At 35.6% G+C, this 72,089-nt stretch overlaps 1 protein-coding gene and 1 long non-coding RNA gene across 7 annotated transcripts; one reads left to right on the top strand and one right to left on the bottom strand.

Annotated features, from left to right (window-relative positions):
* Window positions 1-22,273: 22,273 nt before the first annotated feature.
* Window positions 22,274-28,610, bottom strand: LOC110785096 (catalase). Its single transcript, XM_021989539.2, has 8 exons — window positions 28,240-28,610; window positions 28,008-28,104; window positions 25,095-25,372; window positions 23,852-24,628; window positions 23,664-23,753; window positions 22,915-22,982; window positions 22,708-22,801; window positions 22,274-22,617 (listed from the first exon to the last, which is right to left on the bottom strand). Exons 1-8 carry the CDS (start codon window positions 28,252-28,254, stop codon window positions 22,558-22,560), a joined length of 1,479 nt encoding a protein of 492 aa, XP_021845231.1. The 5' UTR covers window positions 28,255-28,610; the 3' UTR covers window positions 22,274-22,557.
* Window positions 28,611-44,999: 16,389 nt separating this feature from the next.
* LOC110785094 (uncharacterized) lies at window positions 45,000-50,111 on the top strand. Of its 6 annotated transcripts, none has more exons than XR_002532482.2 (3): window positions 45,000-45,154; window positions 45,851-46,114; window positions 46,197-50,111. It is a non-coding gene; the product is annotated as an uncharacterized lncRNA (long non-coding RNA). The 6 variants fall into 6 exon arrangements; XR_008920582.1 differs by having other exon boundaries at window positions 45,678-46,114; XR_002532481.2 differs by having other exon boundaries at window positions 45,000-46,114; window positions 46,197-46,677; window positions 48,109-50,111.
* Window positions 50,112-72,089: the final 21,978 nt, after the last annotated feature.

The raw sequence follows: 72,089 nt of genomic DNA, 5'->3' as shown, positions 1-72,089 counted from the left end.
TCCGGCTCTCCTGTTTCAGATCCATCCCATTTTCGTAGCTTGGCCGGTGCATTGCAATATCGTACTTTTACCCGTCCGGACATCTCTTACGCTGTTCAGCAAATTTGCCTTCATATGCACGACCCACGAGAGGGCCACATGCTTGCACTGAAACGCATTGTCCGTTACATCCAGGGGACTCTATCATTTGGCTTACATTTGTACCCCTCTTCTATTTCAAGTCTGGTCTCATACACTGATGCTGATTGGGGTGGGTGCCCCGACACAAGACGATCTACATCCGGATATTGTGTCTTTCTAGGTGACAACTTGATTTCTTGGTCCTCCAAACGACAGCCCACGCTGTCGCGGTCCAGTGCCGAAGCCGAGTATCGGGGTGTTGCCAATGTTGTTTCGGAGTCATGTTGGATTCGAAACTTACTATTAGAGCTACATTGTCCAGTTCAGAAAGCTACATTGGTATATTGTGACAACATTAGTGCGATTTATCTTTCGGGTAATCCGGTACAACACCAACGCACTAAACACATTGAGATGGATATTCATTTTGTACGTGAGAAAGTTGCACGCGGTCATGTTCGTGTCTTACATGTCCCTTCCCGTTATCAGATAGCTGACATTTTCACGAAAGGGCTTCCGCGCGTATTATTTGATGATTTTAGGGACATTCTCAGCGTACGACAACCTCCCGCTTCAACTGAGGGGGTGTAATAGAATATGTAATCTTCTAATTATGTAAAGCATATATTGTGTAATCATCTAATTATGTATAGGCTATAATTAGAGAATAAATTAGAATAATCAGTCAATCAATCACGACTAAATTAACGTGATTGATTCTGCAAATATTCAATCAGAATACTTGCCTTGTAATATGTATATATACTCCAAGTCAATGAATAACAAATCACGGAGTTATACTTCTAACATTTTCGACTAACAATGTCGAATGGCAAACTAGTTGGTGCTTAATGAAATCAAAATACATTGTAGTTTTGAAATCATAAAGCATTGAGTTGAACACTCAATTTTACCAATGGTTAACAACCAAATATCTTTGTCCATTTAATTTTCGAATGAGTCTAGCTACTAGACATTCGAATAGATTGACGCTCAGAGAACTTTAGAAGCTTCTAGTGAGATCATCTAGATGAAGAAAATGTTCGACATGAATAAAATGGTAAGAACTTTGTTGAAATGACATAGAACATGTCTAACAAAGTATAAAAATCTATACTTGAGAAGTCAATCTTAAGACTATAAGAAAGGGTACAAGAAACAGGAAAACAAGGAACAAGTGAAAGGAATTTACAATTTCCTTTCTACCTATAAGTTTATGTTTAAAGAAAAGTAACCTAGCAATCAAACTTCCTTGGTATAATATACCACTTGAGGTTCTTACTTCAGTAATAATGCAAACGATGGAATCTAGGTTACACTAATGACCTACAAGTGGGAAATGAAGCATGACATTGCTACATTAATTGTAGGGTCATATTGTTTGTTTTAAGTCCTTTCAAGGCAATTATTCCATAATTGGCATACCTAAATTTCTGTTTCAAACGCAGAAAGACTCACATTCAAAGTATACAAAGACAATGTTTGTTTGTTTATTTGAATGAAATGGTCATTTGCGGGTTGAATCATGTATGCTTGATTAAAACAAACAACTCTTTAACAATAAAAACTTTACTAGGTTCAAATCAATCTACTAATTTGAGTTCCACTTATCTTCCACATTGTTGCTTAGACCATGTAAACAAGTTATTCTAAAGCTCTATTTTGATGGACTTTTGAAAGTTGAGTGATTTCTAGATCATTCAAGACAAGTAGTCTTACTTGTTGAAAGTAACAAAATAAGTGAACTATTGTTAGAACACCTAGACAATAGAGTTCAAAGCTAAAGAAAGATTTTATGACTTTATTTACTCAAAGTAATATAAGTTTGGGTCTATTGACTAGTTCAAAGATTCATAAAGAAGTAAAAAATCAACTTGGCAAGAAATTGTGAATATCTAGGTTAGATCATGTTGATGATTACTTAGACCAAGGAAGATCATCAATGATTGTGTAATTTCACGATCGAGCTCCATAAGATATGGTATTATCTAAATTGGAATGAACGAAGTCAATTGGTACTTGATTTGATCAATAATGAATCATAATTATTTTTCCTATAATTCCTAAACAAAATGCTCAACTACCACCAAACTAAACCAAATTCGTTAAAGCTATTGAAAAGTACTTTCAGAATTTCTGTTCAATAATACTTGCTCCGTTCTTATTTACATTACACAATTGAGTTTATGATACTATTCACACAAATCCCTTTGACTTCACTTTGTGATTTATATTTAAGAAAAAACATATTCGTGTGGGGTCTTATTAGATTTGTCTCAATAAATATTTTTTAAATATCAACTTTTTATAATTTTTTCTTATCCATAGTTAGAGATATCAACGTTTGAAATCATGCATTGGAAAACTTGTCTAAATAATTGTGTCATTTAAAAGAGAACAGAGGAAGTATATATCTAAGAGTTCCTAAACTCAGTGGGCGCTTAGTGTTTGTTATCCAACAAACCAAGGCCCAAGTATAGATATATGTTTCATTGTGATTTATTCAAATGAGACACAGGGATATTATTTCTACCACGAATTTTGAGAAAATAATTTTTGTTTGCTCTAAATAGTGTCCTTTTGGAGATTCGTTTCCAAATGAAAAGTGGGAGAAAATAGACCTCGAAAGTGTTCGAGGCGAACAACAAACATAAACGGAAATTCCGGGGGCTTTTAGAAGTTCTTCAGAAAATTCGAACACCTATTCTCTAAAGGATTTTAGAAATGGCTTTAAATAATAGATATGTCAGAAGACTTTACAAGTTCTTCAAGGAGAATAGAATATTCAAAGGACTTGCAAAGTGGCTATTGATATTCTATTGTTTAATGTTCTATACCCATGTAGGCATAGAGTTCAGGTCATTGAAACTATGAGATTCTTCTATTAGATAGTGAAGAAACCCACAACTTGCAGTCAAACTATTATCATGAATAGTAATGAGTTTGTGACTTATAAAAAAGTTATGACGAAACCCATATTCCCTAAAATGGTTAAATAGACTCGATGGTTTAGATGGTTAGAAGCCATGAAACAGTGTTTTAAATGGTTTGAGGCCATTAAATAAACTTAATGTCTTGATGAAAAAATTGAAAATTTGTTGATTTGCAAGAATGGATTACACCTATTGGTTGCAAATTGGTCTTAAGGATAAAAACCATCAAACATGGAAGTGTGTCTTCACACAAAGCTATATTAGTTTCTAAAGGTTACAAGCAAATTCACGACGTGGATTGTGTTGAAATCTCATGCATAATCGTAATGCTTAAGTCTATAAACAAAGAAATGATTGCATATTGGTACATATGGAAATTGGATTAAAAAACATATTCCTCAATCAAATGTTGGAAGAAACTATGTACAGGACATGTTATAGGATTTGAGGATCCAAATAATGCTTGATAAGGAAATTTAGCTTATGACATCTAAGTATAGATTTAAGCAAGCAATTGGGATTGGAACTATATTTTAGTGAAACTAATAAGTATTTTAGTTTCATAAAATGTACATGAATCTTATAGATGTATAAGAAGTTTAGTGGGAGTACGTAAAACTCAATTGGTCCTATGTGTATCACACATATCTCTCTATTGTGAAATAACATTCAAGTGCTAATGACTTAGATTTGAAATTATTTGTCAATGATGGACCAAGGAGAAACTTTGTACATACTGGGTATTAAGATCTATTTACAAAGATCTTAACTTATTTTTTTGGATTTAGTAATGGAATTTACTAAATCAAACATGAAAGACTCCACTGGAGATATTCGAGCCATATGAATAAATCTAAGTAATGGATGTTTGAATTAGGTATAAGCATTTACTAAGTTAAATATCAAAGGATCTAAATAAGATTCTTCACCTATATTATATATCAAAGAATTTAGCTGGACTCGGTGTCTATTAAAACTAGATGAGCTAAATTTACATGAATAGAATTCAATTGAGAATTATTCTGCAAAAGAAGTTATCATGTATTATACAATAAGAGGATTGCCAAAAATGTATCATATGGCTTTAGCCATGACGAACATATACCAATCTCTATTGATCTAAAGTAAAGATCAACTAGATTGAGATCAAGGAAATCCTATGGTAATTGAAAAGATAAATATGAATAGTTCTTGATTCAAGGAAATAAAGATATGTTAAATATTGATGCTACACGCATAAACACTGTCAAAGGATCAAGCACGATCCTTTGGATTTAACCATTGGAAAAGACGAGCTATGTGCATCATGGTTTGGAATTGCAACATGGATTTAAAACCATGAGTTGTTGCGTGGGAAATTAAATATTAATTTCTATGTTCTAAGATACGGCTGGAAAGTAATCCACATATCTATGAACTGCTTGGATAACTAAATTCCAAACAAAGAATCACTAGCAACCTATACAGTTGAAGTACAGTATTTATTGCGTAAGAAGCAATGAAACAGAGTTGTTTATGTTACAGAGTTCTTCACTGAACTTAAGTAGATCGCATGTCTGTTGACTTGACGATTCTTCGTTGCAAACAGCGTAGAACAACTACTGAAGCAAGAAAGACTAGATCACATAATAAACATTCTCAAAAGATCTTATAATCCTATATCGAAAGGCATTCGATGAAAATGATATTAAGATTACAAAGCATGATAACTAAATCTATGCAACAAGTGAGATGCAACACTCACATTGTGGCACTGGAAATCAAAAATAGTTTTGAATTCCATTTGTTGTTTTAAAGATGGTCTAGAGACCCATGGTTGTAAAATATTATGGTTGAACATTTATTATATATGAAATATATTTTCATATTCCATTTAATCTTGATTTAGTATTAAATTATGAGTCCTTTCAATTTGGCAATATTCAAGATAGACAGTCAGAATCAGTCCTGTGACTAAGATTGTCTATCAAGTGAACTTGAATGTCAAAAGTTGAAAATGGTCCCTGGTTGGAAGTTTTCTATAAAAATTGACACATAGAAAACACTAGTCGACTAGAATGCAAGATGACTAGTACGTAGTTATGTTTCTTAAACTATGTGGACATGCCAATATCGAAATCATTTGCATAGATGCTTACTTGATAAGATTAGTATCGGCCAAACATATGAAACTTTACTATAAGAGATGGAAATATGTCATAAGTAATTTCATTATCTTATTAGGCATTAATCCTCAATACCTGAGTGATTTGAGATTACTTGTATGAGAAATGCTTACTTTGACATTGTCAAACGTCGCACCGTAAAATGAGACTATAACGGCAACGATGGAGTTATCACCTATCAAACTAAGTCTAACCTCAAGATCGCAAGATTGGGATTGTCATCCCATAAATCGGGATGAGATCCCAAAAGTTGTACAAGGACACTCCGAGAGCTAGAAACTATAAAATGCATGGGCGTGCTCAGATGAATCACATGCTATGATTATCTGTTTATTTGATCAGTTGAACTCTGACACCGGCGAATACCTTTGAACATAATAAGGATGACTACTCTTACATTATGTTCATGAGCAGGCATCAAGCGACAAAGGAATTAGGAAATTCACACTGGTCCCTAAGAACAAGTGGGAGACTGAAGGAAATAATGTCATTTGTGTTAGGTTATGATACATATGATATTACATAAATCATGCGGAAACAACCATTAACCCAGGATTACATATTATTTACACATAATCATATAGCATAATTTAGATGCATACTCTTTGTTGCGTGCCCTCCCTAGCTGCGCCCGAACCGAACCAGAACAAGTCTTTAGGACTCCAAGTGTCGTCCCTCCGTAGATAGTCCACAGCACGTCCGGATCCGCCTTAAGATTGACCAACTAGAATCGCCCTTAAGGTACTAGAATTTTCGGCACTTTTGAGCAAGATGTGTGGCTGAATTTTTCTCTCAAAAACTCACTTTGAATACTTTGAAACTCGTTATAAATTGTGAACCCAGGCCACATATTTATAGGGGTATGGAAAGGGAATTGGAATCCTATTCAGATACAAATTGATTAAACCTAGAATCCTACAAGAACTCTAATTTAATTAATTTATCAACTAGAATTAGGAATTTAATCATTAACCGAACTCTGCACGTTTTAGGAAACGTGCACGAACACAAACACTTACACACGCACACACGGCAGCCACGATGGGCCGCCCATGCGTGCGCACGAGCAGCAGCCCACGCAGCGAGGCCTGCGCGAGCTGCAAGCCCACGCAGCTCCCGCGCGCGCTGCGCGCGCTGTGCGCGCTGCCACGGCCTGCTGGGCCTGGCCTTGCGCTGGGCCTGGCGTGGCTGTTTGTGCAGCGCGCTTGGCTTGCTGGGCGATGGCCTGGCTTCGTGCTGGGCCCTCGTCCGGCAGGCCTCGTCCGATGCTTATTCGTACGATACGCTTCCGATTAAATTTCCGATTCCGGAATTCATTTCCGATACGAACAATATTTAACATTTCCGATTCCGGAATTAATTTCCGTTTCGAACAAATATTTAATATTTCCGTTTCCGGAATTATTTTCCGATTCCGGTAATATTTCCGATTCTGACAACATTTCCGTTTCCGGCAATATTTCCGATTCTGGTAATATTTCCATTTCCGATAATATTTTCCGATACGTACCATGTTTCCGTTTCCGGCAACATCTACGACTTGGATAATATTTATATTTCCGATACGATCCATATTTCCGTTTCCGGTAATATCATCGTTTCCGGAGTATTCATTTCTTGCCTGTGACGATCTCAGCTCCCACTGAAACCAAGATCCGTCGGTTCCGAATATCCATAGATAGAGTATTTAATGCCATTAAATACTTGATCCGTTTACGTACTATTTGTGTGACCCTACGGGTTCAGTCAAGAGTAAGCTGTGGATTAATATCATTAATTCCACTTGAACTGAAGCGGCCTCTAGCTAGGCATTCAGCTCACTTGATCTCGCTGAATTATTAACTTGTTAATTAATACTGAACCGCATTTATTAGACTTAACATAGAATGCATACTTGGACCAAGGGCATTATTTCCTTCAGTCTCCCACTTGTCCTTAGGGACAAGTGTGCATTTCCTAATTCCTTTGTCGCTCGATGCTTGCTCTTGAACATAAGGTAAGAGTTGTCATCCTTATTATGTCCAGAGGTGTTCCTCGGTTTCAGAGTTCAACTGATCAAATAAACAGATAATCATAGCCTATGATTCATCCGAGCACGGCCATGCATTTCACAGTTTCTAGCTCTCCGAGTGGCCTTGTACAACTTTTAAGCATCTCATCCCGATTTATGGGAGGACAATCCCAATCTTGCGATCTTGAGATTAGACTTCGTTTGATAGGTGATTACCTGAGCGTTGCCTTTATAGCCTCCTTTTACGGTGCGACGGTTGGTCAACGTCAAAGCAACCAGTTCTCAAACAAGTAATCTCAAATCACTCAGGTATTGAGGATTTAGTGTCTAATAATTTAATGAAATTTACTTATGACAGACTTTCATCTCTTACAGTAAAGTTTCATAGGTCTTGTCCGATACTAGTCTTCCCAAAGTAAGTATCTATGCAAATGATTATGACATTGCCATGTCCACATAGTTCAAGAAACAGAACTACTAGTCATCTTGCATTCTAATCGTCTAACGTTTTCTATGCGTCCAATTTTATAGAAAACTCCGATTAGGGACCATTTTCAACCTTTGACATTCAAGTTCACTTGATAGACATTTCTTAGTCACAGGACTGGTCCTGACAGTCTATCTTGAATATATCGTCAAATTGAAGGGACTCATCATTTAATAAACCACAAATTAAATGGAAAAATGAATTCTTTTCATTTATTGTGAATGATTAACCAATAATGTTTTACAAAGATTTAAACTCTAAAACTTTAAAACATTAAACAGAGACATCAAAGCCATTCTCCAATATGCTTGATTCCCATAGCTGCAGTGTGCGAGTTGTGCTTCGCTTGCGGCAGAGGTTTAGTTAATGGATCTGATATGTTGTCATCAGTTCCAATTTTGCTTATCTCGACTTCTTTTCTTTCAACGAACTCTCGTAGAAGGTGAAATCTACGAAGTACATGCTTGACTCTCTGGTGGTGTCTAGGCTCTTTTGCCTGTGCAATAGCTCCGTTATTATCACAATACAGGGCTATTGGTCCTTTAATGGAGGGGACTACACCAAGTTCACCTATGAACTTCCTTAGCCATATAGCTTCCTTTGCTGCTTCATGTGCAGCAATGTACTCCGCTTCAGTTGTAGAATCCGCAATGGTGCTTTGCTTAGCACTTTTCCAGCTTACTGCTCCTCCGTTGAGGCAGAAGACAAACCCAGACTGTGATCTGAAATCATCTTTGTCGGTTTGGAAACTTGCGTCCGTATAGCCTTTAACAATTAATTCATCATCTCCACCATAGACCAGGAAGTCATCTTTGTGCCTTTTCAGGTACTTCAGAATGTTCTTGGCAGCAGTCCAATGCGCCTCTCCTGGGTCTGACTGGTATCTGCTCGTAGCACTGAGTGCGTACGCAACATCCGGGCGTGTACATATCATAGCATACATTATTGAACCAATCAATGATGCATATGGAATCCCATTCATTCGTCTACGCTCATCAAGTGTTTTTGGGCACTGAGTCTTGCTTAGAGTCATTCCATGAGACATGGGTAGGTAGCCTCGCTTGGAGTCCGCCATCTTGAACCTATCAAGCACCTTATTGATATAAGTGCTTTGACTAAGTCCAATCATCTTTTTAGATCTATCTCTGTAAATCTTAATGCCCAATATGTACTGTGCTTCTCCTAGATCCTTCATCGAAAAACATTTCCCAAGCCAAATCTTGACAGAGTTCAACATAGGAATGTCATTTCCGATAAGCAATATGTCGTCGACATATAATACGAGGAAAGAAATTTTTCTCCCACTGACCTTCTTGTATACACAAGATTCGTCTGCGTTCTTGATGAAACCAAAGTCACTGACTGCTTCATCAAAACGTATATTCCAGCTCCTGGATGCCTGCTTCAATCCGTAGATTGACTTCTTTAGCTTGCATACCTTTTTAGCATTCTTTGGATCCTCAAAACCTTCAGGCTGTGTCATAAACACAGTTTCTGTTAAAACGTCGTTTAAGAAAGCAGTTTTGACATCCATCTGCCATATTTCGTAATCGTAATATGCAGCGATTGCTAACATTATCCGAATAGACTTTAGCATTGCAACTGGCGAAAAGGTTTCATCGCAATCCACACCGTGGACTTGCCTGTAACCTTTTGCAACCAATCTAGCTTTGAAAACTTCAAGTTTCCCATCCTTGTCCTTTTTCAGTTTGAAAACCCATTTGCTTCCAATGGCTTGGTAGCCATCTGGCAAATCGACCAAATCCCATACTTGGTTTTCAGACATGGAGTCTAATTCAGATTGCATGGCTTCTTGCCACTGCTTGGAGCTAGGGCTCGTCATAGCTTGTTTGTAAGTCGCAGGTTCATCACTTTCAAGTAATAGAACGTCATAGCTCTCGTTCGTCAAAATACCTAAGTACCTTTCCGGTTGAGATCTATATCTTTGCGATCTACGCGGGGTAACATTTCTAGATTGACCATGATTCTCACCAGATTCTTCTAAAGATCTCTGAGTTTCATCCTGAATGTCATCTTGAGCATTCTCTAGAGTTTGTTGTTCGACTCGAATTTCTTCGAGGTCTACTTTTCTCCCACTTGTCATTTTGGAAATGTGATCCTTCTCCAAAAAGACACCATCTCGAGCAACAAACACTTTGTTCTCAGATGTATTGTAGAAGTAATACCCCTTTGTTTCCTTTGGATAGCCCACAAGGATACATTTGTCAGATTTTGGATGAAGTTTGTCTGAAATTAATCGTTTGACGTATACTTCACATCCCCAAATCTTAAGAAAAGACACATTTGGAGGCTTTCCAAACCATAATTCGTATGGAGTCTTTTCGACAGCTTTAGACGGAGCTCTATTTATAGTGAGTGCAGCTGTATTTAGTGCATGTCCCCAAAATTCTAATGGAAGTTTGGCCTGACCCATCATTGACCTGACCATGTCTAGCAAGGTTCTGTTCCTCCGTTCCGACACACCGTTCCATTGTGGTGTTCCAGGAGGAGTCAATTCTGATAGAATTCCACATTCTTTCAGATGGTCATCAAATTCATAGCTCAGATATTCACCGCCTCTATCAGACCGCAGTGCTTTAATCTTCTTGCCTAATTGATTCTCTACTTCACTCTGAAATTCCTTGAATTTGTCAAAGGATTCAGACTTATGATTCATTAGGTAGACATAACCATACCTACTGAAGTCATCAGTGAAAGTGATAAAGTAGCTGAAACCACCTCTAGCATTTGTACTCATTGGTCCACATACATCTGTATGGATTAAACCCAATAGTTCATTTGCTCTTTCTCCAACTTTAGAGAAAGGTTGCTTTGTCATTTTGCCAAGTAAACATGATTCGCATTTACCATAATCCTCTAAGTCAAATGGTTCTAGAATTCCTTCCTTTTGAAGTCTTTCTAAGCGTTTCAAGTTTATATGGCCTAATCGACAATGCCACAGATAGGTGAGATCTGAATCATTCTTTTTGGCCTTTTTCGTATTTATGTTATATACTTGTTTGTCGTGATCTAATAAATAAAGTCCATTGACTAATCTAGCAGATCCATAAAACATCTCTTTAAAATAAAACGAACAACTATTGTCTTTTATTAAAAAAGAAAATCCCTTAGCATCTAAGCAAGAAACTGAAATGATGTTTTTAGTAAGACTTGGAACATGGAAACATTCTTCCAGTTCCAAAACTAGCCCGGAGGGCAACGACAAATAGTAAGTTCCTACAGCTAATGCAGCAATCCGTGCTCCATTTCCCACTCGTAGGTCGACTTCACCCTTGCTTAACTTTCTACTTCTTCTTAGTCCCTGTGGATTGGAACATAAGTGTGAGCCACAACCAGTATCTAATACCCAAGAAGTTGAATTAGCAAGTATACAGTCTATAACGAAAATACCTGAAGATGGAACGACTGTTCCGTTCTTCTGATCTTCCTTTAGCTTCAAGCAATCTCTTTTCCAATGCCCCTTCTTCTTGCAGTAGAAGCATTCGGATTCAGAAGTGGGTTGACTGACCTTCCTCTTTGCAGATTTGGCGCCAGTTTGCTTAGTTGGGCTGGCCTTGTTGCCACCTTTCTTAGCATTCCTCTTCTTTCCAGATTTCTTGAACTTGCCCCCACGCACCATAAGCACATCCTGCTTATCACTTTTGAGCGTCTTTTCAGCGGTCTTCAGCATACCGTGAAGCTCAGTGAGCGTTTTGTCCAGACTATTCATACTGTAGTTCAGTTTGAACTGATCATACTCGCTATGAAGAGAATGGAGGATGGTGTCTATAGCCATTTCCTGAGAAAATTGCTGATCCAGCCGACCCATATTCTCAATGAGTCCAATCATTTTGAGAACATGTGGACTTACGGGCTCGCCTTTCTTAAGTTTGGTCTCAAGAATTTGCCTATGAGTCTCGAATCTTTCGACTCGAGCCAGATCTTGGAACATGTTCTTCAACTCACTGATGATTGTGAAAGCATCTGAGTTGATGAACGTTTTCTGCAGATCCGCACTCATGGTGGCGAGCATTAGACATTTCACATCCTTGTTGGCATCAATCCAACGATTGAGGGCTGCCTGAGTGACCCCGTCGCCTGCAGCTTCGGGCATCGCCTCATCTAGGACATACTCCTTTTCTTCCTGCATAAGAACTATTTGCAAGTTCCTTTGCCAGTCAAGGAAGTTTTTCCCGTTCAACTTCTCCTTTTCGAGAATTGATCGAATGTTGAATGAATTGTTGTTTGCCATATTAAAAACTACAATTGAAAAGAATAAACAAATAAATAACCATTCACAGTTTCTCTTAATAAACTTAAATTCTAGCATACATGCATAATTCAATGTTTATTAAGCATTTTATTCAAATTATGTGTTCCGGCAGGTGTGAATAAAATGATTCCAAGATCCTAAAATCATTGAAGAACTAAGCACAGTTTGTCGACTTAATCCTAGAACATCTTAGGTAAGCAAAAGCCTTTTGCTAATAGTCTAGAAACTATTCTTGGTTGATAGGTACGTCTAGGAACTTATTAGGTAAACCTATCGATTTTGCCACGACATAAAAGGACTCCTTACTTATATCGTTGAGTTTCACCAAAACTAACATGTACTCACAATTATTTGTGTACCTTGCCCCTTTAGGACCAATAAGTAACACCTCGCTGAGCGAAAACTATTACTAGATTGATGTAAAGGATATCCAAGCAAGTGTATATTTTGGCATGGCACCTTTTAACTCAATTTTTAAGTTTGGAACTTAAAGCTCTTACTATGTTGGTTAGATTTTAAGTGAACTAAAATCCTTAATCATGCAACATAATCAAGCTTTTGATCTCATGCATTTTAAGACATATTTAAAAACAATAAATAACTTAAAACATGCATAAGATATTTGTGATCTAGTATGGCCCGACTTCATCTTGAAGCTTTAACTTCAAAGTCCGTCTTGAAAATCTCCGTGGGAGGCACCATTTTCTTCAAATAGGATAAGCTATAACTAATTACAACTATTTGATGGTACGCAGACCATATTTGAATTGAAAAATAACTTTGGTACTTCAGACCAATTACATTCAAATTAATGGTACGCAGACCATATTTTCTATCCTATTTGGGCCATACTAGTCACTTCATAACCTGCAAAACAGTACATATACAATATATACCATTCACCCATTCATTATCATGAATGGCCCACATAGCTGGTTAGTAAAACACATTATGCATCACGTAAACATTTGCAGCAATTAATCAAGGGCACCAATAATCTACCAATTATTCAGTCCTTATTAATTCTAATCAAGTTGTTTTAACCTTAAGGATTTGTAGACCTAATCAAGAGTTTATGACTAAAAAGCGCTCCCACTTAAACCAATAAATTCATATGCTTTACTAATTTTAAACATAAAAATGTATTTCTAGTCTAACCGGAAACATACAAATTTAATTAAAATTTAAAGCTCATATAAATTTATAATTGAATCCAAAAAGTTTAATTTAATTTCAGTCGTATTTAAATTAATTCATGATTTTAATTTTAGTAAAATAATTAGAATAAATAACATTTATTATAATTACAATATTCAAAATTAAAATCCAAGAAAATAATTTAAATTATTAATTTTAAAATTAATTAAAATTACGTGAACTGAAATTTTCAAATTAAACATTCAAAACGATCTAATCGTAACGCAAACACCCTACGCATTGCACGCCCATGGGCCGCTCGCACACAGCCATCGCTGGCCATGTGCGCGCAGCCCATGCGCTCGTCGCATAGCTGCTGCATTTCCATCGCAAGCCATCGCACGCTACACGCGCGCCAGCGCTCGTCGCACGCGAGCCATCGCTCGCAGTGCGCGCGAGCCATCGCTCGCTGTGCGCGCGACATCGCTCGCTGTGCGTGCGAGCCATCGCTCGCTGGGCGCGCGACATCGCTCCCTGGGCGCGCGACATCGCTCGCTGTGCGCGCGAGCAACGCTGGGCGCAGCGCTCGTGGCACGCGAGCTTGCGCTCGCTGCGCGCGAGGCTGCGCGCTCTTGCGCGAGGCAGTGCGCGTTGTGGCGCAGCTCGCTTGCTGCCCACACGCGACTGCCTTGGCTCGCCCTTCGCCCATGCCCATTCGTCCATTGCTCGTGGCCCACGACACAAGGCAGGGCTGCTGCTTTGTGCACGTGCACCATGCCTTGCTCATTGCATTCGTGCCGCACGGGCGACGAGCTCCCTTGCTCGTCGTCGCATGCCCGCACTATACAACACCCCTTAAGGGTAACACGAAGCGTCCATTGCTTTGTGCGTGCAAGTTATATGAACGAATCGCATAAAAAATTTAAAATTTATAAAATTAATGACAAATTAATAAATATTATTAATTTCATAATTTTAGGGCGAAAAATCGAAAATTTATTATTCAATTGATTTCCGATTTACATGGATTCAAGTCTAGGTCATAAAAATTTAAAATTTATCATAAATTTACAATTTTTATGGTGGTTTTTAATCATAGGTTTCTAATTAAATTATAATTAATTATGAAAATCAAATTAATTCTAAATTATTCTAACTTTCAACAAATTAATCATAATTACAAATTAGATTGCATAATTAACAAGGCTAGGCATTCAAACTTGTTAAACATATACAGTAGGTCAATCAAAAATTCAAGATTTATCAACAAGAATCGCAAATATTTAATTTAACATCTTAAATTTACGAAATTTTGCATTCGAAAAACTAAAACCTTCGAAAAGTCATAGTTAGGCTTCGAATTTGAGAATTCTGGGTTCGGCAGAAAAATACTGTTTTTGTCAAAATTTTAGAATGCCTTTTACATGCGAAATTGACACAAAAATCACTCGATTTGGATGAGTAACGAAGAAACTGCCGAAAAACTGCGTACGTATAATTAAATAAACGCAATTTGCAATTAATTAACAATTACGAAAATTAATCACCCCTTTTAATTCTTGCAAATTTGTAATATTTAACCATGTTCATGCAATTTAGATTATGAAAATAATAAGGGGCTCGTGATACCACTGTTAGGTTATGATACATATGATATTACATAAATCATGCGGAAACAACCATTAACCCAGGATTACATATTATTTACACATAATCATATAGCATAATTTAGATGCATACTCTTTGTTGCGTGCCCTCCCTAGCTGCGCCCGAACCGAACCAGAACAAGTCTTTAGGACTCCAAGTGTCGTCCCTCCGTAGATAGTCCACAGCACGTCCGGATCCGCCTTAAGATTGACCAACTAGAATCGCCCTTAAGGTACTAGAATTTTCGGCACTTTTGAGCAAGATGTGTGGCTGAATTTTTCTCTCAAAAACTCACTTTGAATACTTTGAAACTCGTTATAAATTGTGAACCCAGGCCACATATTTATAGGGGTATGGAAAGGGAATTGGAATCCTATTCATATACAAATTGATTAAACCTAGAATCCTACAAGAACTCTAATTTAATTAATTTATCAAATAGAATTAGGAATTTAATCATTAACCGAACTCTGCACGTTTTAGGAAACGTGCACGAACACAAACACTTACACACGCACACACGGCAGCCACGATGGGCCGCCCATGCGTGCGCACGAGCAGCAGCCCACGCAGCGAGGCCTGCGCGAGCTGCAAGCCCACGCAGCTCCCGCGCGCGCTGCGCGCGCTGTGCGCGCTGCCACGGCCTGCTGGGCCTGGCCTTGCGCTGGGCCTGGCGTGGCTGTTTGTGCGGCGCGCTTGGCTTGCTGGGCGATGGCCTGGCTTCGTGCTGGGCCCTCGTCCGGCAGGCCTCGTCCGATGCTTATTCGTACGATACGCTTCCGATTAAATTTCCGATTCCGGAATTCATTTCCGATACGAACAATATTTAACATTTCCGATTCCGGAATTAATTTCCGTTTCGAACAAATATTTAATATTTCCGTTTCCGGAATTATTTTCCGATTCCGGTAATATTTCCGATTCTGACAACATTTCCGTTTCCGGCAATATTTCCGATTCTGGTAATATTTCCATTTCCGATAATATTTTCCGATACGTACCATGTTTCCGTTTCCGGCAACATCTACGACTTGGATAATATTTATATTTCCGATACGATCCATATTTCCGTTTCCGGTAATATCATCGTTTCCGGAGTATTCATTTCTTGCCTGTGACGATCTCAGCTCCCACTGAAACCAAGATCCGTCGGTTCCGAATATCCATAGATAGAGTATTTAATGCCATTAAATACTTGATCCGTTTACGTACTATTTGTGTGACCCTACGGGTTCAGTCAAGAGTAAGCTGTGGATTAATATCATTAATTCCACTTGAACTGAAGCGGCCTCTAGCTAGGCATTCAGCTCACTTGATCTCACTGAATTATTAACTTGTTAATTAATACTGAACCGCATTTATTAGACTTAACATAGAATGCATACTTGGACCAAGGGCATTATTTCCTTCAATTTGTCCAAGTTTGCATTTAATGCTAAGTCTAATAAATGTGGTTCAGTATTAATTAAACAAGTTAATTATTCAGTGAGATCAAGTGATCTGAATTCCTAGCTAGAGGTCATTTCAGCTCAAGTGGAATTAATAATATTAATGCCACAACTTACTCTTGACTGAACCCGTAGGGTCACACAAATAGTACATGAACGAATCAAGTATTTAGGTGAATGTAATATTCAGTAAATACTCTAATTATGGATATTCGAAAATGATGGATGTTGGTTCCAGTGGGAGCTAAAACAATCAAAAGGCAAAGAAAGAATATTTTCTGGAAATGAAAATATTGCCGGAAACGAAAATATAGTTCATGACGGAAATATACATAGTATCGAAGTTGAAGATATTTTCGGAAACGGAAATATGGTTCATTTCGGAAAATATTAACGGAAATAGAAATATTGTCGAAATCGGAAATATTTCCGGAAACGGAAATATTATCGGAATCGGATAACATTTCCGGACTCGGAAATATTACCGGAAACGTAAATATTGTTCGAATCAGAAATAATCGGAAAACGAATCGGAAGCTCGACGAGAGACAGGCCGACCCGAGTGACAGGCCGGCAAGCTGGCCATCCCATCGCTTGACGAGCCAGCCCACGAGGCACGACAAGCCAGCGACATGCCAGCGCCAGGCCTAGCGGCCAGCACATGGCCTGTGAGCCTTGGCGTGGGTGACAAGCAGCAAGCAGCATGGCAGCGAGCAACGAGCACCAGCAGTGCATGGGCATCATCGATTTCTTGGGCGCCAAGGTTACTTGCTCGGCAAGTAACTTGGGCCACAAGTTATCCGTATTCCTAATCCTACACGCTTAAGAGTTTTATGACTATCCTAATACCTAAATAGTTGGGGATCACCTTAAAGTCTTAAAAGTTTGTGATTAACCTAAATCCTAATTCTAAGGGTCTTTTTATCCTAATTCTAGTAGGATACGACTATCTATTCCCCTATAAACATATGCCCCATGGTCATATATTTAATACACAACTAGAATTCATAATATTGAATATTCTTGCCTATCACACATATAGTTAGTTCCTGAGTGCATAACACCTTAGACGATATCCTAGTTGGTTGAACCTAAGGAGGATTCGAACGTGCTGTGGACTATCTACGGAGGGGTGACATTTGGAGCTATGTACTTGTGCTTGTTCGGTTCGGGAGCAGCTATGGGAGGCACGCATCACATAGTATGTATACTAAATTATGCTAATTGATTATGTAGCAATTAATTTGGATTCTGGCTATATATGATTTTTCCGCATATCAATTAGATTGTTCATAACCTAATACCTGCTACCAATCGGCACGGAGTAATAATAACAAGACTGAAAATATCAGTGAAGAATTGCTTTGTGCAAATTAATGTAAGAGAGTTATGCATAGGATTGCTTTGTTGCAAATTAAAGTAAGATGAGTTATGCATAGGACTGTAGGGATGAAGCTGCATTGAGTACCAAAAAGGCCTAGACCTATGTTGTAACTAGTACGTAATTTTTAACAAGATCTCGTATAACTAAGTACTTTTTAACGTAAATCTATACCTAGTATTTAAAAAGTGAAACCGTAGATGATTAGATGACATGTGTCATTTCCTCCGTCCATCCATCAATTTGATTTTTTTTTTTCTTTTTCCTTTGTTGTTTGCTTTATTTTACAGATCTAACACTTATTTTACTTCATTTTTTTCATTCTATACATGTCAATTCACCAATTAATTCATATATGCATTTAGCCTCTTAACCTTTATCACTCCATCTTCCTTTTAACGCTCAACATTAATTCACCATTTAATTTATATATATTCTTTCAACTTTCAAATTACACTTCTACTTAAATCATGTATCCACTAAATCTCAATAAAATTCGAAAATTTAAAAACGGATAAACCACCAATATAAATGAACGGGTTCAAGAGCTAGTTTATCACAAACACTAATTTGTTTCAATATGATCTTTACACTTTCCTTTCTAGTGCGCTTTATAATGTTTTTTACACTTTGTTTTATTCTATTTTTGTATATGAAATTTAGTATCTTACCCATTTTACCCTCACAACATTTACAATTTTTCACTCACTTTCAACCACTTTTTTACCCATCTTCCATATTTTATCGTATTTTATTATATTCATCCATCTTTTTATACATTTTTCCTACCTTATCTTAATATTTGGACAAATAATAACAATAAAGATCATTTTAAAACGAAGTATGTAGCAGTGTGTACATAAAATCCAATTGTTTAAAAAATATATTTACTCCATAGAAGATGCATTTCCAGAATTACAAGTCCATTTATGTGGCAACAATAATCAAAGTGGGCGACAAAGTTGACAAAGTTGACAAAGTTAAGGGCTGAAGCAGTTTGAAGTTTGAAATGATTAGATATTGAAAAGACCAAAGTGCCCTCAACTTGAATTGCTACTCCTAGTTGCTTAGACAGCCACATTTTGATATTTCGATCTTTCTCTCTTCCTTAATTCTTTATGCCATATATGACTACTCCTCCGATAGTCCGATCCCCTTTCTCCCCTTCCTCCATTACCACAACCTCAGCTCGCCCGTCTGTATTTACAAGGAAGCGTGATATGCGAAACCATCGAATTTGAACATACGATGGAGATGGAGATGGAGATGGAGATGGAGATGGAGATGGAGATGAAGAACGATGATTTGCTGGCTGTAATACAAGTACTAGTACTAGTACTACCAACTTAAGGTAACGTAACGTGTTTAGGCTTTCTTTAATTCCCCTACGTCTGTTTTGCATACTCCGTCCCTCCCTCTAGAAATCTAGAATAGTTGCTACAATGATTTATTGTACAATTTTGAACTAATCCTTTCGCATGATTAACAACAACTAAGTATCAAAACCTTCGAAACAATAGGCGACGAGAAATATGAGTCATCTTTGTTAGCACAGGAGTTCCTCGTCATATGTTAAATTGAACTAGTTCATTTGCCAAATAAATACATTCGTTATAGTTCATAATTTGTTGCGGTAACTTTCAATGATAGAGATGGTATGTCCGTATATGATTGACTCCATTTTAGTACCTTATACTTCCTCCGTCCCTTAATACTCGTACGGTCGCACCGTTTTGACTGGACACGATTGCCGATGCACAATTTTGACCACCAATATCTTTAACTACATAAAGAGTATTATAAAACTTATAAAAATATTAATATGTTGAAAATATATATTAAGACGAAGCCAACAATATATTATATACTAACATTTATTTTCATATAATAGAAATAAAATAGCGTCAAAGTAAATAATGTGAATAGTGCAAAAAGTCAAACGGTGCGAGTATTAAGGGACAGAGGGAGTATGGTTTAGATCTATCCAAAAGAAAATTCCATAAACCATAGGAGTATTGTGTCATAACTCATAATTATGAGCTGAATAGTTCGTTTCTTAAATGATGTTTTTCCAAAACCCCCCACCCCCACCCACCGAACCTGTCACATTTGACTAGAAAACAATTCAATTCAGAAATTTCATAACCCAAACTCATAGAATTATTGATCTTGTCGAAGTTGAATAACATGAATAAAAGTAGTTAAACATTTAAAAATTTATCTTGTTACTAGTTTATCATTTTAGGTTTAATATTTTATTAACTAGAAATACTTTCGGTTAGAATTGATCTAAACCAATTCAGCATGCCATCTATAAAATTATGTTTAAAGTTAAAGGACAAGTGAGAAGTTAAAATACGGGGGTTTTATTTCTAAGATAGTACAAGCGCGAAACTCACGTGGTTGAGTTTTTCAATAATGTTTAATTTTTGACTTTCTTGTTACTGTTGTGATTTAAATTTACCAAAATATCGTCTGGATCACTTTTTTGCATCAATTTGTCGCACAACATTTATTTTTTATTTTAACCAATTTGGTCAAATGGCCGTCCTACGCATGTAGTGTAGTTGTAACAGTTAAAATATTCCTACTGTACGTTTTGTTTAGATTTAGCAGAAGGTGGTACGCAACTACGCATGGGTTTATTGGTGGGGGCATAAGACTAGGACTTATGGGGAGTGATGGTCCTAGTGTGGATTCCAAAGTCTTAAAATTGATATGGACAGTTCATAAACAACCATATCCATAAATAATGCAATAAGCCAATACTGCATTAGTACTGCCGCTGTGAAATCTCAACCCGAATCGTTGAATCCGTTGGGTTAATCCGATTCGTTAAGAGCCCGAATCGTTAATAACTCGTTAGTTGGAACCCAAAAACTAATCGAACTGATAACATTCAACCCGAACCCGAACCGTCTCGAAAATATTAAACCGATTAAGACCCGATACCCGATAACAAACCGTCATGCGTCAACCCGAAACCGTTTCTACCCGAACCGAATGGACCCGAAAATCGTTAATGAATTTATTTCAACCCGAACCGTTTCAACCCGGGGAAAACCCATTCACAACCCGAACTATTTCAACCCGATCCGTTAACAACCCGAACCGTTTCAATCAGGACCGTTTACAACCCGAACTTTTTCAACCCGAACCGTTTACAAAAATAAGTTTTTACTTGAAATGTTTTCCGTCAAACCAAACAGAGCCGAAATGCTAAGATATCAAATGATATAATTCGTAAGTAATTGTACTTCTTAAACCTTTATAAACCAAAGATATAATTCAATGTGCGTTATTCAACCGAGTATTCGAACTGTTGTTTATCAACTGACTAAGTAACTAAACATGTTATCATTTAACATATTGTTCTTTATTAGATGTATTTCCAATATAGCTATATTACTATATAACTTAGTCTTGTGGAATTGAATGTGCACTCTTTTATTGACTCATATTCAACTGACTAATCGTCTAATCGATCATTAAACTAAATTGATCTAATTCAATAAAGCTTATAAGCTTGTAACCTAAGAACTAATAGAAAAACTATGCTATTTTAGTTGAATCGACTTAATTCATTAACAATTGAACTTGTTTGTCTCGTTTCGTTAAAGAACATGTTAGTCTCGTTGTTATTTAAACCAATATGAATATATGACAAACTTGTATTTATAAACTTTACTAATTCATTACGTATTAATTCATCATTATCGATTATTAATTACTACGTTATTAGTATTTAGTTCATCAATACATGTTTCGTAATACTCTGGCATGGTGGGTGAGGGCATAGATGATTTTGATTCCTTTTGAATCATTTGATTGGTAAATAATACATGACATAATAAAAGACATTGACTGACTTTTCTTAATTAAGTTTATGAAATTAATTGGATAGTGAAATTACTACATTAGTGGTTCGTCAAAAAAGAAAATAACATTAGTTATAAATCACGTAATCAAATTATATGGCCTCTTTTACCTGTCACTTTGATTTAATAATGTAGATATTATACTATAAACGTATTAGAAATTGTGATTTTAGTAATAACTCGACATTGTTTGTAATTTGTATCCAAATTGATCTGACTAAACATGAACCCGACCCGATATGAACCCGACCCGATATGAATCCGACCAGATTACAATCCGGCTAAACCCGTTAACAAACCGAACCGAATTGACCCCACCCGACTACAAACCGACCCGGGATGAACCCGACCCGTTATGAACCCGACTTAACCTGTTTATAACCCGACCAAATATGAACCGACCCGATATAAACCCGACCCGATACGAACCCAACGCGACATAAACCCGACCCGGTACGAACCCGACGCGACATAAACCCGACCCAATATAAACCCATACCACATAACCCGATTTTTCAACCCGACCGAACAGAACTGATAGCAAAATGAACCGGTTTCAACCCGAATCGAACCGTTGACCCGATTTGACACCCCTAGCATTACGTCGAATTCGTTAACATCAAATACAATGACAGTAACTTACGTTACTGATTATTGGATGGTGAAAAAAAAACCTAAAAAGTTCACTTGCGTGCCAAAGTTTCAGTCCAAACCATCATCCCATCAAAAGAACACCACAACCGCGGCCTACCGCCTACAACAATCAAAGAAGCTGCATAACAAAACACGACCCTAAGAAGGTGAAGTAACATATTCATTAGTAAGATGTAGAACAATTGTGCACAAAGCAGACAGGGAACCATGTTATGTAAACCAATATGGATACACATCAATGTACTGCAAGTCTGTAAGACGAACAACAGAAACTTATTAAAAAACAGTAGTGTTCTATGCTCGGAATACTGACACAGTTTATAGTATTTTGACAAGCAACTAGATATTACAATATTTTTTCGTAATGTGATCCTCATTTTGATCTCCCCAAATAGAATAATCATGTATTCATCTTGAACATCTTTACATGGTTGGTCTCACATTAAGTCGACTTGCGACTTTCATACCCAGAGATTTGTCAGCCTGTCGTAGTAATGAAACAAGTCAGTTACTGATATCTGAAATATAGTACTGCGAGAGACTAAGGAGAATTGCGGCCTATTGGAAACTTACCTGAGACCAGTATGAAACCCAAATGCTTCTTATCTCATGAGTGATGCGAGGATCAGAGAGAGCATCAACCACTCTGCATATAAATCTCTCTTGCCTGGAAGCACCATGACACAGGATGGATATATGAGCCCACAATTGATACACTAGCCAAAATAAAACCCCAAAAAAACTAGGAATTCAGCAAATAAATCTAGAAATGGGTCCAACCTGGCTGGGTCCATGGATCTGTATCTCTCTCCAGGCTGCTTGAAGTTGTTTTCCTTTACAATGATTTGCTGTATCAAAGGAATAACCATATAGTCAATCAAGGGTCAACAACTCTTAACAGAAAAAATGCGACTGATTTTTGTTGAATCTATTATAGCTACCAAAAGTAAAATGCGACTTTTTATACAGCAGTGTTGTAAATTGTATTTTTTCTATTCTGAGCCTTCCAATTCATAATTTTCCCTCTTTTCTTCTCTAATATTTTTTCACATGTGTTATTCTCCTTGTAGCATTCATTCTTCATAATTAAAATATGACGACAGTTCCATAGTTGAACACAGAGCAATAAGCTGAAAATAGTAAACTCCAGCTAAAAGACCCTCAACTTCAGTATAAACACCAGGTTGCCAACCAGGAATCCATCATAAGTTTCGTAAGTACTGTTCTTCACTTTTTCTTTATAACCTATCAAGCTTAAACAAATGTCAACAGCACAACAGGAACAAGAATGCCATCTTTGACAATGAATTTCCATTTGAGTTGCAATAGGTCCATCCAATACAAACAATCAACCCCTCGATATTTCACTCTTCCCTCTCATTAGTTGATGCCTTTAAGTTATAAATGTAAGTCAATTAATAAAGCCTAAGATGCCATCATGCCAATATCTTTTATATCAAGTATTATTTGAAGAAAAACAACGCACGGAGCGACCAACAAAAAAGCAGCAGACAAAGAAAAGCACCAACCCTTTCACGCTTTCCATTCAAGATGTTTGTAGGGATGGGAAATCTCTCAGCGTGACGAACAGGATCATATCTTGATGGGAAGTAGTCAACCTAAGAAACAACATAGGGAAAGAACTTGAAACTAAAATTACGCAGATTTGCAATTTAAAAGGTAAGCAAGAAAGCAAAAATTAACATGTAGCAAATACCTCCTCATCTCTGTGCATAAAGTTCATGGAACCATCATAGTGGTTGTTGTGATGAGCACACTTGGGAGCATTAACTGGAAGTTGCAGGTAGTTAGGTCCAAGACGGTGTCTTTGGGTATCAGCATATGAGAAAATTCGAGTCTGAAGCAGCTTGTCATCTGAGTAGTGGACCCCAGGAACAACGATAGCAGGGCAAAATGCCAGCTGCTCGTTCTCGGCAAAGAAGTTGTCAATGTTCTTGTTCAAGACCATACGGCCAACTGGCTGAAGAGGCAAAATGTCCTCAGGCCAAGTCTTTGTAACATCTAAGGGGTCAAAGTCAAATTTGTCTTCATCAGCTGGGTCTATTGTCTGGATGAACAGCTTCCATTCGGGATAGTTTCCAGCTGCAATCGAGTCATAAAGATCCTGAGTAGCATGGCTGTGGTTAGCTCCACCAATTTTGACGCACTCATCCTCCAACAGGCACTTCACTCCACATGTTGGCTTCCAGTGGAACTTCACATAATATGCTTTGCCAGCCTTGTTGACCAGAGTATATGTGTTAACACCAGAGCCTTCCATGTGCCTATAGTTTGCAGGAACTCCAATATCATCAAAGAGGAAAGTAAACATGTGTAAACTCTCGGGATGATGCGAGAAGAAATCCATGACCCTCCAATTCTCCTGAATGTGAGATTTAGGGTTGGGCTTGAGGGCATGCACCATATCAGGGAATTTCATACCATCTCGAATGAAAAACACAGGGAAATTGTTTCCTACCAGATCGAAGTTACCCTGAGATCAACAAAATTTAGGCAAACAATATAAGCTGTTGAGCAAATATCCAAAACTAGAGCTCAGCAACAAAACAATGCAGCAACCATCTCGGAGCTAACCAGTTGACTAAACATGCAAGCAGAGATTAGAGGATTCAAAATCTACTCAAGGTCAGAGCTGACAATATCAAGCAACAAATAAGTTACTTTCAGCATTATGGGCAAGTCATTTTCAGCATTTCAGGTACTCAATCTCATGCAGTCATGCTTGAAAGATGCTAAGTAGAATTAACATGATCCAAAGCATATAAAAGAAACTAGAGGTAGATAACATTATCCATTATGTATCAGCATGTAGTTGTAAGACTAGAGACATTAACAGCAGTCTAATGATACAACCCGACCTAGCATGAACAAACACTAGCAAGAATTGGGAAAGTAACATAACACAGGCCATAACAGAACGGTATAGATCTAGCCCTCACCTCTCTGGTGTAGAACTTCACAGCAAAACCACGAGGGTCCCTGATGGTTTCCGGACTGCCACGTTCATGAATAACAGTGGAGAACCGAACAATTACAGGTGTCTGGACGCCAGGGGCGCGCAGGAAATCAGCACACGTGAGTTGTGAAATATCATGAGTAACTTCAAAAAATCCCTTAGCACTCGCTCCCCTGGCATGAACAACACGTTCTGGTATACGCTCTCTGTCAAAGTTGGCAAGCTTTTCCACCAGATGATAGTCTTCCAAAAGAATTGGGCCTGTTAAGAAAGATGCATCAGCATGCAGACATCCGTAAACCATGTAACCACAGTAGAAGATACAATACCGACGTGCTGGGGAAAGAAAGACAAAAATAGATGCACGGCATGCACCAAGTAGCAAGAGCTAATTGCGGTCTTTCTGGCTACTTAACCTAATTGAGGTGGTTTGACTAGGTTAAGCTTTGGGGTACAGTGCTATGAATTAACAAAGAAATACATCGTTAATGGCAGGAGAAGAAGATGATTTGATTAACAAACTGGAAAATGCAAATGAACTCTTAAAAGCTCAACAAAACACCATCAAAATACATCATGTCTTTCCCTCCCTCTATCTTGCATTATTTGTAGAGCTTCTACTCTAACAAACTATCTTCCTCTTCAAACTACTAACAACATCAAGCTACTCCCTCCGTATTTAAATAGGAAATACACTTACCATTTCCGGCCGAATTTAAATAGGAGAGACACTTGCCATTTTTAGTAACTTTTCAACCCAACCATCTAATTAAGTAATACTTCAACCCCACTACCACATTAAACAATTAATTTCATAAACCCCCCCACCCCCCTCCAAAATTTAATGGTCCCCACTTATTTTACTTGAATAAAATATTTACCCCTACCCCATTTGCTTTATTATTTTATTTCATTCAACTATTCTTTCTTAATACCCATGCCCGACCAAGTGTATCTCCTATTTAAATACGGAGAGAGTATTTGCTAAAGTGCCCCTTAACCCTTATACTCCCTCCGTCCCGGAATACTTGACCTGTTTTCCTTATCGGGCCGTCCCTTAATACTTGACCTGTTTCTAAAAATGGAAATATTCTAACAATATTATATTATTTCTCACTCCACCCCTATTAACCCACCTACCCCCTACTCCATACAAAAAATAATTAAAAATTCAACCCCTACTCTCCCCTAACCCCACCCCTTTACACATTTCCCACTAACTACAATAAAATAATACTCCAATATCAACTACTACCTATTAAATTAAATAAGTCAATTCAAGTTCCTTAAACTCTGTGCCGGTCAAACCGGGTCGAGTATTCCGGGACGGAGGGAGTATCATTTAATTGCATACAGGTTAATGGTCTACGAGCTCTAGTTAGTGTACCTCAATAGCTAACTTAATTTGATAGGGGGAACACATTGCTCCTAATTCTACACCAAAATTCCCTTTATATAGTTATCTTAGGTTTTTGTTTTTGTTTTTTACTTTTATCAGCGGTTAAGTAATTGTGTCCTCTTTTTTTTTATTGTGCATGTCACAACTATTTTAACCACTCATTTAAGAAAACATTATTCCTTCAAATTGGCTGAAACCAGTCACATCTAGTAAAATCGTCGGTAGCTAATCAAACAGACAAAACAGTTGACCACTCTGTATGTTGCAAAGCAGGATAGGTATGCCCAGAATTATATCCAGTGCTCGAGGGAAAAAAGTATCCTTAAGTACTAGAAATAAGAGCATCAGGTAATCAGCTCAGTATCTCACTATTTGTTTTCTTCAACTTGCATCCACTTTATCTCATTTCAAACAGAACTAGTACAAGAAGGATTTTCCAACATAAAGCATGATATGCAAAAATTCATAAGAAAAAGAATTGAACCCATATGCCTCAAGCAAATCCAAGAACTTAACACCTGACAATAGTTGCTTCCACTTTTTTACCAAAGGAAAAAAAAAGCTGTGCTGCCATCCTTGCCAGTTTCCACCTCAAATTCCGCATCCCTCTTTTATTTTCTTCTGCTAACCAATTACTCTTAAAACACTCTTCAATACTTACCCACCTCAAACTCCGAAACCCTATGTTCCACAGCCTCTTTTCGCCATACATTACCTCCCTCACTTCTCTTAAACTAAAACTCATGCCACATACTAATTTATCCTCTAGTTTAATTTCTTTACTTTTCTGTAAGCTATCATTAAGAAACTGGTCTAGGTCAGATCCATCTCAAAACTACGATCGGTAGCACAGTAGACAGTGATCAGCAGTTAATCTTAAATTTGTACCAACAAGACAATACCACCTAAAAAAGCATGTCATCCTTTATAAATCAGAATCAAGTCAAGCTCAAACATCCCTCCTTAAAAACCTTTTCGTCAACGACTAATAAATCCAAAGAACCAAACCTTTTTAAGCAAAACTGATTGTCTCTTCTAAAAGCCTTAAAGCCACCATCCCAATTATCTGCTATTTTGGTACGAGGCTAAATCTATGTACCTTATTTATGAGTACCACAATTAAAGCTGTAAATAGCAATAAGAGTTTGTCAAATTAAACCTTTCTTCTCCATCTATAACTCTCTTCACTTTTTCCCTTATAATTTCGAGCCAACATCAATTCTCTTAGGTTCCTATAACAATTCATATACGTATACGCACTCGTTCCGTTTAGCTAGCTTAAACCCTAATCAGAGTGATCACCATTAAATTAACCTCAAATCAAGCTCTGAAATTAACAAAATTTTCGACAAATTACCTAAATTATTTACTATCAACTACTCCAAAAATATTCAATTCTCAGATGCTAAAATTATCATTGTAAATAACAAATTAAACGAAACGAAATCATATACTCGTACAAACAATCATAAAATCAATAACAATTAAGAAAACTACCTCTGTTACCAACAGTTAAAGAAGAGTTGTTATTCCAAACAGGCGCACCAGAATTGGTGGTGCAGTATGGTGAGTTGTTCGCACTTGATGGCCGAAACTATACCACAAATTAAATAAATCAAGATAAAATAAAAATTCAATCAAATTAAAACTCCAACAAATAATCAAATCATAATTAATCATCTAAAATTCAGTATTAAAGCAGTAATCACGAAGAATAAAGAGAGCTAACCTTGTAAGGATCCATGGCGAAGGAGATAGAATAGCAGAATTGAAGTTCCCGAGGAGAGAGAAAGAGGAATTCTAGAGAGATAAAGATGAAGCTTGGGGAATGTGGCGAACACAAATATTAATTCGTAAATCAAAAAACGGTGGGTTTTTAAATAGTGTGACGTAAAATGAGTCAGTGTTGGATAATATTTAATTTTTTATTTTTTGGATAATTATTAGTTAGTGTATTATTAATTTCTTTTTTCTCCGTATTTTTCGTCACCACTACTAAATTTCTGAATGTAATTCTGACAAGTTAGCTGGTTATTCATTTTTTGAAGAAAAATACAGATCTTCGTCTCTAAATCGGGTGTTGTTATTGCTTTCGAATTACGATAGTCTTCGTAATTTGAATGTTTGATTTATTTTATTTACCAGCTATTCGAACGGTGTCGGTGTATGCTATGCATGACTTTTGTTTAATTTCTAATACTAATTTGGGAAAAAATCAATTTTTATTAATTTTTTTTATTTATTATAATTGGGTTGTTATTGTTTTCAACTTACTATAATGTTTGTAATTTATTGACCGCTTTTTCAGACGATGTAGGTGTATATGCTTTGTATAAATTTTGTTTAATTTTTACCACTGGATTGTAGAATTACTCGATTTTATTGATACTTTTATTATTTATGACTGTTGTTCAATGATCTTTTAGATTAACTATTAAGAATAACGATACTCTCGGCTACTATAACAAATAGTGTTATATTAGGATTAATAATTATATACTCGTACATTTTATTAGATTGAAGAGTGGGTATTATAGACTTTCATTATAAAAACAAATTAGCGAATTCCTAAATGGGAGGATAGCTAATTAGCTACAAATGCATTGCACACAACTAAAACTACTTTCTTTTGCCTTTTTGCTCATTTGGATTTTGGGGTCTTAACCGATTTTCTAATAAAACTGCCGATGACTTCGATTGGTTTCCAGTTATGGAAAGTATTATCATGGTTTCCTCACCTATTTTCATCGCTTAATTGTTTTTACACGTGGTTTGTGCATTAGGATTTGTAAAAATATTTATGATTGAAAACAATTGAGGTAAAAGAAAGTACGATACTTTAGAAGGAAATGTAGGATAGACAAAAATAAAATATTTCGTACTTAATTTTATTTTTAGGAGAAGTTAGTACGGGTATTTTATTAAATCAAATCAATTTAGATCGAAATAGTCATACTAGTACTAGTACGGAGTATTAATTAATATTATACTAGGTTAGGTCCCGTGCAACACACGGATGAGACTAAATATTTTTTTCTGTTCTGAATAATTTATTTAAACGAAATTTTTAATAAAATAAAATAAATTTTTATCAACGGTTGTTGGGAAAATCAGAGAAAATTATTATTTATTTGGATTGTAAAGTGATTTGTGCGATTTTAGGAGTTTAGCGTTTTGATAAAATACTTAAGTTGGGAAAATATAAGAAAAAAACTTATCAGACAATTAGATATCATTTTATTTTGGAATTGAATAATATCCGTAACCGTAATCATACTCGTACCCTCGATCTATCCAAATTTTGGATATGGTATTGATTTGATAACTATATCAGTTATAATACCCTATTTTCTAGATTGGGTATATAACAGGCTTTCAGGTTTATAAGTAATTTTGTTGGACACACTTTTTAACACTTGTTTTACATAAAATAAAAATAAAAAATTATTTTTTGTTTGGGTATAGTCGCATAATAACACATTTCAGTGTAATTTGTTTATTTATTTATTTATTTATTAACTATTGTAGGTTAAGGGTATAATGCATTTTTTGAAAATTTTATATGAAAATCAAAAAAATATTTTGCTTGTTTTCTTTTATGGAGTTTCCGTAATAGCTTACTACGTATATTATACAAAAAGTAATATCAAAAGAACTGTGATTTTTCCATTCCTAACATATATGTTGTTCAAATCAATAATAATATATATTTTTTACTTGTCGTAATACATGAAATCATAATTTATTTTTCCATACATACTTCTGTTATATTAAAGAGAAAAAAAGAATAAGAAGAAGAAAAATCAGGAAATTAGATATTTTAAAAGATTCTTAAATTAAATTATTTTTTAAAAAAAAGTTACTAAGGACTCACCAGGATGTGACACGTGTCATTCCCGGTGTGTCTTTTAGTATATATAGTAATAGATAGATATATATTTATTTATTTATTTTATCCTTGTCGTAATACATGAAATCATAATTTATTTTTTCATATATACTTCTATTATATTAAAGAGGAAAGAATAAGAAGAAAAAAAAAATCAAGAAATCAAATATTTTAAAAAATTCTTAAATTAAATTATTCTTTTGAAAAAGAAAAAAATACTAAGGACTCACCATAATGTGACACGTGTCATTCCTGGTGTGTCTTTTAGTATATAGTAATAGATTTCAAAAATAACGAATAAACAGTCATATAAGTTTATGTTCAACCTAAAACCTTAAAAAAATTAAAGCAATACAAGTTTAAAAAATGTTGTTGCAATAATTTTCCATAAATTGTTTTCTAAATAATTTTTTTTTTGTGAATATAATTTTGTATTGGAAAAAAAAAGCACATAAATAAATAAAACATGAGAATGCAAAAGATTCGGTGGCAGCCCATCCAAATATTGGAGGTTTACCAAAAGATAATTAACGAGAGCCACTTATATCACAAGACTTACAACTAATATGAACCATTACATGAAGTCCACGTAAACAAAAAGATTTGAGTTGTGTGCAAATTTGACACTTAAATTTGGAAGGTCTTGTTGAGTAGTGTGAATGCTCGAATATACCCGATAAGATTATGTATTAATGGGCCTCCCTTTGTGTGAGTCTAGCCACACACATCTAACACTGTTTCCTAATACTCCTCTCATTCCTTTTCAATTGTCCCTTTAAACTACGGAGTAACTTTTCGGTTCTTTTAAATTGTTATTAAACTTCTACATTAAATTGTACTCCATACATCATTATAATGAAATTAGTTAAGATTATAAAAGGGACTTATTAATTTTTAGCTTCGACCATGGTATTGACTTATGCAGTTTAAGCTAAAAAAATTAAGTTTCTCGGTGTTTGAGTGGATTAATATGTCCAAAAGCTCTTACATACACACGGTGTATAGAAACTTATTGTGCATAATATGTAAATTTCTCTTGAAAATACCTTGACTTTATATTTCAGGTGCATATTTTTATAAGTGGATCGCTAAAAGCCGCCCCATATTACTCAAAACCGCCCCACTATTTCCTCTTATTTTCCATTAATACCCTTATTTAATCTTACTTTCCAATTCTCTCACACCACCCCACCACCTCCGGCCACCATCGCCGGCCACTATCTCCGGCCACCACCATCACGTCGTAGGGCGACAAAATGGCCGAGTCTTCAGAAGAGTTTTTTTTTTTTGTCCGAATTGTTTTTAGAAACTTACGCATTTTTAGCTGTACCAAGGTACAAGCTTATGAATTTTAAGCTTGTACCATGGTACAAACTTATGAGTTTTTAGCTTCGACCATGGTATTGACTTATGCAATTCGGTCATCCCGTTCTTCCCGATTGCTTATCGACTGTCGCTTTTCCGGGTACTGTTACGGCTTTCCATCCGTCTTTACCACCGATGGACCGTGGTTTTCCAGATCTAAAATTGTTTAACTCGGATTTTTGTACAGTATGTAATTGTGTAATGAAGTATGTAATATATTCATTTTTGAGATAGTAATTGGCTTGTAAGATGTTACATATTTGATTTTACGAATCATATACGTGTTGATACCCCTGTTAACTTGGTCACTAATGCTTACACTAACTCCTTGCGATAAACGCCCAACGCGGGATCAAATCCCATATCATGCATGTCCCCCCCCCCGCCCCCCCTCCCCATTTTATTCTGGTGGATAAAAAAACTTCATTATTTTAATAGTTTAAATCTAAGAAATTGTAAGTACTTTTGTTATAATTTTTGTTTAATTCTTAATTTAATTGGGGATGGAGTTGCTCAATGAAACTGGTAATGGGAGAGTGAAAGAAAGAGGGGAGTGATAATAGAGCAGATCTAAAATTGTTTAATTCGGTTTTTTGTACAGTATGTAATTGTGTAATGAAGTATGTAATATAATCATTTTTGAGGTAGTAATTCCTTGTAAGCTGTTACATATTTAAATTTGATTATACGTTTCATATACGTGCTGATACCCCTGTTAACTTGGTCACTAATGCTTACACTAACTCCTTGCGATACACCTACCGCGGGATCGAATCCCATATCATGCATGCCTCCCCCCCCCCCCAATTTTTTTTCCTGGTGGATAAAAAAAATTCATTATTTTAATTTTTTAATTTTTTAAATCTAAGAAATTTCTGTTTAATTTTTAATTTAATTGAGGAGAAGTTGCTCAATGAAACTGATAGTGGGAGAGAGAAAGAAAGAGGGGAGTGATAATAGAGCGGAGAGTGACGAATTAATTCTTAATTTAATTCTTACTACCACATATCACAACTTGAATTAGCTGAAGGGTCCACAATTTCCGTCGCCCAATCAAGGCCTGCCAGCTCAATGTGTATGCTAACGAACCACAATACAATAAAATCATAAAAGAAATTAAAAAAACATACGGATTATGATTCAAGTAGCCAGTGTCGAACTCCAACAAGACAACATCATGGCCAGCCTCCATGTTAGTTCTTTGTTCTTTTTAGATTCCATGCACGGTGAACAGTCGAAAAATCAATGATCTCGCATAAAGTCCTAAACTGATGAATATAAATAGGAACGCGTAGCCAACCATAGATATGGCACAGTTGTGTCACCCAAAATTTCGTTGTGTTCCAGGCAACTCGCCCATGCGCAGACGTTTCAAGGTGACGTGCAAACTTAGAGTGTTTTTTCTCACTTCGTAGGCTCCACTTAGAGGACTAAGCGTCATTCAAATATTCAATTAAGGGTTAAGGCAGTTTCTTTACGATTGGTGTGTAGGTGCTTATATATAGTTCCAGGCATGGTGTGTGGTGTAGCATTGAAGTTCTAAGGATGGATAATCTATTGTTTGCAGAAAGGAAGGGAATGTGTGACTGTGGGAGTTAGGGTGCAGTAAGGATTAGTGTTTTTTTTTATAGATATCGTTTAATTTTCACTTCCTTCCCAAGTACTCCTTGTTCAATAGTATGCAAATTAGTTTCTTTAAAGCATTGATATTAAATACGAGAGAGATTGATGGAGAATGATGATTGACGATTTGCCTTCAGTACGTTTTTGTGAGTTGAGATAATTCTTTTAATTTTGGTTGCTGGAAAGAAACAAACAGGGCCGGCCATTAAGTCGGTCCAGAAAATGGGCCCAAATGATGAAGGTGGCTTAAAAATTAATGGGCTAAAATTTGGTTGCTGGCTTGTTGTCTGGTCAGGTCGAGGGTTTGATCCCCTAACCCTTCAATTTTGTAGTGGAAAAAATTAATGCGACTTATTTTTTTCATTAGCGCAAAAACCTATTACCAAACGTAATTAATATCGACTACTCGCTGGTAAACATAATATTCATTATTATTAAGACCAGGGCCTCTACATAAAACACGATAGCAATTATAATGGATATCGACTACAGCGGTTATATTAGACCTGCTAAACATAATATATTGTTACATACGTACACTTCCGAGGAAAACCATTAAATTATACAACACATGACTAATAATAATAATAATAATAATACACACCCCAATACATTCACATAAAACAAATTACAAACATGATAATAACACATACACACCCCATACATATGGCGCTAGATATTAACTTGTCATAATTCGCAACATCTACGATCTTAATCACCATCTGCATAAGAAATGCCTCTTGAGTCGGTCCTTTTTCATATGAATTTTCCGGCTTTATGTCCTGACCACCATTTTGGTTGGTCAAAATATCAAATTCCTTTCTCAAATGCTCAACTTCAATCCTTTCTCGCATAAGTTCTTATTTTAAGACAACAATCTTCTTTACTAGCATATTTTCAGCATTGCCATTAAGTTCATCTTCCCATTCAAAGAATCCACACTTTTGATCTGGATCCTGTCGGGTAAATGGAGTAGGAACAAGGGTTAATTCATTGATTAGAGATGCGACTCAATACATAATTGATTGCTATTGTTAACTAAACTGCATTATTAATTGCTATCAACTACATAAACTTCGTTAGTGTACCTGCCATGTTGGACATGAATAAAAACTTCGCCCTCTGTTTCTAGTATGTTTACAGAGCTGGAGTAGTGCTGGATAATCATGATAACAACACACAATGGATGGGCTTTTGCTAGGGGAGCTACCAGCAAGTGACTTCGGCGATGGAGGAGTAATTCCGTGGACAATAGTCATATTGAGTTTAAGAGGAATGAGTGAAATACAAACCGAAATTGTAGAATTTTTTATTTATGCACAATAACTCAATAATACCGTTGGTAAGAAGGTGAATTTGAAAACTGATCGTTGAAGGCTGTAGTTTAAATAGAGATGTAATTTGTTGTTGTATATATTCTTTAATTTGTTGTAGTATGTATTTTGTAATTTGTTGCAATTTCAAAGTGTAAACTTCGCAGGGGAGGGGAGTGTTGTACATTTTGAAGTTTAATACTTCGTACTTCATACTAATGTTTTCACTTTTTGGTACTACCACTACAAGAAAAATCACGTACAGAGGCAACACATAATTGCCTCTAAAAACGGGGATGTAGCCTCTATTGCCTTTTTGAAGCAAGAAAGTGGATGCCTCTAATAAGTCCGTCGCTAATTAATGGTTGCCTCTAAAAGCCCCTTCTTGAGGCAATATAGTACGTTGCTTCTAAAAGCACATACATTTAGAGGAACCATATATCTTTGCCTCAAAATATAATTAGAGGCAATATAAAAATTGTTTCTAAAAGTCGCATATATTTAGGGGCAACCATATAATGTTGCCTAGGAATATAGTTAGAGGCAATGAAAAGTTGCCTCTAAAAGCCACATATATTTAGGGGCAACCATATAATTTTGCCTCGAAATATAATTAGAGGCCATATAAAAGGTTGCCTCTAAAAGCCACATATATTTAGCAGCAACCATATGATTTCGCCTTGAAATATAACTAGAGGCAATATATAAAGTTGTTTCTAAAATCCACATATATTTAGTGGCAACCATATATAATTAAAGGAAATATAAAAAATTGCCTCTAAAAGCCACATGTTTAAGGGCAACCATATACTTTTGCCTCAAAATATACTTAAAAGCAATATCCTATTTTTCAAATAATGATATCTAGATGCAATTGAGACTATTATGAAACGTTTTTAGAGGTACCGGAAATAATCTAACATACGAAATATTATTTATTACAATTTTCAATCACGATCACCTATAAGCTTATTTTTTGGTAAATAAGTAATATTATTAACCAAAAGCGAACCAATTTTTGGTACAAGCTAGCTCAACCAAATAAAACATCCTAGGCCTTGCCAAAACCTGCAAGCCCAAAAAATACATAAAACTAAGCTAGCTAACCAAACTATAAAACCAATACCAAAAAACCACAAAATTCCAATGTCAACCCAAGTCTGTCTAAAATAGCTTTAACTGATAAAACCTGAGGCTACATGTAACTCTTCCTCATATTTGCATCCACCTTCAGGCTTCAAGAAAAATAACATCAATGTTGTTGTGTTAGGTTATGATACATATGACAATTCATAAATCATGCGGAAAAACCATAAAGCCAAGAAAGCATATTATTTACACATAATCATTAAGCATAGTTTAGATGCATACTCTTTGTTGCGTGCCTTCCCTAGCTGCGCCCGAACCGACCAAGAACAAGTCTTTAGGACTCCAAGTGTCTTCCCTCCGTAGATAGTCCACAGCACGTCCGGATCCGCCTTAAGCTTGACCAACTAGGATCGCCCTTAAGGTACTACTTATTTTCGGCTAAATGGGCAAGAGTTATGGCTGATTTTTTTTGCTTAAAAATCCTAGCTTTGAATACTTGAAAACTTGTATATAAATAATGACCCTAGGCCCTTATTTATAGAGGTATGGAAAAGGAATTGTAATCCTACTAGGATGTGGATTTGTTAATTAGAACTTTATTAGGACTCTAAATAACAAAGCAAATCTAATAAGATTAGGATTTTAATCTTCGCACGAATCCTAATAGAATTAGGATTTCCCGCACACGCATCGTACAAGCCGTGCACCTGCGCAGGCCTTGCGGCCCACGACAAGCGCACAGCCCATGTGCGGTGCTGCGTGCGCGCGCGCCCTTGGCTGGGCCTGGCCTTGCGCTGGGCCTGGTCGAGGCGTGCGTTGCTGCGTGCGGCTCGCTGGGCGATGGCCTGGCTTCGTGCTGGGCCTTCGTCTAGCGGGCCTCGTCCGATGCTAATTCGTACGATACGCTTCCGATTAAATTCCCGATTCCGGAATTCATTTCCGATACGAACAACATTTAATATTTCCGATTCCGGAATTAATTTCCGTTTCGAACAAATATTTAATATTTCCGTTTCCGGAATTATTTTCCGATTCCGATAATATTTCCGATTCTGACAATATTTCCGTTTCCGGCAATATTTCCGATTCCGGCAATATTTCCATTTCCGATAATATTTTCCGATACGTACCATGTTTCCGTTTCCGGCAACATCTACGACTTGGATAATATTTATATTTCCGATACGATCCATATTTCCGTTTCCGGCAATATCATCGTTTCCGGAGTATTCATTTCTTGCCTGTGACGATCTCAGCTCCCACTGAAACCAAGATCCGTCGATTCCGAATATCCATAGATGGAGTATTTAATGCCATTAAATACTTGATCCGTTTACGTACTATTTGTGTGACCCTACGGGTTCAGTCAAGAGTAAGATGTGGATTAATATCATTAATTCCACTTGAACTGAAGCGGCCTCTAGCTAGGCATTCAGCTCACTTGATCTCACTGAATTATTAACTTGTTAATTAATACTGAACCGCATTTATTAGACTTAACATAGAATGCATACTTGGACCAAGGGCATTATTTCCTTCATGTTGAGCACACTGTAAGTCACACACACATCAACAAAGTGGATATCAACAGGACAACAAGAATCAGAACAGCAACAGAGCACGGAGAGCAGCACAACACAATCACAACTTCTGCAACTCAAACTCAGATCAGTGACACCTAAGCCAACTAAACAAGACATACAACAACCTAACATAAACAAGCAATAGATCAGCAGCATAAAAAAAAACAAATTTTGAACTTTAGCATAGATTATCAATATTGAAAAAGAAACCCATGTGATTGTTTTTTTATTTTTTACTTTTACTAAATAATCCCTCTAAATGTTTACCAAGAAATTATAGATGTTCTATATTTTTTTCCCTAGATAGCAAACAAGTCAAGCTAGGTTCACTTATATAAAAAGCCAAATAACTACTTTTAGTTGCTTTATGAGATATATTCATGTTCTTTCCCATTAAGCTTCTCAAAGAAACTTCATAACCTACATCATGACTAACTCTCACCTACAAGAAAAGGTCTGCAGCATTCGGTCCCTTGTTGTTGTAGTTAGCTTACTGTCTTCAATTATCCTGTTCACAAACAATACAACTCTTCCTCGAACTTGCAATATCAAATGACAATATAAATATGGGGCCAAAAAAGATATCTAAACCATTATAAGGATTTCAGACAGCGTTTTCAGTAAGATAACTAAAAATGTCAATCTCTTGAAATTTCAATAATAGAAGGAAGAGAAGGATATGTGTAGATAAGTTTACTATATTAACTCTTTTACCAGACCAGATGGGGTTATAGTGAAATTGACATAAAAAATAATAGCAAGACCCATTTAAAGAAGATACACCTTACCCTCTAACAAGGGAAGAGAAAAAAAGACATAGCAACTAAAATGATACACTAGATAATTTCCACCATAAAGTCTCAGTAGTATAGTCATTAATATACGATATTCCAGCTACATTCCTGCTTGCTCTTTTTTTTAATAGATTACAAAACAAAGAAATAATTTAATAGAAGACATACATTATATTATTACTCCGTAAAGGATTTGTCAACAATAGGATAAGAATACCGCAAATACGATTGTGCAGGGGTGTGCATGGTGCTCTTGGTGCACTGGTGTCCAAACGACACGCCTCAAATATAAAACGCGGGTTTCTTATTAAATCTGGAGAAGAAAAGAACAAACGTTGTTTTTTTGTTAAAAAAAAGAACAATAACTGCTCTGTTCTATTCTGGTCGTTTTATTTTTGTTCTTTTGTTTTTCGCTCCATTTTTCTGGTATATATACCTTCTTTTTTATAATTGTCGAATCAGAATTTGTGAAGAGGAGAGAGAAACTATGAAGAGGAGAGAGAACTGTGAAGAGGAGAGAGAAACTGTGAAGAGGAGAGAGAAAGTAATGGAAAATTCTCAGATATTGGTTGATTTTTCTACTTCAATATCAAATTCTATTGATTCTTCTTCTTCGAATTTGAATTCCTCTGCTGATAATTCGATTTGTGAAGGTAATTTTTCAATTTTTTAAAAACGAATTACTTATTTCTGATGATTTTGATTTCGATGTTCGTTATTTAATCATTTCAATTTATTTTGATTTTTTTGATCATATCGATTTTTTGCTTTAGCTTGTTGTTCTTTTATGCTTTAGCTTGTTTTTCTTTTTTGCTTTAGCTTGTTGTTCTTTTGATATTACACACTTCATATCAAATTGTTCTTTTACCATTTTTGTTGTTCTTTTATCTTTTTTGTTGTTCTTTTTTCACATGGTTAAAATAAGTGTTCTGCATGATATGTTCCTTTCTGTTATTTATAATGTTCTTTTTCTTTACTTTATTATGTTCTTTTATGCTCTATTGTTGTTTGTTTTTTTATTGGTAATGTTGTTTTACATGGTTAAAATAAGTGTTCTACATGATATGTTCTTTTCTGTATTTATAATGTTCTTTTTCCTTATTTATAATGTTCTTTTATTTATAATGTTCTTTGAGGTTCATCATCTTTTTGTTCTTTTGAGGCATTGGTCTGTTTATTCTGCCTCTCTTATTGTTCTTTCAGCTGTTTTTGAAGATTTAACATCATCTTTTGCTGGCCAAGTAGAAGCTTCCTTTGCTCTCCAATACTATACTTTTTTAAAAAAGAACAAACATAAAAGAACATTAAGATTTATATCTAATAAACATAAAAGAACAGAACAACAAAACACAAAAAAAAAAACAAAAAAGTGCACCGTTCTTATCATGAACTTGGCTCTCCTTCCCCCTCTTTTTTTATTTCTTTTATTTTTCATTTTCTATATATATATATATATATATATATATATATATATATATATATATATATATATATATATATATATATATATATATATATATATATATATATATATATATAATTATTATTTCTCTTATTGGATTCATAACTTCTCAATTTAGAAACACATTCTTGAGAGAGAAAGAGGAGAGTTTTTAGTTTCTCCCAACAAAAGAGAGATTTTATGAGAGAGAAAGTCCATAACAAATTTTCTCCTCCTTCTTTCTCTTAAATGTGATTTTAATTGAATTACGTTTACAAAAAATTAGTTTATTAAGCAAAATACTATTTCAATTTCGCTAGTTTTTGAATTTTTTTATTCATTCAAAGAGGTTTATGCTGTTGATGAAGGTGCATCGGGTGATTAAGGTAAATTTTCTCGTTCTTAATTCTATGTTCTTTTTAAATTTTAATGTTCTTTTCTTATAACTTCCTAATTCTGTGGTATCATAATAGTGTGTTCTTTTATAGAATCAGCAATTGTTCTTTTTACATATTTATAGTGTTGTTTTCAGACATTCTTTGATAAATAAAATAACGAAATTAAAACATATTTTTAATCTTAAATAATAAATTATATCAGAAGTGCACTAACGACTTTTAAAATTCAACGTCGTGTTATTTTTTTAATTAGAACATAAATTGGTTGAAAAAGAACATTTCCATAACTTAAAAGAACAAGAAAAAATATAGATCTGGTTTTAAAGTTCATCAAAGGTTCGTCGTTTTATTTTTTAATTAGAACATAAATTGGTTGAAAAAGAACATTTCCAGAACTTAAAAGAACAAGAAAAAATATAAATCTGGTTTTAAAGTTCATCAAAGGTTCGTCGTTTTATTTTTTAATTAGAACATACTGTAAATTGGTTGGAAAAGAACATTTCCAAAACTTAAAAGAACAAGAAAAAATATAACTGCTTTTTATATTTGTACTTTTTGTCTGATTTGTCAATATTAGTGTTCTTTTTGGGTTTTTGCTAATATTCTTTTACTTTACTTGTTAATGTTCTTTTCTGATTTATTTTCTCTGTTCTTTTTTTTTTTTTTTGCGATTTTTATGTTTGTTGCATTTTATTGTTATTTTTGTGCGTTTTTGGGTAGGTGCACGAAGAGAACCGTGCACACCCCTGTATAATCCGAGTGTTATAAGAATACTACTATAACGAAAGTAGCAAATTAAAGGTAAACCAACTGGTATAAAGGTAATACTCATGGATGATTATTCTGATTCTATGGAGACGCGAAAGGTTGTGGACTGGGCATATATATCATGGATTACTTGCTTGAGATGTCTGAGTCAGTCTTCATGAGGGGCATTGGCAAGATCCAAGGTTGGAAAAAACAAGAAGACCACTTAAATAAAGGGAAGTAAGAAAATCTTAGACTATACTTCGTAATACTTTTTAAAGTTATCAAAAACCACATTAAATCATGTCTAAACAGATTCCACTGTCATTGTATATACATAAAAGATTCTGACCTTTTGGTGGTTTTAGAGAATGGTGAATTAATACAATACCTTCTATTTACCTTAGTGTGATAACTCAGGTTTTTCATTTCACACCTCAGAGCAATTACATGTGTGCAAGAAGAAAATGGAAGCCAATATGAAAATGTGGGAACAATAGCTAGGCAATGTTGTGAGCAATCAAGGTAAAGCTAAATAGGATAACAGTCTCAAAATATATAGCTAAGATGAGCACGAAAACAGTTTTATAAGCCCAAGACAGTAGAACAAAATAGCATACATAGAAGATTTAAAAGACACTCACGAATCAGGTTAAAGCAATGGAAAGTAGAGTAGTTTTATTGCATATGAATCACCAGAGCAAGATTAGAACAGGTATATTAATAAAACTCAAATCATATGTATTTCTTAATTAAGAAACCCTAATTTAAGAAGCCAACAAAAAGCCATTGAAAAAGCCACCAAAAAGCCATTTGCCAAAGATCCAAAAAATGATGTAACCAAATAAGGAAGGATACTAAATATAATATTAAAAATCATATTAGTTTGAAATTGTCATATTAAGATGAATAATCAACGATAAAATCCAATTAGACTACCCGCCCTTCATTCCACGAATTTTCATTCAAAACGAATACCCAATTAGTAGGGCTGTCAATTCTCAACCCGAACCGTTGAACCCGCTGGGTTAATCCGTATCGTTAAGAACCCGAACCGTTAATAACTCGTTAATTGGAACCCGAAACTAAACCGAACCGATAATATTTAACCCGAACCCGAACCGTCTCGAAAACATTAACCCGATTAAGACCCGATACCCGATAACAAACCGCCACGCGTCAACCCGAACCGTTCCTACCCGAACCGAATGGACCCGAAAACCGTTAATGACCCGATTTATTTCAACCCGAACCGTTTCGACCCGGGAAAAACCCGTTCACAACCCGAACTGTATCAACCCGAACCGTTTACAACCCGAACTGTTTCAACCCGAACCGTTTACAACCCGAACTGTTTCAACCCGAACCGTTTACAACCCGTAACCCGTTTACTACCCGTTTAATTCAAACCGTTTATAACCCGCCTCGAAAATAAGTTTTAACTTGAAATGTTTTCCGCCATACCAAACAGAGCCGAAATGCTAAGATATCAAATGAATTAAACGAATTCATCAGCCAATTACTCCGTATTATGAAGTCCTAATTACGAGTTTTGTCACCAACTTGCAAGCTCTTTATTGTGTTGCTGCACTTGGAATGAATATTTATGTCTTAATTCCTAATGCGAGATAATTATATTAATAAAATCAACTAAATTAAAAATCAAGGAAAAAAATAAAATTATGATGATTGGAATTAAAAGATTACAGTTTACAAATTTCTTTTACGTGTTATAATAAAATTATTAGATTTTGTTTCTTTTACGTGTTATAATAAAATTATTAGATTTTGTTTGAACGGTTGTTAATCAAACGAGTAACTGAACATATATTTCCAATAGGATATATTACTGTATGGTAGGGATGTTAACAAGCCAAACCAACACCGAACATGCTAAGGCACGGCTCGGCTCGAAACTAGTGGATGTCAAGCACGACAAGCCTCCAATATTTGGACTCGGCTTGAGTCCAAGCTGGGCTTGAGTCCGGGCTCGAAACTTAGTTTGAAAAAGTTGGGCTTAGGCTCAAGTCAAAAACTAAAGCTACCCACCATATGCTTTTATAATTTGGTTTCTCTCTTAGCATTGCTATGTTTTCAATGTGGGACTCCATGTTTTGTTTAAGTCATCCTACATATTTCGTATGTTTTTATAACTTGGTTTCCCTCTTAGCATTGGCTAAAATTTCGATGTGGGACTCCATGTTTGTTTAAGAGAAAAATTCACCCTACATATTCTTATATAACTTGGTTTCACTCTTAACTTCAATGAAGTTACAATGTGGGACTTCATGTTTATTTAAAAAATTTCAAACAATGAAAGGAAATATTATTATAACAACAAGACTCTAAGTGCATTTAAATAATAAATTATTAATTAGTTTAATTCAAGAATAATCAAATATTTTAAAATATACTTCATTCCTTTTGTGAAGAAAATAGAGTACAAAGGTTTTTTCCAACCAATGTGGTACAAAATCAAACTCTATGCTGAGGGGAGGAGTAGTAGCTATTTATAAAGAAAATAAGATTGGTGCTTGTTTTCTTAACCAATGTGGGACTTTAGTGTATAGTGGAGTATTATTTAAGGCCCAAGTTGGATTACAAACCGAATCAACCCCCTCCGAGCCAAGCTTTGACCAAGCCAAATCCGAATAGTTTGCGAGCCGTACTGGCTCGTTAGCACCCCTAACTGTATAGTTATAGTCTTGTACAATTAAATAGATGTAAAGGATCTATAGTCTCATAAAGTTATTTATATATTCACATAGTTATATAATTACTGTCATACATAGTTATATACTTGTAAACTTATAATCTCATAAATATATAGAATTAATTAGATAGTTCTAAACTAATAATCTCACAAAGTTATATACTTATATAATTACACTATATCGTTACAGATTTATATCCTTACATAGTTATAGTTCTGTGGACTTTTAGTTCAAAATAATTATAATCATCAATTCATCAGTTATTAGCTTATTAGAGCAATAAAATATAGAATGTTATATTCCTTAATTCTTGACAATGTTATAAAAGTATAAAACTCATGAATTTGTATTGTTTTATTAGTCTTACACTCTTTTATTGACTCGTATTCATCTGACTAATCGTCTAATCGATCATTAAACTATATTGATCTAATTCAATACCAGCTTATAAGCTTATAACCCAAGAACTAATCAAAAAGGTATGTTGTTTTAATTGAATCGACTTAATTCATTAACAATTGAACTTGTTTGTCTCGTTCCGTTGTTGAACATGTTAGGCTCGTTGCTGTTTAAACCAATATGAATGTATGACAAACTTGTATTTACAAAATTTACAAATTCATTACGCATTAATTCATCATTGTCCATTATTAATTACTACGTTATTAGTATTTAGTTCATCAATACATGTTTCATAATACTCTTACATGGTAGGGGAGGGCATAGATTATTTTGATTCCATTTGAATAATATGATTGGTAAATACTACAGGACATAGTAAAAGACATCGACTGACTTTTCTTAATTAAGTTTATGAAATTAATTGGATAGTGAACATTACTACATTAGCTGTTCGTCAAAAAAAAAAATAACATTAGTTATAAATCACGTAATCAAATTGTATGGGCTCTTTTACCTTTTCACTTTGCTTCAATAATGTAGATATTATAATATAAGCGCATTGAAAATTGTGATTTTAATAATAACCCGACATTTTTTGTAATTTGTATCCGAATTGATCCGACTAAACACGAACCCAGCCCGATATAAACCCGACCCGATATGAACCCGACCCGATTACAATCCAGCTAAACCCGTTAACGAACCGAACCGAATTGACCCAACCCGACTACAATCCGACCCGATCTGACCCGATCCGATATGAACCCGACCCGATATGAACCCGACCTGATTATAACCCGAACCGATATGAACCTGAACCGATATGAAACCGACTTAACCCGTTTTTTACCCGACCAAATATGACCCGACCCGATATGAAACCGACCCGATATGAACCCGACCCGGTATGAACCCGACCCGATATGAACCCGCACTACATAACCCGAACCCGAACCGAACCGAACCGTTTAATTTTCAACCCGACCCGAACCGAACCGAATCGATAGCAAAATGAACCGGTTTCAACCCGAACCGATGAACCCGAACCGAAACCGAACCGATGACCCGATTTGACACCCCTACCAATTAGACTACCCCCTTCTCTTCACGAATTTCACTCAATATATTCATTTCCCTCCTTAACGCCATTTCGGCGCCATTTCTTCTAGATCTAGGTTTAGGGACTCATTTCAGTTAGCAGCGCAACTCAACTTGATTCTCTCCAAAATTCTGAACTCAATTATCACTCAAGGGCTTAGATTACCACAATTTTGCATAGTTTTCAGGTAATTGTTTTCTCCAATCTTGTTCGTTAATCTTCAATTGATTTGCAAGTTATGCTGATTTATTTGTTATTCATAATTGAATTTTGTCGATTTTAAAATTTTGCTAGTTTCTCTTACGAGAAAGAATTTTGGGAGAAAAACGGCATTTCACTAATAATTTAGGAGATTTTCGTTAAAATTTATGTTAAATTTCATAAGCTTTCCTTTAATTGTGAAATCATGTTACAAGTTTTTGCTTCCTACTGAAGTTGTTGGCAACTTGGCTTGTTTCTATTGATGTCATGGGTTTTCTATTGTTTCTTTTTACTGTGGAATTGATAGATCAGTGTTTGAGCCGATTTTTGTTAAATTGAGTAATGGATTTGAGTTTCCTAGATGGTCCAGTTTACTTATTTGTCAAATGGCTCATGTTTTATTGTATAATAACTACTTTTATTTCCCTATATCAGATTTGAATTACTTTGCATACAACTTGGAATATTACTTTGCTCCTCTTGTCTTTTATCTAATGTTTATTATACAGGTCTGTAAGAGCGTTGAATTAGAGTAAATAGTATCAATTTAGAATGCATCAAGGGTTGAAGTTTAGAATGAAAATTTGAGTACAATGTTTGCTATTGGTGTTCTGTGCTGGACAAGAAATTGAATTGGGTATTATGATTATTGCTTCCTCAAATAATTTTTTCACTAGTGAAGGATAGTGTGCCGGGGCAAGCATGCTCATGAGTTGTTACCATACTCCATTCCTCGCCATAGACGCAATATTCCAACTTCAAAGTTCAGATTATGAGCATTAACTTATTTTGTCCTGTCTTTGTTCACTGTGTAAGTACTCCGCAATTGGGATTTCTGTGTGGCTGCCAATATAAGTTCATGGATGATGCCTTCTGTTTTTTAAACTTGCAGACGCCTGGTTGATGCGCTCACTACCGGTCTTAGAAATATGAGTACTTTTAATAGGTTTGATTACCAACTTATTTAGATGCTTGATATTTTGTTTTTCAATCTGATTAACAAGTGCCTCTACTGATATCTTTTGCAGATAGTGAGGGAAAAGCATATTGATAGAGGGTACTTGACAGTTGCTTCTTACGGAATTCAAGTTCCTGTTTGATATGGAGTATTAAGCCTTTCATTGTGTCCAAACTTTTCATTCTACTCTCCATTAATCAAAACTCTAGCAATATTTCTTCTTTAGTATGGTGTAAAAAGAAAATTAAAAAAGGGCTTGATAGGTTTGTACTTGAAGTGGGAACTAGAGACATGTTAGGTGCCAAACATTTTGCAAATTCTAGAAGAGAATCAATGGCACCTTTAAAGCCTAGTCAGGCTACACTAACAAGGAAGTCCGCCAGGACCAAATTTGTTATAGATAATGCAGATCCAAATTTCGTTGTTAGGCTTGTACTAGAAGTGGGAGCTAAGGATTTAGATGGAGACAAGATTCCAACTCCATAAAGTTTTGAAGAGAAATTGAAGAAAAGCCATCTCCTCCAATAGTTTCTGACCCGCAGAAAAAAGTGGTAAGATCTCACCTCTTTTCAATGTTATTAGATAGAATGCCTTTGTAGAAAGGATTCTCCGAATCTCCGTAGCCATTAATTATATTAGTTTTGCATTCTGAAAGCTGACCAGTCAACAGTTTTATCCGTGTTTTCCATTTGCAATCGTTTTCGTTTCAGCACTTTAGAGTTATACCACCTACAATACCAAGAATAGAATTCATTATTTCTTCCTTTTAGAATTACTCTTCTGCTATATTCTTACGCTTCTGTTATAATTCTTACTAAGTATTTGGTAATTTACATTATTAAATACTTACTATCCAGATAGTTAGAGTTTGTTAACTAATTAAATTGGATACCTCAAGCAAAAAGGAATATTTTTTATTGGTCTTTGAACTAAGATAGACAATAATGTTAAAGTAGGGCAATCAAGTGCTTAAAAATTTCTTGTAGTGATTAATTTCCTCAAGGTGTTACCTCTATGGGCCCGCCTGGATTGGGGGGAATGGGGTGTAACAATTAATAGGGTAATAAATATGGGCTTTAACCACATGCCTGGATTGGGGTTAGTTTTTCGGCCCATACTTTTTTCCCCAAATATGAGGGTAATGTATTACCCTAGCCCCCCCTAGGGTAATAATTAACCGGGTAATTTCAACTCTTGCTCTTCATTGTTCAGACTTGGTTTCGTCGTCAACGCAGTCTTCACCATAGCTCTCTTCCTCTCTCTTCTTGATCTGTCAACTGGAATCTTCAATTCATCATGGTTGCTTTTTCTCTCTCTACCATGGCTAATCTACTGTATATTCTTCAGGTTTTTAATTTTTCCACAATTATTTTATCAACTTTTTTTCCGATTAAATTACCGATTTTTGTTTGATTTCTACTCATTTTCAAATTCTTTTATTTGAACTTCCAACGTGGTTATGTTTGATATTTTTTTACATGTGATTTTTTTATTTATATGTTTCTTTTTTTTCTTTTGAGGTTTCAGATGTTCTACAGAGTTGTGGGATTTTTTTTTTCTTTTTCTGATGGAAGTGGGATTGTTCTTATGATTAGCAGTAGGTTTGATTTATTGTGATGAAGTTGAATATATTACTCTCAAAGTTTCTGGATTTAAAAAAAAAAAAAGAGGTATCCTCAAATTTTCTGGATTTGGGAAAAAACTAAGAACATTCTTGTATTTTTTTAAATAATAAAAACATTACTGTATTTTCAACAAAATAAAAGAGAAATTGCATTCATTAATATGTTTATATAGCTTCATTCCAAACACACGAAGCATTAACCCAGTAAAACTTACCTTATTTCCAAACCTCTTCCATAGCTATCCCCATAAATTTTCCACCCCTAAACTTGTCCTCCAGTAATAGTTCCCCAATAAAATCTACCCCCTTAATTATTAACTTTAATCCAGGCGAGCCCTATATGTAAATTTTCTTGTAGTGTACATTTCGTAAGTCTTCAATTGGGAAGATGAACTTGCAATTGGGGAGCACTTGGTACGATTAACTTTCGATTGGGGAGCACTTGGAACGATTAACTTGCGATAGGTATGCAACTGCTGAATAATTTGATTTCCACTTACATGTTAATAATTTCCTTGTTATTGCATAATTGATGAGTTGGAGTCGACTGAAGATTTGTTTTGTGAGCAATTTTTACTTCTTTATTGACAATTTGATGAATTAAGAGGGTTCAGTATATGAGTTTCTTGCAATTATCAATAGCATTACGTTGTGTATGATTAGGATAATCTGGGATTGTTTTCCATTGTCTTTTTCATCTGTATTGACTGTTTAGTGTTTACTGTGGACATACTCGCATCTAATTTGACAGTTTACTGTGGAAATATTCCAATCAAGAGGTAACTAATAATGACCTTTTTTGTGTGTGTGGAGGTTCCTTGGAGGAAATTACTCTGCAACAACCAAGTCCTCCTAAGTGTATTTTTATCATGTGGTTGGCTGTGATGAGGAGATTGTCTACTTGTGATAATCTGCTGAAGATGGGTGTTCATTGCGATCAGGTTTGTAGATTTTGTTCTGCTGCGAATGAGGATATCAATCACTTGTTTTTTGCTTGTAAGTTTACATCAGAGGTATGGTGTAGCATTCTAAACTGGCTTGGATGCCACAGACCCGTAGGAAGTCTGAGTTTTGAGATCGACAAATTGGTGAAAGATTGTAACGGGAATTCTGGTTTTCATCAGCTTCATAGGATGGAACTTTCGGTGTCTTTCTATTTCTTATGGTTGGAGCCAACATTAGGATTTTTAATCAGTCTACTCGTAGTTCAACAGAGAATGTAAAGAGCATTCAACTTGTTGTTGCTACTAGATGTCTGCATACGAAAAATCTGATTGATCTTTTGCCATGAGCCTAACTGGTTACAGTCTATGTTGAAGTCTTGGTGCAGCTGCTGCATTGTGCCTCTGTTCCTATTTTGTGTCTTTGGTGGTTGGCTTTGCTCTGATGTGGCTTTGCTCTACTGTTGTTTTGTTCTGCTGCATGCTCTGCTGTTGTACTCTGTTATGTCTTCTGCAATTTGGCTATTTTTTTGGCTGTTGTTTGTGTGTTTTAGTTTGGGATGCGAGTTTGTGCTCCCTTAGCGGTTTTATTGTTTCTTTGTTTGAATATTCTTTGGTTTCTACCTTTTGGTAACAAAATATATATTATCTACCAAAAAAATAAAAATAATGACCTAATTTTTTTGCTCAAATTTTGGTTTTTTAATCAATTAATTTTGTTGAGATGGGCTTATTCTGGTAAGCAGTAGGAAGTTTGTTTGGGTGCTGATTTATTATGGCATGTTCTGGTTTAGCTGGAAGTTGGTTGGTTTTCTTAATCTGTCTAATTTTTCCTGATGTTATGATGTTAAGTAGTATTGATCATTAGAGTGTCGTTTTAGTTAAAGTTTAAGATTATTGCTATCCTTGCATAAGCTTAAAAAATATCTTCAAGCTTTCATGGGGAGAACACGTTCAGTTGAAAACTTGGAGAACACTTACAGTCTTGCCTCAGAAATCGATGCAGTATGTTTGATCTATATGCTGCACATAAGAATAAGCAACTTTGTAGCATCATTTGAATTATAAGTTTGCTTTGTTTTGAACTCATCTTTCTGTTTCAGATACGGGTTTATAGAAATAGCTTCCACTCTTTCCTCGTTGCTATAGTTAACCCTAACAAGCAGGCTCTTGGTTGCTTCTGTTCTGCTCGCAGTTGGGTTGGAGCTGTTGTTCAGTGATAGGGTTCCAGTTGGAAGAGTTGGTAGAACTTCATCGGATGGGAAGCTGTTGTTGCAACAACTTGAAGTTGAGTGGCTGCCTGCCTTTTCTTGCTGTTAATCAGGACTATGTAGCTGTTCTGTTTTATGTTTTTTTGTACTAGTTCATATGGAATCCTAAATTATACATTCATCTAATCAAATGTTCCAGCTTACTCTGATCTGCACTCTAATCCGGTTACTGCTCTGCTTACTTACTAACGTGCAACTTTTTTAATTGTTTTGCTTGGCGTTGTGTTGGTTGTTTTTCTTGTTTCTGTTTTTGATCATTGCTCCTTGTTATTCTGATCAGTTAGGCTAGATAAAAGTTAGCATCGTCATTCAATTTCTTTAATTCATTCTCCGAGCTAGTACTAACTACATGGGCAGAATTGTTCTCATCATCAACATAGAAATTCTGGTTCGCATGGGCTCACTTAAGATAATAAAAGACTATGTGAACTAATATGTCACTACACTTTGTTTTATATGCAACTTCACAAACTAATATGTCACTACACTTTGTTTTTTCCTCTTAAAACTACCATGACACTATACCAATAAAAAGAGTCTATTAGCTCAATTGGCAGAGCTTTGTGCAATAGCACAATGATGTAGGTTCGAATTATACATAGCCTACTATTAGTTTATAATATTATTCTCATATTGGTTGATTGTTTACTTTAGTTTATGATACCCTTATTAATCCAAGAAAAAAAAAATCAGAAACCTAATTCATGAAAATAAGTCGGAGAAATGAACAGAAGAATATAAAAAACACGGTTACGAGTACAAAATATGGATAAAAAGCAAAAAACAAATAATTTTTTTAATTTCTTTTTAATGCTAAAAAGTACTTTTTAGGGACATCGTAAATTTCATTAGCGCTAAAAAAAGAAAAGGTTTTAGAGGCAAGCATTACTTTATTAAAGGTAAAAATAATAATTTAGGGGCAACTAAAATTTCACTGATGTTAATTTTTTTTATAGGCAATCATTACTTCATTACTGCTAAAAAATACTTTTTTAGGGGGAATTTATTTTTCACTGATGCTGAAAAATGTTTTAGAGGCAACCATTACCCCATTAATGCTAAAAAGTACTCTTTAGGGGTAACTGAAATTTCAGTAAGGCTAAAAAAAAAGGTTTTTGAGGCAAACACTATTTTAATAACGTTTAAAAGTACTTTTTAGGGGGAACTAAAATTTAACTGATGCTAAAATAAAGTTATAGAGGCAACTATTATTGTCTGATGTTAAAAAATAATGTTTTAGAGGCAACCATTAATTCATTAATGCGAAAAAGTACTTTTTAGGGGCAACTAAAATTTAAGTGATGCTAAAAAAAAGTTATATAGGTAACCATTATTTTCTGATGCTAAAAAAATATTTTAGAGGCAACCATTATTTCATTAATGCTAAAAAATATTTTTTAGGGGCAACGTAAATTTTATTGACGCTAAAAAACTGTTTTAGAGGCAAATATTATTCCACTAATGCTAAAATGTACTTTTTAGGGGCAGCTTAATTTTTTTTGATGCTAAAAAAACCTTTTAGGGGTAAGCATTATTTTATTATTGCTAAAAAGTACTTTTAGGGGCAAGCTAAATTTCACCGACCCTAAAAATAACTTTTAGAGGCTACCATAATTAACTAATGCTAAAAGACACTTTTAGAGGCCACAAAAAATTAATTGCCTCAAGGTGTTGCCTCTATAAATTTTCTTGTAGTGTACGGAATACCATTTTATATGAAGTAAGTTTAACATCGATGAATAGAAGTATGACATAAAAATATTACTCCCCGAAAATTACTCCCCCCGAAATGTATTGTTCATGGAAAATTGTATACACACTTAAATAATGCAAACCATTTCACAACGAATACACTCAATGACTCATATGATCATACTAGTAAAGTGTAAACAAATGGAAAAACGGAAAAATGAATGTAAAATTAATTATACATCCATGTAAAAACAATACTCCATGAAAAGGAAGAACAAATAAACAAATGGAAAATTGTTTATACACTCGACAACGAATGGAAAATTGTGTATACACTCGACAATGAATGGAAAATTGTTTATAAACACTCAAATGGTACAAACCATTTTACAATGAACACACTCAACATCGTACCCTAAACAAATGGGAAAACGAAATTTGGCAGCAGTGAATGGAAATTTAATTATACACGGTATTGTTAAAAAAAATATGAATCAAAGATTCTGTAAACACTCAAATAAAATACATTTGAAAGCAGAAAACCCGAATACGATAACGTATTACTGATTTATTCATCATCCCTAAGGATATGGATATGGCTTGCCGTATTGAACATTGGACATCATCCCTATGGATGTAGTCCATATGGATATGGCATGCCGTATTCAACGACTTCAACTGTTTCGGCATGACCGAATTCCCCACCAGGTCCCATGTCAGATTGCAGCGCCAAGTTGACATGTTTCTGATCCCTGAATCCAATCCTAGATGCATTTGTTTTCCAGGGAACGTTTCTGGTATAACGAAGCCTATCAAGGTATATGAGAAGCAAAAATGGGTTGGTTAGAAGATAACTGCAGTACAATATAGAGATTGGAAAATATTATAGAGCAAGCTAACCAACAAGAGAAGTGTGGATCCACCGAATCCCTCAGTTGTGCGATCCATCTCCAAGCGAGATTTGACAAGCCAATTCAATAAATAGTTCCCCCAACTATATATAAGTGCGTTGTTGGCCTTGTCCAGAGTGTTCAGGTGTTGTGGGCTGATCAAGCCACGCTTCTGCATCGGATACAGGAGTACACCTAATGCATACATCAGGAAATGCTGCTGGAACATCTCTTTGTCTATTGTTTTACAGAGCATTTTAGCAAGCACCTCTAAATCTGTGATTGCACCACGGGTGTTTGAGCCTTTGTAAAACATATTCCTCTTTTTTACCTCATGCTTACTGGTTTTTTCAGGGTAAAATAAATCCTGACTAGATCGGATCCCCAAGACCCTGCCGATCAGTTCTTTATCCACAAGAGTTGAAATGTGGTCCCTTATTTTAAGGCGCAATGTATGGGGATCAAACCTAGATGTTATCCAGTACCCAAACTCGGGATCAATATGCGTTACCTTCAGTCTTAAAAGGTGCTTGAAACCCATGTCCGAAATCCATTGTGTTTTTGTATCCTTCAACTTACTGATGAGGTGCTTAAACTTACCTACATCACATCCCATTCCAGCTACAGGGGACTGTAAGCATAACGTAATGCATAGTCACAATACATTACCACGAGGAGATACAATACTATCAGCAAAATTAAACTGAGTTTGAACATGGAATGAAAATATGTGCTCGTAACTTACTTTTAGATAACGTTTGACACGTACATTAGCCCGAACACCATCCTGTATTTGTTTTGTCGCATTTGTCTGATCCACATTATATGCAGACATAACTCAGTACCATAACGCAAGTGATTATATTGTGAACTTGGAAACAAGATTATAGAGATTATAGAGAACATTTGTTACCTTAGGTTGAGCTACGGATGCTCTAAAAAAATTCTTCCTGTTACGCCCTTTGTTGTGCTCTGCGACACCAGCTATTGGCCTTTTAGCGGGAGTGCTGTTCATATTGGTCGTTAAATCCCAACCAAAGACCACTGTGTTTAAATTCTGGATGATATGTTTACCCTCTTTTGTTTGCATGCCATCCCTTCAAGTTGATAAAACATCCAGGTTCTGTAATTTGGTAGATATTTGAATCCAACTTCTCTACACAAGGGGCATACAAAATCTTGAACTTATTATACCCATAACCACACATTTTGTTTTCAAGGATGTCTAGAGTGAAATTTCCCGTACAGACACTTAAACTATCCTGAACCCCATCAATGTATTCCCGTTAAGGATGGAACACAAATTTCCCACTATGCCAAATAGTTATTTTTATTTGATTCGCAGTAGCCATAAGTCTGCAGAAACAATTCCATACACAAATTACTAGTATGAACACATCACATTGGTCTACAATTGCACCTCAAGGGTAATAAATACAGCTAATATAGCAATAATATCACTTAGCAGTAAGCCGACTTACGTGGTTCTGGCAGTAAATGTCACGCGGTAGCAGTAACACCCTAATAATTCCTTGATTTTTATAAAACATTTTCCAACTTAAAACAAAGGAATTACCAAGATATTACCGCCACCGTGATAACGGTTAAGGCTATTTACCAGAATTACGCAGCGGAAATAACTAACTTTCAAAACATATAAAATAGTTAATGGTCAATTAACAACTTGGAACCACTAAGGCCCAAACCAAAGTATTAAATAGATTAAAATCCATTAACTATAGTCTAAATAAATTAAGTAGTAGTCATGACTAGAAATTAAATAGAGTTTATAAAATACGGAAGAGAAATAAACTCTCAAGCACGAATCCCATGATAACTTCTCCCGTAAGTTATCTCTACAAACCTGCTTTATTAAAATCTACTCCCTAACAACGCAAATGCAATGATGGATCATCATAGGGTTATTAAGGCGAAGGCCATGACCAAAAGACATGAAGCACGAAGTCAGCAAAAGCTGAGTACGAACAAGCTAGAATAACGTTCTATCCTAACATGCTTCACTCAACGAATTAATAATCCACATGCAAAAGCCATTTAATTAACAAGTAAACATGGAGACAAGACTCGGCACTTGACACGACTCTTGAGTCATAGTTTAATAAAGAAGTAGCTTCGAACGGGTAAATAAAGTATCCTCAAAAGGAAAGAAAAGGGTGATGGGAGCCAACCATACACCGAATAATAATAAGTCGGACTCCTACCGACAGTCGGGCCATACCGACGGAATTCCAATGCATAACAACATAAAAAGAAAAATGAAACAACGTCTTGTATCATTCAAGGAGTACAAGTTTTCCGGCAAGACTCCCCCCATTGTTCATACTCAAGGTATATACGTTCCAAGAGTTTTGAAGCTCATTCGGGTTGCACTTTACGTTAATTAGTATGTTATGTTCAAGACTCAACCCAAAGACATAACTCACAAATAATTCAACAATTACACCAACACATAATTCAACAATGACACTTCATTTTAATCCTTTAGGACTTGTGATCAAACATAGGACTCAAGTGAAATTACTCCCATTGTTCCTTCTCAAAAACATTGTTTGAGATAACCCGACATTGCCTATTAACAAGCGAGGTGTGCCCTTAGCACGAATAGTCCTTAGTTCAATTCACATAGACTCTCCAAACGTATTCTACACTTGCGGTAGAATAAACAATGCGCTGCGGCAATATTCAATAGGCTCACTGTATGCCAGACATCCCGTACTATAGCATAATCATAATAACTTGCATGCGCAACACTCATACATGCATACCAACTTGAACAACATGCTTGAAATTAGGGGTGCTTATGAGCTCAGCGAACTCGCGAGCTACTCGAACCCGACTCGGTCAAAGCTCGGTCAAAACTCGACTCGAATCAGCTCGACTCGAGCTCGAGATCGACTCGAAAATTTAACGAGTCGAGTTGAGCAACTTGATACTCGACTCGAAAAGCTCGAGAAGCTCGAATTATATATATATAATATAATATTTTATTTAAATAGAAATTTTTTATTTTATCATTTTTATTCATCATTTTATGTTTTTTTGTTCCTTAAAAAATATACTTGTTTTTTTTCTTCCTAAAATGGATGACTAAATTATTAAGGACAAAAAAAAAATCGAAATCGTCCATCTAAATTACACTATTTGGCAGCCAAAAAAATTTCTATAGTTACTCCAACGTATTCATTTTGTCCCACATAGGTAAATAAGTGAGGGAGGAAAGAAAGAAAGGTTATATTATCTTTGTCCCACATTGATAAATAAGTGAGGGAGGAAAGAAGGAAAGGGTTATAAGTATTACTCTTTAAGTGTGAAAGTGTACAAATCACTTCCATTGGGCTTTCATTTGGGCTAATGGATATAATGATTTGGGGTATAAACTTATTTTTTATAAGATTTGAACGTGATTCAAGTCGAGTTTGAGCTCAATTTTGGATTTTCAAGTCGGGTTTTGAGCTCGAGCTTGAGTTTTCGAGCTGATTTCGAGCTTGAGTTTAGTTTTTGAGCTCAAGTTTGAGTTTTCGAGTTGATTTCGAGTCGAGTTCGAGTCGAGTTTGAAAATTTTAAGCTAGCGAGTTTTCGAGTCGAGTCGAGCTTGACTATAAGTTTTCGAGTTCGAGTCGAGCTTAGCTAAACTCGAACTCGACTCGGCTCATTAGCATCCCTACTTGAAATAATTCAACGATTATAAAAGTCCATAACATGATAGTTCAATAGAATCTATAAAGCATAATTCAATTCATAACATGCTCGTTCACATAGATTCAATAACAATTCTCACATGCCTGTCTACACATCAAACATGAATTCCAAACACATAAGTTCACATGATTTGCATTCAATACACTTCATAAAGTCCTCAAGGGATGGGTGATCACCCTAGTCTTGTATGTACCTGGAATACCTAAGTACGGGGGTCACTGTGCGAATCACGACTCACTAGAAATAAACTCCTATAAACACAAAGGAGAAACTTAATTATTGATCATGTTTACTAAATTTCCAGCAACTATTTAAGAAACTAAAACCCTTGGTTTCATTAGAAATTAATCGTTATTCATTAATTTAATAGTCTCAAATAGTCAACTCAAGTCCTAGCATAAAACATTGATTTTTTAGCTTTAAAAATCATTAAAATCAACTCTTTAAAGCTTAATAACAAATCTGAAAATATAAGTTGATTCCCATAATTTAAATCGTCATTAAATTATGTGAATCAATCGCTTGAACATTCGGAATTTAAATCCTACTAGTGGATCATTAATAAAACCATGTTTTGACCTTAAAAATTGACACTTTAATGAACCTTTAAATCTGAAATTATAATTCTTTTGAATCAAAACCAATCTCATCAATAAGTATTAAAACACGGTGTTCATAATCGTTCCAACCAATTTAAATACTCCAAATAATTAAATAATCACAATTAAATAATTAAAACAATTTAAAACTGAAAATTGAAAAGTTTGAAAGTATACAATTTGATTATCAACAATCAACAACACACACACACAACAATTGATGTGTTGTGTGTGTGGGAGCGACGAAGGAAACAACAACACAACATGGCACCCGCACGAGCAGCGCGCAACACAACAACGACAGTGCTGCGTGTGTGGGCGAGTGGGCGAGGGCGCTGGACGCTGGGCGCTGGGCGAGAGGGAGAGGGGCACGCGAAGGTGCGCGCACAACAGCAACAGTGAGTAGCGACGAGCGCTGGGCGTTGGCTGCGGGGGCGAGGGCGAGAGATATGCAGCGAGGGTGCGCGGGCTAGGCACACGAGCACAAGCAAACGAGCAAAGGCACTCGTGCCTTTTGGATGAAGAAAAGGGCGGACGAAAAAGGAGAGAGAGAGGAGAGAGAAAATTCAGAAATTAAGGTTGGGGATCTCATGAAGGGGAGGGGTATTTATAGGTTCTCATCCCTTCATGGGCTAAGTTTTAGGGTTTAAGGTTGGGCTTGCTTACGGGCTTGTTTATTATTAATTCCTTGCAAGCCTTGTTAAGTTTGATCATGGAATTTAACTGGGCTTTGATTAAATTAAATTTGTTTTCAAAATACGACCCAACAAATCCCGATTAAATAAATTCGTTGAATTTATTTGATAAAAATACGGTTTTTCGTAAATAATTAATAATTAAATTAATTAAAATAAAAACACATTTAATTCTCATTAAATGAAATTAAATCCATAAAAATTCCTATAAATATATAATAAAATATATTTACAAATTCCGAAAAATACGAGGTATTACAATAGCGATTGGCGCTTCCGTTTGAGATAGCTATTGGCGCTTTCGTTTGCGGTAGCGATTCTGGTTGAATTGGTGGGGCGATTTCGGTTGAATTGGTGGCGATTCTGGCTGATCTGGCGGCGACACAACCGTAACGGCTGTGGGCTTGGGGTTACTTGACTCCAGAAGGGTAACAGATCCAAAATTTGAGAGATTTACAATTATGAGGGTTGTGAGAGCAGTATCACAGACAAAGCCATTGGAAGAATTAAATGCAAACTTATATTCATATTTTTATATGTATTTTCTTTTCCAGGTAAATTCAGCAGCTGAATCATTGAATAAAGATTCCTCATCATCTCTTCCCTACCAACAAAAAAATCCAAAAGAATGATTCCCAAGCTTTTTGAGAAACGCTTAATGCTTATCGGTGAAAATAAAATAATAAAGTTCATACAACACATATAAGATTCATACTTCTTAAAAATGTTCATTTGATATTCAGAAACCTATATATATACTACACTAAATTACTTGTGCCAAATCGTAAGGCCCAAAATATTTTTAAACCATGCTCACTTTTCTAAAAGGCCCAAAGAACTAAGGACAATTTAATGTTCCCCATTTGTTTTACCTGATTAGAATATTTACCGAACTACCAGGGAAAAGGCTACATGTACACCTAGTGTACAAAATTTTCTTGTACATCACCACCATTAATTTGTTGACACATAATCAAACCCACTAAAAAATGAGAATGAAAGATAATAAATATGTCATTTCAACCAATAGAAAAGATTGGTGTACAAGATGCCTTGTACACTAGGCGTACAGTAGTAGGATCCAACTACCAGTATTTTACTCCCTCCGTCCCTTAATACTCGCACCGCTTTCCTATTCGGGTTTGTCCCTTAATACTTGAACCGTTTCAATAAATGGAAGTTTTTACCAATATTATATTATTTCTCAGACTTACCTACTAACCCACAATATTATATTATTTCTCACACCCACCAACTCGCTACAAAAAATCATTTTAAAATTCACACCTCCCACTCACCACTCCTCAATTCTTACACATTTCCCACTAACTATATTAAAAAAATACCCCACTATCAACTAAGACCCATTAAATTAATAAGTCAATTCAAGTGTTTTAAACTCCGCACCGGTCAACCCGGTGCGAGTATTAAGAGACGGAGCTAGTATTGCATTCAACTACCCTTCCTTAATATTCTTGTCCGGCCAAATGTGACTCCTCTTTAAATACGGGGGAGTATTAACTCGGTAATTACTTCTTTTTATTCGTTTTAATGAAATACCTTATTCGTCGTTTTATCACTCGTGTGTGCATGATGTTTGACTTATTTCGACACTCGTGCGTGCATGATGTTTGACTTATTGTGGCACATCTAGTGATTCAGACAAAGCATAATCAATCAATAATCAGCACTAGGATAAGAACTGAGTTGTGTTGACATGGCACATGACTCATATACACTGGCGCATTGAAGCGGTGTAGTATTAAAAAAGTCTTGAATCGAGTTTTGGAAAACTAAGACTCAACTTAAGACAAACCATATATTTTTATGTGTTTGACTAGTCTTCATGGTTATCAATCTCAACATCAACGTCAAGTCTTGAGACTTGAATTTTGTTGACATGGCATAAGAGCAATATCAAGGGGTCGGGGTCTAGTTTTAAGACTTCTCTCACATGCCACGTCATCATTGATAATAATTATATTAGTGTTAAAATTTTATTAAGATTCAATTAAATTTAGCTCTTCATGTTGAGTCTTAATTAAGTCTTGGTTTTTTCATGAATCGATTTAAGATTTTGTTACAAAATGATATTTTTGATCTTAACGCACTTCAATGCTACAAAATGATATGTTTGATCTTAAGACTAGGTGAGTCATGTGTCATGTCAGCAAAATTCAAGTCTTAGAGACTTGGCGCTGATGTTTCTCTAACAAACTAAGGCTCTTACTCAATAATTTATTTGCGTCAAATAAATAAATTTAAGAATTTTTTGTGGTTACTTTAGATGTTATAAATGAGTTTGAGTGGTGAACAACTAAATTTGGATGAGTTTGAAAAGTATTAACATAAATTAATTAATAATATTATAAAATTCTTAAAATCAGACCACCTTGATGATGCTCGTTACTCAAAAGCACGAAACACCTTAAAACGCTCGTCTGGTCATTATAAAACGCGAGTAGTATTTAAGTTATATCATTATAAAATAATTGGCCATATTTCCATACTTGATCTATCATATTTAAACAAGCTAAACCACAAGGATATTATTCTTAATTAATTACGGTGATCATTACGAAGAATAAAAATATTTTACATATTTCCATACTTGATCTATCATACTTAAACAAGCTAACCACAAGGATATTAGTCTTAATTAATTACGGTGAGCATTACGAAGAATAAAAATATTTTACATATTTCCATACTTGATCTATCATATTTAAACAAGCTAAACCACAAGGATATTAGTCTTAATTTATTACGGTGAACATTACGAAGAAAAAAAAATATGTTACATATTTCCATACTTGATCTATCATCATATTTAAACAAGCTAAACCACAAGGATATTAGTCTTAATTTATTACGGTGAGCGTTGACGAAGAATAAAAATATTATACATATTTCCATACTTTATTTATCATATGTAAACAAGCTAAACCACCAGAATATTAGTCTTAATTATTACATACTGCGAAGATTTTAAAAATATTTACATACTACTGTTAATTATAAAATCAGTGTTTTCTGAAACAACACCCTCATTGAAACGACAACCTCACCGCATCAAATTCCCAATTTAAAAATGGCAACAATCTCAAAGATAGCAAAGACGAGCAATGCTGTGGATAGACTTTCCTCACTTCCGGAAAGCATTCTTGGTGAAATACTGTCACTCCTCCTGATAAAAAACGCCACCACCACTTCAATCCTGGCCCAACGCTGGAAACACCTTTGGTCCCTTCATCGTCACGCAGTCTTTTGCTGCCCCTCCGGTGTAGGAATGCCTAGATTCTGTGAAGTTGTCGACCATGTTCTCCGACACTTGAGCCCTCAAATTGAAACCTTCTCCATATAATTTCCTTATGTCACCATTAGAAACGCAAACAGATTAAACCTCTACTTAGCGTATTTGAGTAGATGAATTCCTGAAGTTTGCGGTCGAAATGTTACCAGATTGATTATATCTATTAGCAGGAACATTTACGATCCAGTTTATACGGTCCCGTCTTGTGATTTCCGAGCCGAAACCCTTCAGGATCTGGAGTTGAGGGGCAATATGTACTGCCAGTTTCCTGAGAATGGTAATGTTATTCTCCCTAAATTGCGGTTTCTAGAATTTTTTATTATAAGACATGTTCGGCGTTAGAGCGTTTTAACCTGGAATTTAATTCGATAGCTGCGGTTTTGTTGGTAGGATATATGTTCATCCTCGTTCAGATTTCTTCAAATTCGTATGTATGGAACATCTAGCTCGTGTAGGATCAATATTGATGCTCCGATGATGGAGACAATTGATATATATGGTACTCTTGTATCATATCAATTTGTTAACCGACCGACTTTGTTGAACTTTTCTAAAGTTATATTCCGCCTTCCAATCTGGGATAGTGCAGATGACGAAATTCTAGTCGTCACCAAGATAACAAATTTCCTTAGTGGAATTTCGAAAGTGAAGAAGCTTGAGCTGGGATGTGATCTTGGTTTGTTCTTTGGCAACGATTTTGCGGTTATCAATTCTAATATTTGGTTGACATTTTCCAATCTGACCGAGCTAGTAGTAAATCTGCGTTATAAAACTCCACCATTACCACAAAGTGTGTTATGCAAGCTGAGAATGGTAACTATAAGTGGAGTGAATAGGGAAGAAGAACATCAACTGGGGTAGGTGAAAGATCTTCTAAACAATGCACCTCTTTTAAAGGAACTACACATGCTTCCACTTCAACTCCCTCGAGGACCAATTACTCGTGATACATGAATCAGAACGTTGTGGATGGAGTATGCGTTGTGTCAAGTGTTCAAATGTCCAAAGCCGTCTAACTGTGACATACTGTTTTACGGTTCTTTCGTTGGGGTGAAGAGGCATGCTAATATCAGTGTGCGTTCAATTGATGCGACACTGATTTGGAAATATGTCCACATGAAATTGGAGCCTCAAGGGTGTTTTAAGGAGTAATAGTTCTTAATATCCTTAGTTTATGGATGTGAAGCTGTAATATGATGGCAATTATTAATTTATGTGCCTCATAACAATGTGTTCTGTTTTTGCCTTTGAAGAGTAGAATGGTTTATAAGGAGCGTATGGATTTTTCGACCAAAGTAAACTCATTAAGTTTTCGTGTTCTTGCAAAATCTGTTATAGTATTTTCATTTTTTTCTTTCATACTTCTTTCCTTTCAGAATATTTTAATTAAATATTTGTACAAAATAAATAATACGACTTCGTCTTAAGAAAAAGCAATTAATACGACTTCATATAAAAAATGAACGAAATTTTCCAGCCAGCGTTGAGATACATTCCTGGCTTCGACCCTGCGGCCTAACCCAGAATTTATGGGGAAAATAGTTATAGTAATACATAAATAATTTATAAATAAATAAAATCCTTATTTGCGACAACAAAACCACTGTTTAATCAACACTAATATCTTCGTCTTCATCGTCGTATTCATCCTCATCCTCTTCATCTCCGTTATCTTGTTCAATGCAAGGAGCCAAGTAAATTGGGAATTCACCCTTTGAGATGTGTTCATTCCACAGTTGGCAGGTGCATTTGAATTACACAACATTCTCATTTCCATGTTTATCTAAACGACGAACAATGGAATGATGAATACAACGTTTAGGTATCAACTTCTTCACGTACCTGTGTTCCAGTTTGGGTTTGAAGCATGTAGAGATCATGGCTTTACCCCAAGCCTTGCATACGAGAGCGGCTTGTTCTTCGGTAGTTCTGTCCACCTTTGGGAACACCATTGACTCCAGAACATAAAGGTTGCAGGCAATTTCAGAGGTGCTTGAAAAAGCTTTGTTTGGATTAGCGAAAGACACTGTAGGATTGTTGCCAAAGTGTTTAATGATGGCCTTGTTCCAATTAGCCATTTCTGCCATTTGATGCTCCTCTTTATCAGCCTTAACAAAGTCTACAGCAAATCCATGGTTAGGGCACACTCCCGGGTAGTTTATGCATTTGCATTTATCTTCTGGGATTGTAAGAACATGTAGATTATTGGTATTAGATCAGGGAAGTATTCCATTAGAATTTTTAAATTTTGGACACAAGATTTTGTGGGTAAATGTAGAAATCACAGGTTTGTGTACTTATAATATGATTGATCTATAAGCTGCGCGCTTTGTGTGGCTATAAATGAGTTAGTTTAGACCTCAGACTAGTGATGTAATGGTATATAATGTATTTCCATATTGTAAATACACATGATGAAAGATTTTACTAGAATAGTAGGAGTACGTTTCTCAATTTGAAGCCGTGTGCATGAAGTGATGGAAAGATAAGTTTTAAAAGATTTGTTTGAAAAATATTTACATAATATGTTTCACACTTTTAGTTTGGCATACTTTGAAGATCATTAGTCATATTTACGACCATAGCTATGTCATGGCAATCAAAGCAAGTATGACTTAAAACAATAAAACCGAGTAGTTAAGGGTTTAACAAAGAAATAAGTATGAACAGTCGTAGTATAAGCAAACGCTGGCACTTACTCATCGAGAATCAAAAGGGTATACGTTCAAAGGTTATAATGAATTAAGATCATGTTAGGTATAGTGTTTTTAAGTGATTGAAATGGAATCAATTAAATATTTCCATTACCTAATGTTTGGTATGAGAGTGGTAACCCAATCCATTTCCTAAGGGTAACCATTACCCCCATTTTGTTACCTGTCCTAACCCTATGGTAATTGGTTACCCTCCTCAATCCCCAAAATTTGAAATAGGACCCATTTCTTCCGGCGAATTATCAAGCGCCACGTCACAGTTTATGTGTATCATCAAAGGTATACCGTATACCAAACAAGTAATAATGGTAATAGCTAACGCTATCCTTTCTCCTTATTTATTTCCTTTCCATTTCATTTCCCAAGTTTACACCAAAGATGCTTTAAGTCCTCACAAATTGGGTACGTTCTAAAGGGTACACTCAAAAGATCTCTTAAGAGAGCTTGCTTGATTACAAAGTATGTTGCACCACCATTTGAATTTGAACCTAGGTAATTCGGTAATTCAAAATCCTACGCTTGTAGAACACACTAGAATTTCTTCACACGCTATTGGCAAAATATTACAACTATCACTATAATTACATCTTTACATCAAAATTATTCGATCGAATAACGCACTATGATTCCTTCACACGTTATTGGGAAAAATATTACAACCAGTAGAGAGGATATCATTGTCTCCGCGAATTACTTAAACTTGAAAGATAGTTGGGAGTGTAATATGACGGAAGTTTCAAGGCTACCCTTGCTGCTACCAGCACCGTTCAGCTGACCAAGCATCCTCTTCCTGTCAGTTGGACTAACTCCCTGCATATGGTATATACAGATCATAATTTCATAATTCCATATATAGCTTAATCTCATCAGACATTTCATCCCTGTATTATACACTCAATAAGTGACACAGCAGCAGAACCAGCAAGAATACAGTCAACTATACTCTTTCCTGACAGGGACTCTGTTTCCCTCTGTCCGTCGGGCCATTGAACAATCTTATTTTCAACCAAATTCAAACAGATAGTTGTATTTGGAAACTCAATCTATGGCTTGGGGATGACCATACATGAATTTACTAAACCCACTCTCACCTGTACATCCCTCCTAAACCCACTCTCAACCATTACAAACCATCAGGAATGGATGCAAACCCCAAAAGGCCCAAACAATTGACTAAAACTAAATTGTGATGCAAACTATCTGAGTATAGAATCATAAGCTTTGGTTTTTGCAAAATTGTTCTTGTGTTTTGTTCCTGCGTTTCCAACAGAAGCGCTGTACATAAAAACTCTAATGTCCTCGGCTACAGATCAATATAAACAATAGTTGAATATGTTCAACGTTCACAAATGAAAATAACCAAAAGTTGAATATATATCAAACAATAGAACAGTTTTTGTAATAATAAACTATAATTTGTCACTAATGTCTTCCTAGCTGGCTCCTTTCCTAGTGGATCCTTTCCCAGTATTGTGAATGACACCACCATCTTCCTAATTCCTAAAGTTAACCACCCCTCAACCATCAAACAAATCATACCTATCAGCCTTTGTAATACCAGCTATAAGATTATCTCTAAGGTGTTGGTAAACAGAATTAAACCCCTCCTTAAGAATCTCATCTCCCCTAATTAGAATAGTTTCTTAACTGGGAGAGGATATGATGTCAACTATATTGCTGCTAAAGAAATTCTGCACTCCGTAAAGTCTAGAAAAGGGAAATTTGGTTGGTTTGCCCTAAAAATTGATCTTGAGAAGGCCTATGATAGACTAGAATGGAGCTTCATTAGATTCTGTCTTGTTAGAAAAGGGTTTGATAACATCTCGTGTGACCTAATCCTTTCCTGTATTTCCACCCCTACTACCCCTGTGTTTTTGAATGGTAAAGCTTCAAATACTTTCCAAACTTCTAGAGGCATTAGACAAGGTGACCCTATTTCCCCTTATATTTTCATCCTGTGTATGGAGTATCGTTCTGATTTTATCTGGTAAGCAGCTGATGAGGGAAATTGGAAGCCTCTCTTCCTCAAAACAAATGTTACTCCTATTTCCCACCTCCCCAGGCCCTGACTTATGAACATACTTAGGGTTTCCACTCACTGATAAGAGCCCAACCAGAGATCAAACTGATTACAGTTGTAGAAAGATTAAAGGCAAATTATGTAGGTTCTATAAGAATCATATCCCACACTTTGGCCATGACATTCCTTTATGTACGTTCCTTGTCCAAAAGCTCTCATTTTGACACTAAATAGGCATACAATATGATTTGGAACTCCAAGTTACCTGATTTGACACCTGATAAGAAATGGACCACTGTGTGGGAAGCCAGATGCCCTCCTAAAATCAGATTCTTCCTTTGGCCTTGTCATATGGAATAGACTACCCACAGCAGGTCATTTGGATAGCAGACAGGTTATTCCAAGCAATCAATGCCAATTTTCCCCTAATGAACAAGAAGACAGTAATCACATCTTCCTTGTTTGCCCAAGAGCTAAAGAGTTTTGGAATGAAATTCAGTTTAAGCCCAAAATTTATTATGATTCTGAACCTACCACTGAAGTTCCTGATACTCTATAATGATTCAGTTTCGATAACTTACTAAACTTAGGCAGTACTGATGCTAACCCTACCACTGAAATTCCTAATGATACTCTGTTCTCCTTTTGTTTGTGGAGACTATGGATCAGAAGGAACACCTGGATTTTCCAAAAAGAGTCAAAACCCATCCCTTGGTCTATTCAAACATGTTTATAGCAGCAATTGTGGGTACATTCACCACCATCTCTGCCACTGCTGCTGATACTCATGCAATTCTACTTCCTACTACTTGGATAATTAAGAAGGGCTGGGAGGATTCAATCATTGTGTCTGATTGCAAATCTGTTGTGGATAATATCCTAGACACAAGTGCTGCTACAATTTGGCTCTCTAATGTGTATAACAAATGCAGGGATATCCAGGGAAGGCTAAGAAGAGGATGCTGGAAGTCGAGGTTATTATGCCAAAGGAGAACAAAGCTAGTGGAAGCAGACTACGTATTAAGGAAAGCGAGGGTTATATTTTTCCAAAAGATATGGGAGCAAAGGTGCTCGTTCCCAACTCTCAAATCTCTGTAGACAATGGTTTGTTAATGTTGTACTGTGAAGTGACTCTTTATTTCCGTTTTAAAAAATACTATTACACTAGAACAGGCAGGTGATCGTAACTAGGACATATTATATTGAAGGAAATATGTCCTTCACCCAAGGTGTATTAAGTCTAAAACCAAGGTTCAGATTAATTGCGACCAATTAATTCAGTAAGATCAAGTGATCGGACATCTAGCTGGAACAATGCTTCCGATCAGTGAGTTCTAATCTATATTAGGCTCACAACTTACTCTTCACTGAACCTATAAGGTCACACCATTGGCATGTAACAGATCACCGAATTAAATGAATCGGAAATTCATTTAATAACTTTTCGGGAATTAGTTTGGAAAACGTATTATACGATACGACCTTGCATCGGAATTGTATATCGTATCGCGAATATTCGTAAGATGGGCTAAAAGAATAATTGGATCGTACGACGGTGATTCGTCGTATACAATACGATAAATAATAGCCGTAAGGCGTTAGTCGCGAATACGAGCCGCATCGGAGCTGCCGGTCTGTTGAGCCAAGCGCGCAAGCGCGCAAGGCCCAACGAGCCAGCGAGCTCGCGAGAAAGCAAGCAAGCCAGCTCGGGGCGTGGCACAAGCGCGCAAGACTGCAAAACATCGCAGCAGCGAGCACGCAAGGCCCACGGCCCAACTGCTCGGCTGCGCGCGCTGTGGGCTTCGGCCTGCAGCGTGTGGCTGGGCGCGGGTGTGTGGCCGTGTGCAAGTGTGGCCAGTCAAGGCCCTTGGTCTTGGCCGGTTACACTAATATAATAATTAGGTGATTATATTTTTGCACACACTCCAACATTCATTTTTCCATCTAACCTAAACCTAATTCCCAAATTACGTTCTTCAGTTTTTCTCTCTATGAAAAACTGTTCATCCCGAAATGCAAAAATCTTGTGCGTTGTCTAAGCTACAATAATCAAGACGGATCTGAACGTGTCGGTGAACCAAGTAGAAGAACAACAAGTGTTGTTCTTTGTTCGTGTTCGTTGATACAATACTCGGGAACACACGCTTCGAATGTAAGTTTGCTTAAACTGTGCTTTATACATGTTTCCTGGCTTTGGGGATGTTCCGCACATGTTATGTATATTTAACTGTATTCCCCTACAGTGGTATCATAGCCTTATGTATTCAAAGCATTTTTTAGCATGATTTATTGTTTTTGCTGGTTGTCGAAATTTTTGGAATTTTTGTAGAATTTTCGGAATTATTATGAATTATTGGATGAATTGCTTAATAGGTTCTGAATTAAAGAAGTTTCGTATTTTCGACTTTTTTGACCCTAATCTGATTGAAAACAATTTTCTAAGATCAACTCATGAGAACGGAATTGCAAAAACAGGCCTCGAAGTATGTGTTTTTGGGCGTTTTTGTTAATTTTCGAATTAAAATTAATAAATTCGGAAAGTTTTTCAATTAATTGGTCGACCTAAACTACTCGGAATTGATGACACAATGCTGTTGGGTATATTCTTTAATTATGGTAAAAATTTCAGCTGTTTCTGATAAGTATAAACCCTAATTCTGCTTTCCCCAAATTTGTAAATTTTAGATCGCTAATTGATTTTTTAAATAATTTGGATCTAGTAATTTGGTTAATTGGGAAAGGGAATATAATTTCATGGTCAGTGGCGAAATTTAAAAATTATTGGATATTAATTTTGAATAGTTTCGTTAATTTTAATTGACACTTAAACCAAATTCGTAAAAATCTGAAATTTAAATGTTTAAAACGATTTAAAGTTTTAGATTCGATTATTTAAAAGTTCAAATTTTCAGTTGAAATTGTTCGTTCTTAAAATTTTTGAAAATTTTAATAATGTTAGCCTTGATTTAATAATTTTAACGAAATTGGAATTGTTGTTAAATTAATTAATTCGTAAAAACGTTATTTTTCGAAAATACAAATCGTAAATTTTTATGAAAAATAACTTAATGCAAACGTTCGTGATTTTTTTATTTTTTTTTTTAATTAAGTTGGTCCGTAGGCACGAACTCGAGGTGGGGTGGTCGTGTGGCTCGTCGAGCCACGCGGGCTGCCACACCTGTGCCGAGCCGCAGCGACGCGGGCAGCAACAAGCGTGCTGCATGCCGCGCGCGCTAAGCGAGGGAAGGGGCGAGCAAGGCAGGCGCCTTGGATTGCGAGAGCTGCGAGCAAGCAAGGCATCCTTGCCTTGCGCAGCGTCGAGCACAACAGCACACAAGGGCAGCGAGAGCTGCGGGTACGTGGGAGTTGGCTGCCGGGGGATGGGCATTGCTTGTGTGCCTCGTAGGCCACAACGTGCATTGCTGGGCTGGGCGCAAGCCTAGCCCGCATTGCACTCAAATAATTTTTTTTGGTTTCGTTGTGCTTGACATTTACGTTTGCATTAATTTTAGCTAACGAGATAATTAATAATTATCTTATTTAACTTGGGCCGGGCCGTGAGTTTAATTTAATTTAATATTTTAATAATCAATTATTCGGAATAATTATTGGTTTGAGTGGGAGCCGCTAATGAAATTAAAAATGAAATAATTATTTTACTTATTTTCGTAGGTCGTATTATTTTAATTAAATTCAATTTTAATTAGAATAAATTCTAAGGATTAATAATTTGCAAATTGATTAATCTTTTAGGACGCGTTTATGTGCACGTGAATTTTAATCAATTCACGTAAATACTTGCATAATTATATGGGCAATTCGTTTTAGCATACGAATGGGTGAATGCATAGAATGTATATTTTATTAATGCAGGTACTCCAAGTGACTAGTATGGCCATTTTAGGATAGTTAATTAAATACGGTATGTGAACCGTTCTATCTTTGAATGTAAAGTTTTAAATATGTTCTGCGAACCATGGAAATTTTGATGTAATTTTATTATTTCAAGTATTTCTAGTTTAGAACTTTAAGTTAGCATTGAATGAAGATTCAAGACGATGCCAAGCTAACAAGATGGTGAAGAAGATTGGATGCTTCAAGACAAAAGTTTTGGGCCATACTAGTTCACCAATTTATTTAGGCACTATATATATATATATATATATATTATGCTTGAATGAATTTATATTATGCATGAATAGGTTGTTTGTATGACTCGATTAGATTTAGTTCACTAAATAATCGAACCAACATAGAAACAACTAGGTCCAAAGTAATATTTAGTTTAAACATTGCCTTCCAAATCAAGCACTTACAAAAATCTAAGGATCTAACGTAGTAGGTTTACGCCAAAGCGATGTGGTATATTAGTTGACTTAGATGGCAAGGCGTCCCAAAGGAGCATGTTGATTATGGTTTCAACTCAAACAACAATGGCATTATGTTGTGGCAATGGGATAAATTATGGTATTAATTTATTAACCAAGAGTAATTTGGAGATTACTAGCAATAGGTTTTGCTTACCTAGAATCTTAAACTACTTAAGACATGCCAAAGCTGCTTAAGGATTTAGGACTTTTAGGGTCTTGGAATCGTTTGATTCATTTTGGACCATGTTTTTGCTTTTGCATGAATGAAATGTTTAATAGCTTTAATGATTGCATGCTAGCATTTATTTCAAAGTTATTAAGTTATGAATAGTTATTTATTGCGAATTCTTTTCAAATGTAGTAATCAAATGGCCGCATACATAACAACAATCAAATCATCGGAACTTCTGGATGTCGAGTTAAACTTGACTAACATTCTTGAATGGTAAAGGAAACTTATCGAAGTTTTAAAAGTTAATGACATGCACTATGTTATTGAACAACCTTTTCCTAGATATGATGCGCAGGGTATTACTCCTGAAAGGTACATAAGTTGGGCACTTCACAAGTACCTTGTGACGGAGTTTATCCTAAAGTCTATTCCTGAAAATTGAAGAGGGAGGTTCATTACTTTTGAGCCTCACGCTCTCCTATGTCGTCTTGGGGATAGATGTCGTGCGGGGTTTCAACCCAAGTGCCAAACTGGTGGCAAAAGGGTTGATGAATTGGCTAATTCAATGAGCAATCTCAAACTCATTACCCCACCCAGATCGTGCCTAGAGAACGACCTTCTAGAGGCACAAAAGCGCATTTACTCAGTTAAGATGGACAAAAACACACCAATTCGGTCTCATGTGGATATGATGTTTGGATTATTTTTCAAAATTGAGAGACTTGGTGGTTCCGTCAAATAGTCGATAGCTATTGCACTAGTGCTGAATTATCTTCATAGGGATTATGAGGGGTTTAGGATGCACTATCCACTACTACAAAAAGGGTTATAGCAACGGCCTAAAAGTGTTGGCATAGATCCATTAAATGTTGCAATAGACCTATAGCAACACTTTATATGGAGTTGCCAATAGGTGGCGCTGCTATAACTCTATGGCAACAGTTGTGATGCCTTAGGCAACAACTTTATAAAACTGTTGCCATAGTTATCATTAGCAACACTTTCCTAAGGTAACGATTTTTTACTTTTGCCAACAGTTTTTATTATATCCAAGGTGACAGTTATTAAGTTTTAGTAACAATTATTTAGGATTTCAAGCAACGTTTTTAGTGTTTAGGCTAACACTTTTATTATCTACAACAGCATTATCAACAGTTAATAACAACGTTTATTTCTCTAGTTTTGCAACACTTTTGTAGTCTATAGCAACATTTCTGGATACAACTATTGCGGCACTTTATGTGAGCCTATAACAACATTTCTTGACACAACTATTGCGGCACTTATTTGCAAGCATATAGCAACAATTTCATACGCGTTTATTTAGTAGCTCATAAAAATGAAAATATTATACCGAAATATCAACTATTACAAAAAGAAAACATTTATTTCTAATTAATTTTTATTATAAAATAAAATATCCATAACAATCATTCTAACAATAAAACCATTGTTATAATATAAACACATCAATTAAGAAAACTAATGAATCTCCAAAAAGAATTAATAGTTAAAACAATCTAGAACCTATCTAGTATTTAATTTATTTGAGATAAATATCAATCCAAAAGAACTTCAATCTATGTCCTTCCCGTCCTTTTATATACCTCCTTTTGTCTAAGCTACCATCCTGTAAACAAAAAATCATAGTCAATATAATAGGAAAAATAATGCATGTAATTAAAATGAAATAGATCCATCCTACAAAAAACAGTCGAAAACCACACAACACAGCTGCATAGGAAATGTAAATGAGCAGCACAACTGCACATGAAAGGCAGAAACCTCTCTCCCCCCCCACTACCTAAACAAAACAAATTAAACAATTTCAGGGAGAAAAAAAACTTGATGTAATCCTGCAAACAACAGCTTAAAACCACACATCACAGTTGCACATGAAGAAACCAAAACGAGCAACACAACTTCCATCACAGGATTGTAA

The sequence above is a fragment of the Spinacia oleracea genome, chromosome 5 (genome assembly GCF_020520425.1).
Source record: "Spinacia oleracea cultivar Varoflay chromosome 5, BTI_SOV_V1, whole genome shotgun sequence".
In the NCBI taxonomy this organism is placed as follows: Eukaryota; Viridiplantae; Streptophyta; class Magnoliopsida; order Caryophyllales; family Amaranthaceae; genus Spinacia; species Spinacia oleracea.
The sequence above is the reverse complement of the archived record's forward strand: the minus strand, read 5'-3'. Positions and strand labels throughout refer to the sequence as shown.

Coding starts and splice junctions, on each gene's coding strand:
- LOC110785096 (XM_021989539.2), bottom strand. Junction 23,754..23,851: donor TTATGCACAGAGATGAGGAG/GTATTTGCTACA, acceptor GTTGTTTCTTAG/GTTGACTACTTCCCATCAAG. Junction 22,802..22,914: donor AGATCCATGGACCCAGCCAG/GTTGGACCCATT, acceptor TGGTGCTTCCAG/GCAAGAGAGATTTATATGCA.